Source organism: Epinephelus moara, chromosome 24 (genome assembly GCF_006386435.1).
Source record: "Epinephelus moara isolate mb chromosome 24, YSFRI_EMoa_1.0, whole genome shotgun sequence".
In the NCBI taxonomy this organism is placed as follows: Eukaryota; Metazoa; Chordata; class Actinopteri; order Perciformes; family Serranidae; genus Epinephelus; species Epinephelus moara.
Window position 1 is genome coordinate 34,460,923 of NC_065529.1, and position 72,089 is coordinate 34,533,011.

The following is a 72,089-nucleotide window of genomic DNA, read 5'->3' on the forward strand; positions in this document are numbered from 1 at the left end:
GTGAAACCATATAAAGTGATGGAGAAATAAAACCCATTCCTGTAACATTTCTCAGGTGACACTGCACATGAATTGTCTCCAGGTTGCTCTTGTAACAGTCAGGTTGTGCTGTATTATTGCCTCCATGAATGCCTTTCAGCGGGGGATGCAATCATCTGCAGGCATATTCTCTGTCTCCATGGAAACGCAGAGCAGCCGTAAGGGGAGTGGGCCAATGGGAGGAGGGGGAGCAAGCTGATGTCCAGGAGGCGTAGAGCCTAGCTGAGCCTCATGTGGGTCCCTGAGATGAAACAATGGCAGGAAGAGAGTGGGCTGCTTTACAGGCTCTCTGCGCTCTTTATCGCTGTGTCTCTCTGTCTTCTGTTTTTTTCTGTGTGTCTCTCTCTCTCTCTGTCTGTGTGTGTTTTCTCCTCACATTCTCTCTCTCTCTGTCTCCTGCCCACACACACAAACACTCACACGCACATTCACACAACCCTGGAATGAACCGGACTGTCTGCAAGAAAGCTGAGAGGACAATGAAAACAAAAACAGGATGCCAGAGAGAATTAATCTGTCCAGGAGGGATGATCTTTCCACCTAGAAGCTGCAACTAGACACACTGCAGGGGTGGAGCGAATGAGTCAGGCTGCGTTTACAGAATGTTAGGAATGGGATATCTACAAATAAATAACTTTCGCTGCAGCACTGTATCGACAGCAAGAGAGATTTATTTCCATGAGCAATATGAGAGCCGTGAGACAGGAGTGAACATAATGTGTGTCATACATAGGCTACACGTCGATTACAGGCACATCTCTTAAACGCAATGGAGATCCTATTTTGATTAGCTTGAAGTGTATTTATTTAATTAGCTTAGACCATTTAAAGCCAAACTCAGAGCCAATGTTAACACTGCACACGCCAACCATAGTAAAACATGACTGAGAGCCATGCTAGCAGCTCTGTGAGACTGTAGCACTGAGCTAAATGCTAACACCTTCAAAAGGAGTCGTGTTTAACGTGTTTACATGAAGAGTTCATATGAACACCCTCCTCTTGTGGTATTCATGACCTCGCAAGTGGAAATTCACAAATTGTGATGTGTTTGCTTACGTTTTCAGAAATGGCGGAGCCCATGGATGTTAATTTTTCAGTCATTTATTTTCCGTAACCGCTTATCCTGTTTGGGGTCGCAGGGGGGCTGGAGCCTATCCCAGCTGACACTGGGTGGGAGGCGGGGCACACCCTGAACAGGTCACCAGACTATCACAGGGCTGACACGTAGAGACAGACAACCATTCACATTCACACCTATGGCCAATTTAGACTCACCAGTTCACCTAACCCGCATGTCTTTGGACTGTGGGAGGAAGCCGGAGTACGCACGGAGGGGCTCCCCCACCCTGGGTTCGAACCAGGACCCTCTTGCTGTGAGGCGACAATGTAGCCTGAGTGTCAGACTGAAGCTCTCAGAACCTTCAGTCTGACATCGCCTCCATTGAAGGCGATTTACAAGGGGGAGGGAATTTGATTTTTCCCTAACCAATCAGTAGAGATCAACAACTCACCCAGAATCTGACGTCATTAGTATCCATGCCTCGGGGGTGGCGAAAACAAGCGAGCATTGCCCGTTTAAAATGTCTCCGTCGTTGTGCACGCCCAGCTGCATCGCCGTTAAATCCAGTTTAGCAGCTTCCTTAATTTGATCCTCCATTAACGCAAGTAGTGGCGAAATACCTCGATAGCATCGTTAATGTGGTCTGTAGGATCTGTAGCGGTCGCCATTGTTGCTATCCTCACCAGTTACCCACCGGCGTACAGCTTGACATCAGCATGGCGCTGATTGGCTAATCACTAGACCCGCCCCCACCCCCGGAGTTCATTGGTCCGTCCATCGTTTGGACGAGATAAATCACAAATTCATTGCAGTATGCCAGACCAGAGATGCAAGCCTACTCAGTTGAGTGGGCGGGGTCTATGGTCTGGAACCAGGCTAGCGACAATGCTCACCACTGCTCCACAGTGCCACCTGTCATATATAGTTTTCTCTTCCTAATTTATTACATGTCTGAGGAAAATGTTAACGTTTCCAACGGCCTAACCCTTTTCCTCTGTCAGAGGTAGAGCTCAGAAGGTCAGCGGTTCCATCCCTGGCTCCTCCAGTCCACATGTCGAAGTATCCTTGGGCAAGACACTGAACCCCAAATTGCTCCTGATGGCTGTTTCATCGGTGTGCGAGTGCGTGTGGAGGGTTACTGAGAAGCAGGTGGCACCTTGTATGGTAGCCTCTGCCACCAGTGTATGACCGTGTGTGAATGGGTTAATGTGTCATATTGTGTAAAAAGCATTTTGAGAGGTTGGAAGACTTGAAAAGAGCTATAGGCTGCAAGTGCAGTCCGTTCATCATTTACCATTCATTATGCCTTTTTATTCCTGCATTACAGTAGCTTGCCTCTGTGACTTCTGGACGTTAACAGTTATGTTCATGTTATTGTTGCCTAGCCATGGTGTTCTCACAACATAACCACTGGAACTGCTAGCGTATTTTGTATACGACTCTTCATGCTGTTACCACAAGCTCACGAGTTCCATTTGAAGGTAGTAACAGCAAATGTTAAGAGTGTTAGCATGCTAACATTAGCCAATTGGCACTAAACACAGAGTACAGCTGAGGCAGATGGAAATGTAACTAGTCTTGGAGGTATCTGCTCATAAACCAAAGTGTTAGACAAACTAAAAATGAGGGGAACATGAATGTCTGTAACAATTTCATGGAAATCCAATCAAACATAAAAACATTTGTGCCAATCCATCTTGTACATGTTGAGTGTTTCACAGAATAAGTAAAAGGTTTTACCTGCTGGTGGCGCTACAGGGAAAGTCAGGGGATCACCAAAGCCATTAGGATTTATTGTCTGGGGACCATTAATGTGCACATTTAATTTCAATCTGTCCAGCTGGTGTAAAGATATTTTCGTCTGGACCAAAGTGGTGGACCAACTGACCGACTGACATTACCATCCCTGCAGCTGTGCTGTTGCCATGGCTAAAAATATCCAGACATGTTTCATTTCTACAGCTGTGACTGTGTTCAGGGAAGCAGTAATCTGACGGTGAGTCAGCTGAGGCTTTGAATGGGCATGTGTCATTTTATATATAATGACTGATACATTGTTGATTGTGAAGGTTTTTAATGGACCTTGGAAAAACACACAATTCTCAGCGCAGGGTGCCGTTACTGGAAACCTTCCAGCCTCTGGCTGCATCTTTTTGCTCTTCCAGCAAGATGACCTTGTGCAAAGAATTTGGTCACATTGTTTTGTTATTGACTCACGCAGATTCCAGCGCTATTCATATTCCACATTTGTGACATTTGCTCCTGTGTCCCTGACTGATACCAAGAGGGTCAGTGGACACCTGAGAACAGGTCCCAATGGTCCAAACAGTAATCCATCCTGTCTTTCACATCACCACAGGTGTTCATATTTACTCTCACTGTCCATGACAACCACAAGTATACAGAGTCAGCGTCTGGTTGCATACATCTACACAGTCTTCCTGTTGTAATGTCAGATAATATGTCAGTGCAAACCTGTATTCCTTCTTTGTGGTTGGCTTGTGGCTGCAGAGACAAGTCAGGCTGCTCTCTAACATGCCTTTGTATACTCAATCATCACATACAGAACCAAGACATCCATTATTATAATGTATTTAAAAGTGCCTAAAGATAAATTACGTAAAATAGTGTAGAATTACTTGGAATGAGAATTAGGTATTGATTAGATTAAGACTGGAAAAAATTATGAATGAATAAAGGGAATACAATAATAATGAAGTAAATAATAAAAATAAAAATAAAAAGTAAAAAAACCCCCTACTTTTTCCAATCTATTTAAATTCATTTAATTATATGATCTAATTAATAAGCTTTAGGGACACAATATAATTTCTGTATGGATGTAAAATTTACCAAATAAAATTACTGAATTAACATAAAGTTGTATTTCCTAGTTCTTAACCAAATTATTGTTCTGATGAGTGTACATGTTTTAGACCATAAAAAAAACTTTTGTTCATCACTAAAAATCTGAGTGTTAAAATTATTTAATTTAGTTAAGAAAATTTTATCTATCCTCCAGTATTGTATACAATGTACATGTACATTTATTTATTTATTACTTGTATTATGATTATTATTATTATTATTAATAGTAATATTAGTAGTCACAGTAGTAGTATTTTATTCTATTTAATCGAATAATTTAATTTAATTTAATTTAATTCAATTCAATTCAAATTTATTCTATTTTATTTTATTTTATTTTATTTTATTTTATCTTTTACAATAAGTGTCCTGGAGGTTTTCCTGTCTGTCCATACTTGGATGATCGAGGCACCTTTTTAAAAACATCTCTTTTTATTTGAGGTCAAGTGCAAATATGGATCATGTGCGCAGAGCACTGGAAGGGACGTATTTTAAATTTTTTACATATACATAGGCTAACTCACCTACTCCCAACCCTTGCCAACAATGCACAGTATTTTGAGTTTAACAAACGCATGGAAATATCTTTTAAAAAGAAACAAATTAAGCAGAATTAATACAAAAAGTAAGCACTCACATAATCATCACTACAAAAGAAAAACAGATAAATACATTAGGATGATTAGGAGGCCTACATTTAAAAACTCCAGATCCCATTACACCTGACAGATGACAGGCTTTTAGAAGGGAGATTATGAGTTGCAAATGGGAGTTTAATTTAGGATGCTCTTAATCCAAATTTATTTTTTATTTATGAAGTTTCAGGAATGACAACAACAGATCACATAACTATATTTTAACTGGGACATTTTTTTTCTGCTACATGAAAGGTAAAGAGGAGTGTGAGTCTCCTGTTAATGTGTAAATAAAATCCAAAGTGGAGCATGTTTTAGAGACCACAGTTGGTCACATGGCACTGCTCAAAACAGCTATATTTCACTGTGCATATGACTGAAAGGATCTTATCTGCACTCTTCTCTTTTAAAGTTCATTTTATAATGATTATTTATGTTTTTATTTTGTATTGTGATTTTAATGCATTTTCTTGTTCTGTAAAGCACGTTGAATTACTTTGTGTACGAATTGTGCTCTACAAATAAACTTGCCTTGCCTTGCCTTGCCTGCTGTTGTTGTTGGCGTGGTGACGTCAGCCGCAAGGTGCGCTGGATAACGTGGACGGTTAGCAGAGGAGGAGGAGGAGGAGGAGAGCAGCAGCTTCACTCCTCACATCTCTCAGGGCTCCTCTCCCGTCCCGCCATCTGTCTGCTGTCACCACACACAGTAAGACTCATCACTGCTGTACTACTACACGGAAAAATCCTCTTCTTAAGTTGAGTGGAGCCTTCTTAGCACAAAGGGATGTCGACGGTGTTTCCCCAGGTAAGTTAGGGCATCTCTTTGTTGTCAGTTGGCTAGCTAACATTTTACAGTTTGTTAAAAACGTCAGTTTACTGATGAAAACACTTACAAGAAGACGTGTATGTTAGAAACAGAGGGACAATAGTTGCCCTAAAGTTAGTTGTATGTGGTTTTATGTGTTTTAGGTTTTACCGTTTGGCTTTGTGTCTCCGGTCGGGAAGCTTCAGTGGTTGCTAGGGTATCCGGACCTGTTGCTATGGGCGTTTATGCTCTTCCGCATGTGTTCAGCCGCACGTGAACATAATTTTAGTTGTTGATAGATAGATAGATAGATAGATAGATAGATAGAGGGACAGGCTCCATATACGATATTTAAAATTGAAATATACAAAATTAAATACATAAAAAAAATATTAGGCTTATTTCCATTGTGATCCTGTATTACAGTACAAAATGGCGGACTGAATATGAAACTGTCAAGCAAGAATGACATTAAACGTTCCTATATTTTTGCAGCAGTTTTTTGCAATGGTTAACAGTCCTTACAATATGGCACGTTTGTTTGTTTTTTGAGGCCCATACTGATATTTAAGAGGTAAAAAAAATCTGATATGACAACAAATATGAATTATTTTACATAATATTAACAAATATTTTAGATACAGATCCATTAAATTTGATTATTGTGGTCAAGAAATGTGCCGAGCAGCTTGTAATGTATAGTTGAAATGCACTCTGATGGACAAACTATGTAGTTGAGACACTGTTTTAAATGTGGATGATGTTCTTTTACTTGTTTGTCATATTGTAGGGTACTGTACAACACTTCGTAACTCCAGTGTAGAAAAGCACTACGGAAATAAAGATTATTATCATTATTATTATTATTATTATTGTTATTGTTATTAAATAACCTTAAATATATCTTTGGTATTTATAGCACTATCGGGCTGCACAATTAATTTAAATATTTTTGAAATTGCAATATGGCAAAGTGCAATATCCAAATTGCAGGAGCAGCAATTTTATTTTTTGATAAAGGTAAAACATGTCACAACATACAATTATAAATACAGCATTGTAGTATTGCAGAGATGCCCAGGCCTACAAATCATTTTCCAGATGTAAGGGAACACGTTTGTTTGATACAGACCCCAGCACAAATCACATCATCACCATTTTTCAAAATGTTTATTAGAGAAAACAAAATGCAAAAATTGCCAATCACATTAAAATCATGACTCATATCACAATTGCAATGTCTGCCAATATAATCAAATATGGGGCAGCCATTCTGCGTTAAAATATCTTGTTGCTTTTACTTGATTTATTGGTCCAGAAAACCTTTAAAAACATGTTAGTAAATGAATAAAAATAAAATGATTTGTTACAGCTGCCTTTCCAGTGTGTGTCATTGGCATTAGATATCACTGCCACAGTAAACTTAATTAAATTTTTTGAAGAGAGATCATTAAAAGAAGACACAAAAAGTACTAAATTACAGTACACAAGTTAAAGGAGATGATTGGATCATATTTCACTGGATTTTTTCCTTGTATAATTTCTATGCAACAAATAAATGATTGATTAGTACTTGTTTATAGCAGTATTGATCACATATGTTTGAATATAACTGTTTATTGATGTCAGTTTCAGCAAATTAATATGTTTTATTTTGCTGCAGGCCAGCATACATGCGGCTCAGGCTTAAAGAACTTAATGTAGTATTGTGGAGTTTACTGATTTTTTTAGCTCACTGTCAGTAGTGTACATCAATGAGAACACATGGCAGTATGATTGTTCCAGGTATACATTAGAAAACTATGTCACCCTGTTATAACCTGCTATTATAATACCTTAGGAGAAAAGGCGGAGGGTGTGTGCTTCCAAGTAAGTAAGAGTCTGTGCAAAGTACTACTCCTCTTGTAATCCACTTTTGCTCCATATGGCGAGAGAAGAGAAGGTATTCCAGCTGTCACTGCTCATATCTTAAGCCGTGCACGGCTCAGGCAGGTAGGCAGCTGCGGTGAGTCACATACCCATGTTTTGGTTGACGCAATACGAAATCTGTTTGCGAGGGAGGATTTGGACTCACACGAACATATAAAGATAAATATTTGCTGCCATTAGCAAGAGTGGTTCTGTGCAGGAGATACAGTTGAGGAAGTTAGTTTAACCTGATCATGAGGAAAGACATGCTGCGGATCATGTTTCAGTCATTTACTGTGGTTTTTATGATCATGTAAATTAAAGTCAGTGGTCCATTTATAGCTCCTCTGTGGAGGCTCACTGTCTGTTTTATTGTCAGTTAGTCATAAGATTATAAGGTACTGATAATGTTCAGTAAGGTGTGACGGTGATGTACTGCCTGAGTGTTGGGTGGAAGGGAAAGAGCAAAGAGTTCATAGTCATGACATCCTCTTTTTTAGAGAATATGAGCCGTCACCGCCAGACCAAAGGTGGTTATTATCTTTATAAACTCGCCAGGACTGCATATTTTCCATACCAACATAAACGAGCCTGAATCTGAATGTATGCAAACGCCAACTACAGTTGATATGTTGCTGTCCTATTTTTTCTTACACAATTAAATTCAGACTTTCCACAGTCCTTAATGAGCTCATTTGGTAATAATTTATAGATTCAGCCTACTGAAAACAGTTTGAACCTCTGCTATAAGAGCCTTTTTTAAACGGAAGGAAAATATCAGTGATGCACAGTAATGGGATGGCCACCGTGAAGTTATTTTCCCCTTTGCACTCATTTAAACCTTGCGCATTTTGAATGATGTTACAATTTGTTTTTATGAGCAGCTAATTGAAGCTTTCTCCAACTCAACTTCCCATCTGTGCTTTCAGAACAAGTTCAGCTGCACTGCCCCGATGAATTAACTTGGCAAACTTTGCAGCCATAAATAAAGATGAACGGAAACACCCACATTGCTGTGGGTGCGAGGCAGGAATTCGATCGCCACGGCACAGTCCTGCTTATGTGTACGTATAAGATAAAAATCACCGGTGCATGACCCGTTCTTCATCCCATGTATATTTTTTTTTCCTCATGACTAAACCGTTCTGCACAGATTTGCCCTTTGCTGTATTTTTGTTGGTTTGTGTGGGATAGTGTTGATGTCATTAGATTGAAAACTTACATCAGCTGTATCAAATCAACTCCGCCTCTGTTGTATTTGCGCGTCTGTGCACGTGTGAGTATTTACAGCATACAGGCATGCAGACACCTCTTTAATTATGTGTTGTGAGTTGCTGGTGTGAGTGACAGGCTGCATCATTCTGGCTCTGTGTCACCATTTGCTTGGTAGTCAAACCATCTGGAAGTGTCAATCAATCTGCTTCAGCCACATTCTCTTCGTTTCTCCTTGATTCATTTTCACATTTTAACCATTTTAACCATTTAGCACAGGCTTTCAGTACTAATATAATGAAACATGGTGTTAGGGTGTTTGTCCGTGTTCCTCCACTCGTCTCACACCCTGTTTCCTCTCCTGCGTTATCCTTCTCTGTCAGCATTTGCCCTCCTTTCTCTTTTTGTAATTTTTCTCTCTCCTGTATTCTGCTCCACTTTCCTGTCCTCCCCTCCCCTTCACTCTCTGTGTTCTACTTGCCAAGAGGTGGATGAGCAGGCCAAGAGGCTGAGCTGGCTGTCACATGCCATCTGCAGGGTCACACTGTGACATGCCGTCACGTTCTCCACTCTCCTTTTCCTCGAGGTGTATCTGCGAGCTAAGGTCGCGGTGTCAGCGAAGGCGAGAAAGGCCTTGATTTAGCAGGAACAGCAGTCAGAGATATGATTCAAGGGAAAGGGAAGAAACATTTTAAGGAAGGATGTGGCAAGAGGGAAGTAACAGGAGAGCAGATATGGTGGTTTTTACTGGACCTAAATCAAGGTGAGAGTGAAGAGAGTGAGACACATCACTGAGGTTACCACAGAGCATTTGTCCATTGTTTTAGAATACAAAGATGTCTCAGAGAGGAGGGGGAAATAAGATATTCTGAGTAGAGATAGAGCTGGTGAGGACGGTGAAATCCCAAGAGGGATCCCTGTGGTCTCCCTAATCTGTGTTGATCTGGTTAGAAACAAACGGAGTGTGAGAAGTGACTTGGCAGACTGCCAAAGAGCTGAGACACCAGCAGCTTAGAGCACAGACTATACTGATCCTGCCAGATATCTTTACACTGTACAGCAAAGAGGAGCCGCGTTTGATTTAAGCCACACTGAATCAAAGTGTCAATTGATTCTGTATTTAATTTACAATGTATACACTGTATGTCTGGATATGATATTTAATTTGTGTTTTGACATGGGAGCAATTTTATAGAGGAACAGTTTTGTGCACAAATCCTGTCACCACAACGTAATTATGAATGTAATTTTAGTAATATCCAAAAGTAATTTCTAGGAGACAGAGTTGGGTTATTTGTGGACGCAGTGTCTAAGGATAAATCCTCTCAGTAAATGGACTGCACCTATATATCACTTTTCTACTCTTTCAACCATCCAAAGCGCTTTAACACTACATGTCACATTCACCCATTCACACACAGGTGGCTGAGTCTACCATACACTGTGTCACTTGTACTCAGCAGCCACACACTCACACTCACACACCGATGGAACAGCCATTTCAGTTCAGTTTTAGCTTCAGGTTTAGTATCTTGCCCAAGCATACTTCGACATGTGGACTGGAGGAGCCAGGGACCAAACCACCGGCGGTGGTTTAAAAAAATTTCTCCTGTGAACAGTCTGAAATGTCACATTATCAAATACACACCACTGAGTAGCTCACATACGTTGCTAGAAACACTAGATTTCTGATAATCTAAAGATTACCCAACACTGCTGTGTTACAAGGTACAATCCTTTGTGTTGAGCCAAGGCTCTCTACTAATGAGACAAATATAGCAAATCTCATTGAAATTTCACTTTGTAATCAATTATGACATCATAATAAATCCAACATCTGTCACAGCTCTGTTCAGGAAGTTTGTGCACCAACCCACCTGTGTGGAAATCCAGCTGAAGACAGTCAAAGCCACCAAATTTTAAGAAGGATCCAGGACCCAGTGTTGCCAAAAAAGCGAAGACAGTGCAGGACTAATTTCTTTGTGAAGCCCATTTCATGCAATTTAATATGATTTGCTTGAAGTGTTGTTCTATTACCAATACCAATATTGGAAATGCCTTCAATACTGCCTAAAATGCTGGCTTGGGTATTGGCGAGTATGCAAGTCTATGCCCTGATCTGATACCATGTAATTTATTCAAAAACTTAAAAGTGGTTTCACACCCAGATAAAATGGTCAAACAAGCAATTTGTAGTAGGGTTATATTTTAATAAAACATTTTGGCCTGGAACTAAAACTAGTCACAGTTTATAGTCTCAGATCTTTTGGCAGTTAGTTTCAATCAACGCACAGTATAATAACTAACTTTTACTATGGTATCCGAAAGGGTTCGTATGATAAAAGTAAGTCTAGATTAAAATGTCTTAAACTGTGCCAAACCATGTTATGTCCAAAAACAGTAACAGAGGACGGAGGCTGCACTGTGGTTTTCTGCCTTGTGTTCCTCCCTCTCACAAGCCTGATCCAAAGTTCAAAAGCCATTGTTATTTCACTCCTGCCTCTAAAATTGTCTGTGGACACCTTTGGACCAAGTGCCTCTTTTCCAAGCTGAGACCTCCCTGCTATCCATTGATATTCAGCCCTGCTGTAAATAAGTGACAGTAAATTGGCCTCTGGTTACTGATGGCGACTACAAGGACAAAAGACCAGAGGTCGAGCAGATTTCTGCGTTTGAGTAAATCAGTAAATGAATAAGTGAGCATGTTGCCACCAACACAAAGGATGTTTTCCATTTTTCTTTGTCCCACTGGTGGAAATGAGCCGCAGCATAACTTTATCCAAACACTCAGCCGGCTGGCCTGCCACTCAGTCAGGCATGCAGCTGTTGTGTCCTCTGCCCAGTCTTTAGACAGTCTCTTCACACTGTCTGTGTCCCGGCCCCGGTCAGCTATTCAACCACTCAGCTCCTCTCCTTCGCCGGCTCCCCACCTCCCCCACGCAGACCTCCTTTCCTGCCCCAGGATGCGATGTAGTGACGTGTCTACCGGCGCAGTGAGACCGTCCTTGTTCTAATGTGTTTGTGCGCTGAAGAGATTACAAGGAAACAGCTTGCCAGGGGCAGGCAGCTGCTGTTTCCTACAGCTCGCAGCAGTTTTTGGGGGACAACAGCAGGATGCCTTGGGGGAGAAGTGGCTCGGCGGCCCTGCTGCTGCTCTCGGGCAGAGCCATCGCGTGGGCCAAGGCCAGGTAGGATCAGGCCTCTGCTGCCACTGTGGACTCAGGGGCTGCTGGGACTTGAAGCTCATGTATGGATTAAGATACTCCGCTGCTTTAGGCTAAACTGGGTTTGGGTGCTGAGCAGTGCTGTTGAAACAGTTTTCTTCTGTGACTCCACACTTTGGTTTGACTTGTCTTTGCTTTACAGTGCAACATTCTGATTATCATTATTAGCATCCATATTTTTTTGTTTGTTTTTGAAGGGCTTTGTGGACTGCAGATCTCTCTCTGTGTTTGGGATTTTCTGTATGACAGGACATGCTGTGACAGGGGTTTGACAAGAAACACTTTCTCAAGGCTGTGTGAGCAAACTGTTGCATTCTCTGCAAGATAAGAGGCTTGCAATGGAATTCAGCCACGAGGATTAAACACTGTGTTGCTTTCAACACGAGCTGCTTTTTCAAGTGGATTACCGTATTCCTTGACCAGTGTTTGTTGGATGGGGTTACTCTGTGTTGTTTCCCACAGTGCTGAGTATAAGCGTTAAGACAGCAGTTTGACATTTTGTCCATTCTTCTCTGGTTTCCTGTTGATTCTCTATGGCAGGTTGTGGCTCATTCAGCAAGAAACAATGTCAACACCTTGACATTTTCAGTAGTCCCTGTTATCAATTGTCCCATATTCAAAAGTTACACGGAGCATGTGTTCTGTTTTGTGGCTAATTTGCTGGCATGGTGAGGAGTATTATTAGCAGGGTTAAAAATAAAACAATGCTGCTTTTGCTCGTGGCTCTGAAGGCAAAACAAGGAAGCTTTTTTAATCCCTTTTTTTAAGCTGTCCTCTGAGGGTACTCCATAGCGCAGTTGCTGGCATACTTAGTTTGAGGTCATTTTAGTTATGAGTCTGGCTCCAGACTACTTATATGGCAAAGTTTGAACCCTTTATAAAAGACTTGGGCAGATTATGAGACAGTGGGCCCCTGGGCACGGACATGCAAGAGGCCCCGCTACTTCTCCGAAATAGGGGCAAGACACACAGATTTAATAGTTGATTAGCCCGTTTCTGTTGTTGTTTTGCTTCTCTTTGAAGTTATTATGAATCTCTATATGATTTTGTTTCCCTTTGTGTTTTTTTTCTTTTCATCTGTGGTTGTTTTTGCCTCTTTTCCTTATGGTTGAAAGTCTCTTTGTGTCTCTTCGCAGCTGTTTTGCATCTCTTTCTAGTCTTTCTATGTCTCTTTGTGGTCATTTTGAGTCTCTTCCTGGTTGGCAAATGTTAATTTGAGTGACATTTTGCAGGTGAAGGAACCCCTGACAATTTAGGCCCATCCATCCATGATTCCAGATACTTTTTTAAATAGAAATCTGAGTCTTATGACAGACAGTAATGGTTGACGTAAGTTGTTAGGCTCCTCTTTGTAAGCTGCACTGCAGATTTCTACCCTTTCTATTTTCTGGGAAATGCATTCCCAAAAGTTCCTCAAGCTTTAAGTAAATCAGACTAAAACTAAGTCATGCATGAGCAGACTTTTGAAAAACATCTTTGTCGAGGTGGAAATGTGAGGTTAACAACTAAAGTTAGTGTCAAGGCCACTGGAAAGTCTCTCTCAGTTTTCTTCTAATCTCACCTGACATCTTTTTCTCTCTGTTTACATCCTCAGCTGATATATAGGCTGTCATCAGCACGACAAGAGGGAATGAAAAAGTGATGATGAGTCAGTGATTGGGTGGGGAGGGGTGAGCGGGGTGAGGGGTTGCGGTGCTGCTCTCACACAGGCAATGCTGACAGACCTGTTGCGCTTGAGGAGCCTGAGACACTTTCTCTCGCTCTGCCTCGTGCTCTTAGAGTTATTTATATGAACTGTTTAGTCAAGAGCTCAGGTATGAGGTCGAGCTAAGATGTTAGCTGTGAATGTTGCAATAAGTAGCTGTCCTCTGCATATAAGGCAATGATTTGATTTAATGTTACCACGTCACGAGCTGTCACACCGTAAGAATGTGCTGTTTGATATGAGATCAACTGTTTGCAATGCAGGAGTCTGTAAAGAAGAGTCTTCATCCTTTGATCCATTTGATTAACTTATTTTTTAGAGTAACAGCATAGCAAAGAGGTGATAACATGTCTCATCTGTCATCAAAGAATCCTTGATTAATTAGCTCAAGCTGAATTGTGTAGCTTTTACTTAAAGGCCAATAAAGTGCCTGATGTGTGTGTAAAAGCTTTCACCTGTGTGGCCAGAGGCTTTATTGTCTACGTCCATTAGACTTTTACCTGGACTAGAACAAGTGCCATTGTTATGCTACAGCCCAAAGTGTTTTTAAAGTTTTAAAAAATGTCAGACATTCTCGTTTGAACCACATTTGGTGGCCGTCAGGCATGCAGGCAGGGCGTGTCACCCCACGGTGACGAGGGAGGGGACAGGTATGAATGATGTGTTGATGTTTGGGGAGTCGTCACTGCCTCTCGCATTCCTGCTCCACTCAGCTCACAAACACGCCGCACAGCCCCGAGTCTCAGTGAAGTCTTACAACAACGCTTCCTGTCACCGCTCAGAGTAACTGGAGCAGCGGACAGATTTACACACCACACTCACATGGTGTCCAACCGACAGGACTGGATAAAGCTAGGTTTTGTGCTGGACTGTAATTCCTGGATTCTTTTAGCACTGTGGATATGGGAGGCAGAGAGGAGGTATTGGTGGGCAGGCTCGGGTCCAACATGCAGTTTCCACGCACCAGGTTGAACCGTTTCAGGCTTCGTCCTGCCCAAAGCCCAGCGAGGAGCAAGCGCGTGAAGCCATCCTCCCAAAAGAAAAAAGCCAGGTATGTGTGATGAGATGGAGTCGGAACTGGAGCTGGATCAGAAGGATTGGATTCATAAATGTTTTGTTGAAAGTTTGAGTGTTGTCGGTGCTTGAAGTGAAGTCATGTATGGCACACTCGGATAATAACCTGACAGTGAAGAGCGACATCATAACATGTCAGTCAAAACCCCTGCAGTTGTGGTATGCACAGTTTATACTGTGGCGTTTAAAGATAGTGGCTATTTTAAAACATATGATCACTGTACTGTAGTTTGCAGACACATCATCTGTTGGATATGTGAAAAAAAGTTTCTTTTGAAAGTTTCTTTTCTCAGGTATTTTCACATCATGTGAGTGCTTCTTGTTGGGTTCCCTGGAGTTGAAGTGGATCCAGAGTGTCCTGCTGTGTGTCAGCTGTGTGCAGACATCTGATATCTCAGGCTTGATGTGTTTTATCCATAAGAGGAGCAGGTTGTGAGCACATGTTGTGGCTTTGGACAGCTGTGTGTGAGTGATGTAGTCAGCAAGATGTATGACATCAACCTTTATTATGTCTGTACCGCATATTAGGAGCTCATCAATTCTGGTTCCCATATTTAAACTCAAGTTATTGGCTAATGTTGAGCAGATAGTAAATACTAATACCCTCTTAAAAATCTGTGTGCATCTAGTAGAGGTCATATGTCTCTGTCTGTAGTTCCACATCACTTCTTATTTATATGCAGAGACATTCATATATTCATATGCTATATAGGTTTGTCCAAATTTAAATTAAATATGGTTTATACACATTATGTTATTACAGACTTAATATGACTCAGATCATTATTCAAAGTGGATCTGTCTAGAGCTAAAACAATTAGAAGCTTTACAGCAAATTAGTCAACAGCAACTGGGATTACTGCTTAATTGTTTGAGTCATTTTCAACCATGCATGCCAAACATTTGCTGGCTTCAGCTCCTCACTTGTGAGGAGTTGCTGCTCTTCTCTGTTTTACATCACTGTTAATAGAATATCTTCGAGTTTTATCTGCTGGTTGGACCAAGCCAACAACTTGAAAGAGTGTTTGGCTCATGGACACTATTTTCTGGCATTTTATAGGCTTGCACTTGATTGATTAATGTGAATTGTATTGTGCAGCCAAGACCTCATAGCTTCAGTGATACCATTATCATTCCTGATACTAATCCAGTATGTACTTTTTTATGATACATTTAATGTCCATTTTAATCAAATAGTTAAGTCTTGGAAAAGAGAGAACTGCTGAAATGTTGGAAGCGTTTCCAGTAAAATGAAAGATCAGACTAAACTGCTCATGTCACATCACATCACACTCTACTAAGATGTATGTTGCAATGTAATCATACAGGTTTAGCAACCCACTCACCAGAATAAATGCTGGCATTGTACCTTTATGCAAACCAGGGTTGCATTTTTACGTTATTATGTAGCCGATGTGCTAAAACTCTACATTTTAATAACACTGTGGTTAGGTTTAGGCACAAAAACCACTTGGTTATGTTTAGGAAAACATTGTGTTTTAGCTTAAGATACCCAGTTTTGGTGGAAGAAACCCGTCTGGAAATGCAACAATGTCTTGGTAAAAAACAACCTTTTCTGGTGTGTCCAGTAGCTCAGCAGGAAGGGTGGGTGCCCCATGTACAAAGGTAGTGTCCTGGTTTGATTTCAACTTGTGGCCCTTTGCTGCATGTTGGCCCCTTTCATGCTTCAAACTGTCCTGTCACTACAAAGGCAAAAAGCTCCAAAAAAAGTAACCTTAAAATAACACTTTCTTATGTCACTATCCCCAATAGAACGCAGCGATGAAGTGTAAGAAAATACCTATGTTTGCTGTCTAAAAAGCTCCTGGAAACGCAGCAATGACTGGCTTAAAAACAACCAGTTTTGTTCTTTGTTGGTCTCAAACAGTGGTCAGCAAAGTGGCAGGCGTATGACCTAGGCGACATGTCATCCACCATCCCCTCCACCTCCCGAAAACAAAGTCAGCTAATACACTACGTCACTTTAGAAACGCTGATATGATACGCATTAAAGGTACAAATTTAACTTATCCGTGGTTTGCAGAAATGTATTTACAGTGTTTACAGTTTTTATACAGACTTTGATGAAAAAGTAGTTATAGTGTAGATTTTATGGGACAGTGGCACACATGGTCTAAGGACAGTGATTTCTTGCTTTCACTGTTCCCCGTACCATTTTTTCTCCAGTCACATTTACTAGCATTGTTTCTGGCTTTATATTCTCTCTGTGCCTGTCTAGTATATGACCCTACAGAGAAATGACAATTGTATTTTCTATTTTTCTTTTTTCTATTTCTGTTTCTTTTAAAAAGAGTGACTGAATTAAGTATCTATTGAAACTCACACCCCCACCCCCCTTCACAAACACACACTCTGAGAAAAGCCATGAAACTGGTTTAACATATCAGAGCATTGATCTGGAACAAATCTACGCTGACTCCAGCTGACACACAGTTGGTGTGCGCATTTATCAGGAACTTCTCGATAAGCTCATCACATCACAGCTGAAAGTATGACGGGTATTTTTGGCTCTTGACACATGGAGAAACTATCATTTCATTGTCTCTCGTCACTCGTGCTGGCACGATAAGCCATCTGGCATTCCTCAGATATAGACTAGTGTGGTTTGGCATGTCACTTGAGATTTGCTGACTAAAGGAATGTGACTGAACTGCACACCGATGGGTTGACTCAGCTGACCACTTCCTGTGTCTGTGATCACCAAGTCACATTTTAGTGCCCGGGGGTTTGAGTGCGTCTGCAGCTGAGTTGGTCCGATTGTTGTTGGAGAACAGTATCCTCTGTTGTTGAGTCCTACACAGGAAACACCAGCTGCATTTTTGCTGCTTGTTTTTGGAACAGAATCTGAAATGATTTATGATTTCATTTTCTTAAATGGTTCATTGTATTTCATTTAATTGAATTCTATTGTTACTGGGTTGCAGTTATGAATCTGTTGCAGTATATGAAGGGGTGTGACCCTCAGGAAAGCAGATCTCACATAGTTACACTGACATCTAGTGGACGTACAGGGTACTATGCCTCTGGGCCACATTTTGCAAGAACAATAGAGACCCCCCTTTGTGTCCGCTCTCGCCATCGCTCTCCTCACTCCGGCCCTCCCTCCATCGCGCTCCTTTTGTCTCTCCATCTCTCTGGGCTCTCCCGGCTGATTCACCCTCCCTTCATCGCTCCAGTCTTCATTCCTACTGTGTTTGTATGCGTCTTTGTGTTTCTGCTCGTTTGTTTGCATGCATGCGTGCGATTTCTTTACGTGTGTGTATGTCTGTGCCAGAAATCCCAGCCCCACCGAGATGAGCGTGGAGCCCTGGGCCAGCCCGCAGGACCAGGCAGCCGCTGAGCACGCACACAGCACCCACACGCCATCCTCCCAGGATCAGGAGCAGCACCCCGACAAACTCTGCCTGGACTCATTCTGGAGTGAGGTGGAGACCATCCGACAGGGGAGTGGCTACACAGACCTCGACTGCACCAGGAGAGACTCCAGACAGTCAGAAGGTAAATACTATAAATCCTGTGCTGATAGATTGACGATGGATCGAAGGAGAGCAGATAGAAGTCACCATGAGTGTGTGTGGTAGAATTACAAACCATCGGTGCTTAACGCAGCTGCTCCTGAGGTCCGCCATGAAATGATTCATTCGCCATGGCAACATATCAGGTTTCTCTCATGCAGCAAAGTGGCGCTCATCACCATGACAACACTATCAAACACTTTGTGGCAGTGAGTGTTTTATGTGCACAAACCACAGAGCCATTCATGATGGGAATGCTCTTTGATTACGTTTATTCAAAGGATCTGATTGTGCTTATTATACCTTTTGTATGCTAAACAGAAACACTGCTTTAAATTAATTTTTCACTAATGAGTAAACCCTCTGATGTCTGGATCTTGGTGTGTAAGTGTGTGTGTGTGCCTCATTAGTATTTTGAGAGAGTAAACAATTTTATATTCCTTCTTATTAAATCCAAACAACTTACTAACAACAGCATTTAGTGTGTGAACTCTTTAGGAGTTCAGACTTAACCTGGTTACAGCACGTGTTGACAAAGTGGAGATTACACAAACAGAGATTAGCTTTGACTAAACTTTCACACTAATTTAATGCCAGGTGTGACTGTGACTGTAGTTACCTAAATTAACTAAGTTAACACTAATGTATGACCCATTAGCTAAAGAGATAAGATGGATGGTGTGTGACACATCTGACATGACACTGGTTCAAAATACTGCCAAACAATGACAAAGGTTTTCAATCACAGTTCACAAATATTACACAACCTGCTTCAAATGACAAAAATGAATGCCGCATTTTGCTTAAGTACGTAATAACATCAGTTAGGTTTATATTCCACTAATTCTTAACTGCATGAATACTGCTTATGCGCTCTGAAACACACATTTATCTATCCATACAGACATAAATAAAACAAAATCATACCTGCTTTTGCTAAAAGACTTGCCGTTAAAGATGCATTTCACTGCTGAGAAGTTGGTCTTTTTATAAAAGTGTGCTGACTAGGCTGCGCAAAGACATACAATCTTTTGAACTTGGTGCTACAGGAGAAGAGATAACAGAGAAACAATACTGTGGCATTCGCTTCTGCTCAAGAGGTAGAAAACCTACAACTACCAGAATGCACTGCACTGCACCAGACTAATAAACATATTAATGCAAGTTGCTTGTTTGAAAAGCAAAATGGCTGCTGGCCGGTAACAAACAATCTCTAGTTATAGTTAAACAGTGAGCTAAAATATGTTTCTGAAAACAGGAAACAGTTACAGGATTTTGGTTCATGTTTGATCAGCACTGCTTAGTTTGATTGTTTAATCTCAGTATTTTTAACAGGAAACAGTATGGCACCCATTTTCTGTTAACAAATTATCGTGTTACAGCTAAACAGGGCACTAAAATGTGTTTCTAAAAACATTTTACGGAAAAAGGCTGTACAGTGATGAAATCTCGGTATATATTTGATCAGCACTGCCTAGTTTTACAGTTTAATCTGAGTTTGATCTGAGAGAGGAGCGTGTCTGTCTCAGTCCGCTTCTGTTCTTTGTGTCAGTCATACGAAAATGTGGAAGTACAATCTGTAGCTCGGGCAACAGCTCTAGAGCCAGTGAAGATTTGGGCTGAGAGATGAGTAGGGAGATCTGGATACTGGTTAGATGGAGGGAAGTTTACCGTAGTTCATTCACACTAACAGGTGTACTACCCACACACTACCCAAGTATCCCTTTAAGTTTCTTATATTGTTAACCTTCCTAAAATTGTTATATCTGGGAGTTATGTTACAGCTTGTGATGCTCTACACATCACTTAAGTCTTTGAAAGCTGAGTAAATCACTGGTTTGAAACCAGCTGTTAGTTTCTACAGACTGAGCAGGGACCCAGTCCGCTCATCTAATCAACATGTTCTGCATTTTAAACAACATTATATCTCCATGTTGTTGCTGTCGTTCAGTGTATTAACATGTTGCCTGTCGTATGTTTGTGTCTCAGAAGGTGAACAGGAGGAGCAGTGGTTGGCCGATGCTGGTTTGTCGACCCTCATTAGTGATGATAGCGAGGATGTAGACAACGCGGTGCTGCTGTCCACTCTGACCCGGACCCAGGCTGAGGCTGTGCAGCGCCGACTGGACTCCTACACGCTGTCCCTTCGCAAGAGGAACAAACCGGCGCCGCGTGACGTTCGCGACATCTTCAACTCCCCCATTACTCAGGTCAGGACTTTGTAATACCCTTTTGAACTATTTAAATCCCTGAATCCTTAAAGGAATGTCCTGTAATTTACCAGGACCTCTGACATCCTGCTGGAGGAGGAAACGCAGGGACAAGCTTGATTTTCATGCCTTAAAATGATCTAGAGAGCAGAGGCTGTCTGAGTCAAAGCCGCATGCAGTGAAATATAAAATACAATGTCCCTGATGACTGTCAGGAGTCAGTGTGTTGTGCTGTCTTGTTCCACGCGGAGGGGCTGACCTGTGACAGCGAAGGCAAATCACATGAAAAGGCCATGCTTTGTCCTCGTTGTCTCTGTGAGCAGCCCTGAGAGGGAGAGAATAGAGACACTGTTCCTCTGATCCTTATCAGTCCTCTATCAAAGGAAACACTCTTTGTATCCGTCTCCATCTGCTCAGTGGACACTATAAAAACACTCCCTCTATTCCCAGTGGGGGAGAAAATATTAAAGGACTGATGTATTTAACTAAAGTTGTTACAGAAAGTGTTGTATATGTGTTTGTGACGTGTCCATAAATTATCTCTTTCATCAGACTCTCCTGCCTGAGTCCCACCACAGTGAAGACCCTGCCCAAAACAGCATGGCGTCAGTTCCAAAGACACCACTATCAGGTAAGAGCTACACACTGTAGTACTATTACACACAGCCAAAATGAACTGTAACTAAAGGGAATAACACAGAAGGGAAAGTAACCGCTCGTGCACTTTGACCATTCTAGCAAACTCCTCACGGGTTTAACCGCCTTACATGTCTTTAAAAAGAAACACCCGAAGAAGAAGTCAGGTGAGCTGCAGCTTTGTGAGGTCGTGATGGGGGATTGTGTGTCAGGCCACAGCTCTGTTATCTGTCTCTAATTGGTTCACATTAATCCCCGGGGTAACTCCACGTCGCTTCATGCAGCTTCTGGGGAAAGTCCCTGTCCTGACAGTTCTGAGTACACCTGCCAAATCTCAGTGTTTATGAATTAGAGTTTTTTACTGAGAACAGGGATGTTGTGTTTTGGAAGATAAAAGATAAAGAGAGCATGAGGTTACATTTCCTCGTGCTTGCTGACTTTTTTTCTTCCTCTTGTTCCCTCACATGCAATCAGATTTTATTTTTCACAACTTCCCTACAGTTGACTTCCTCTAGTGATCTAACAGATTGGCATTTGTGTGTGTGTTTGTGTTTGTTTCCTGCTCAGCCGTGACGCCGGAGCATCAGCGAGGCGCTCCCAAAGAGGAATTCTTCATCACCGACGTGGCTTACTGCGAACAGGCCGTCATCTTCCTCAAACAGGCCAAACTGCCGCAGAACAACAGCCAGCGCAGAAAAGAGGATGGCACCCTGCCTGTAAGCACCAAAACACTCGTGACTGTGGGTCCCCCTGCCTTCAGGAAAACGGGGGAAACTTTTAACGTGTTATTTTAAATGGGGAACTTTATAAACGTCCCAGTGAGTTCATGAAATGGGAAGACAATTTGCAAATGCGGTATTAAAGGGAAATACTGGCATGAGTTTCAGTGCATGTATTTCCTACATTCATTCCTCTTTGTGGGTGTGAAAGTAGATTTGAAATGTATTTACAAAACACAGGACATAAAGATAATCACATAACTTTTGGGAAGGTGAGGTACATGCATGATGAATAATTACTCCTCAGTAATTTAGGGCGTTTGGGCTCTTGACATTTTCACTAAACCTTTCACAGAAATCACAGCACAGTTCAGTCCCAAATATTTTGGGTCATTTTCATGTAAACCTGTTAACACACACACAAAATATTATTGTAAGCCAATTCTAATCGGCCTCGCTGTTGGTTAGATAACAGGGTTATGCACAATAAAGGAACGAGGGAATTAGCACCAAACAAAAGAAGAGTTGTTGTGTCACAGAGTCCAGCAGATTTATTTTGCTGTTTCAGGCTAAATAGGTTTCTTCAGCAGCAGTGGGGAAGAATTAGTGGTTTATAAATGAGTTAATTATACATGCATGGATACCATTGCCACATTTACTTAAAGAGTGTTAATCAAGGGAATGATATAAAGTGCTGCAATTTTCTTTTCCTCTTCTCTTCGCCTTGTTCTTTATCTTATTTTCTCTTCCTTTACTGTCTCTTCTTCTTTATTTGTAACCCTCCACTTGTCATCTCTCACCTTCTCAGCGGGTCATCTGCCCAAAGTGCCGTTTAGGAGTGACTCGTATTCAGGATCTCTCCCACTCTGACATGAAGAAGGTGCGTCAGTTGGCTCTCATCGACATGACGGCGCTGTGCGACCTTTTAGAGCTGGAGGTCAAAAGGCACAAAATGGGCAAAAGGAAAGTCCCAGGTATGGCAGCACTCGCCACACAAAGGGAAGTGAACTTTACAAAAACACATACAAGGAAATAGGCATAATGTAGGGGACTTGTATTTACTTTTTCAGACAATAACATTTTAACTATGTGCAGTGTTTATTTTTTGTCTGTTCTCAAACTTTGTCTCAGCCGATCAAATTAAAAAGAAAACAGTGACTCAAACTGGCACCTGACTGACTGTCCGCTTTCTGATGTCTGCAGAGACTTCCTCATGTCTCCATGCAGCCTGGAATTTAAATCTAAATATGCTCCTGCCTCTTTTCTAAATACTTTACATAGTACTTGTCACTCTAAACTAAACTATTGCGACATAGTCTTTAGTCATACATCAATCAGCCATTTTTTTGGTTTGCCAGTTTGACACACTGTAATTACTGCACTATGTCGGCATGCTCATATACACAGAAATACTCCAGCTATGACTTGGCAGTATGGGTGTAGGCTACACACACACCCACACACACACACAGGAAAATGTCTCCCTTATGCAACTTGTACGTTACACGATGTAAGGCAGAGAATAATAGCATGACATGTTATGTCTTTGACAGAGAGTCCCCTCTACGGTGTGCCGCTGGCTACGCTGCTGGAGAGCGATCAGAAAATCAAGCCCAACACCTCAACTCCTCTCTTCCTGCAGGCGGTAAGAACCTGAAATACATCTGTGAGAAGTGACCTAAAAAAAAACTAATAAAGACAAGCATGAAGAAGGTATTCTAAATGTTTTTATATGAATTCTGCTGTGTCAGATATCAAACAGATATCTTTAATGTATAGCCCCTTTCCCACTCAACAAAACCCCCCCACAAACATCTGGCTGTTGTCTTTAGTGGGAAATGTAACAATCAGCATTCAGTCCTGGGACAAATTACTCTGCAGTGGTCATGGGTACTTATTGGCAGCGATGGGAACATGACGCCGTGTGGACACACTCGCTTCTGCCACTTTTCCGGTGCGACCGTCAGTAACTTCTAAGATGTGAGAGATTTAAACTAGAAGTAACCACCATAACATTTTCACTGGCCTCCATGCTGCTTTCTGCTGTTTACTGACCCTGTTTTCCACCACATTCGTGACATCAAACATGACATATTAGGAAAAGAAAGGCTCACCCGTCAGCTGGCCATGGGAAAGGAGCCTGTAGCCCCATTTCCACCGAGCAGTACGGTACAGTTCAGTTCGGTACATTCTTATTCCGTTTCCACTGTGAAAAGTTGTGGATGGTACCAATGGAACCGTTCCGTACTGTCCCCATTTTTGGCCCCCCCTCTGTTGGGGTACCTAGCACACAGATCTGGTACTAAAAGGTGGAGCTGTGAACACTGCAGTCTGATTGGTCACTAGAGGACGGTCACTCTGCTCAGGGCCGAGATGTGGCTGGTTTTGAGTCTCATGTAACCACTGTTCATACTGAGAGTTTTACTAGTAAACTGTAACTATAAAATGAAAGGATGTTTTGCTGCCTCTTGAAGCAGCTGGAGTCTGAGAACAAATAACTTAATCACTCACTTTGTCAACGGTGATGAAGAAATACAGTGAGTGCTGGACGGAACAGTGAGTGAAAACAACCCTGCCCACATTCAAGAGTACTGTTTGCAGTGGAAACGCTAAGTGGACCTAGGGTCAAGGTACCATGTCTGAAGGGTTCGTTTTGGTTTCAAAGGTACCATACCGAAAGTGTTTGGTTTAAACAGAGCTTTCCTGCTTTAAAAAACCCACATGTACATGCTAATTTTGATGGGAAAAGGGGTTCATGTGGGTTTGATGTGATAATTAGGCCAATAATCTGAGCAGCGTCTGAAGTCACTAGAGTTTTTGAATGTGGCTTTAATACATCAGATCTGCTGCTCTCCCAACTGTTTGCATCTCTTTGACCATATTTTGCTCAACATGTTGGGCACATTTTTGCCTTTGTTGAACTACAAACTGCGTCTTCAGAGAGAAGCACATGAAACAACCTCAGTGTCCTCTGAATGTGAAATGCTTTGACCACACCCTGTATGTAGCAGCAGTTACTGAGAATAACCAGCAGAGGTGAGCAAGAGATTCTTATCTGCTGGTGCTCGAGTCGCTGCTAATATCTCTCTGTCCTTTCTCTTTCTCTCTCTCTCTCTGCAGTTGTTGTCGTTTTTGGAGAAGAAAGGAGTCGATTCGGAGGGGATCCTGCGGGTTCCAGGATCTCAGTCCAGAATCAAGGTAGAATATTTGGATCCACACATCATGTCTGTCACACAAAGCTGGCACCAAAATCCTTCATTATACAACATGCCCTTTTTGTAATTTAATGTTTAAAGCAACGAAATGAAAAATGTTTAATGACCTAAAGGGCAGTGAAAATATTGACACTGTGAAATGTCAGAAGTGTCTGAACAGCAGTGAAGAAAATCAAACACTGAGTTTAACTAAAGTTGACATTTAGAAAAGTCCAATGATACCAAATCAATAACGTTTGTTTCTGCCAGATTCACCTTCTGATACTGTTTTAATTCAGCACGTGCATAGTAGATGTTGAATCAATTAAACTGAAGCAGACAGAAGAGGGCGCCATTTAGCAAAATCAGTACAGATTGCAGGGAGAGATGATCATGCACCAGATCATGGATCTGACGACAAAGATCATTTAGAGAGAATTAACTACACATAAAAATTTGACATACATTTTTTATCTTTACTTTATGATGATTTTAGCCTACTAAAATATCACTCCACTGTGATTGTATTTCTTCTTTTTTCTAAAACATTTTTAATAAATAAAATTCAGATATAGAAATGTTTGTAAATGTTACATACTTGATAAAAGTTAAACAGTCACTTGTGACATATCTGTCTCTTCTCACCTGTCCCAAGCTCATGAAGGATCTTCCACCCTCAGCATATTCTGCCATTTAAGCAGAGCACAACATACTTTCTCCCTGATTTTAGATTAACAGGTAGAAGCAGGAATCAACAAAAATCTGTTAATCCAAAGCTCAAAATCCTCCCTGACTCATTTTAGTATGTTAACAAAACTTAAGATGGCCGCCTCTGTTAGCAACAAGCTGTAGACAATAGTGTGTATATATATATATATGTATATATATATAGATATGTATATATATATACGCCTGAGGCACAAATAGAGACTGATAACAGTGACAGGTAATTAGTTGTGACCTCATGTGTTTGTAACATCCACAGTCTGAAGAGTTAATTTGATACTAATGAGTTTTAAATAGCTGCTTTAGAGCCATGTCGCGTCTGTGAGTGACAAACAACTCTCGGTCTCGTTGTACATCACCATCACTGTCACTTAAAAATTCAACATTTACAAACACTGGAAACTTTATATATGTTATATAGAAAAACAATATTTAACAGTCTTGACTGATCAGACACATTTCACACAAAAACTGTTTAAAAAAGTATTGAAAATAAAATAACTGATAATTGTTGAATTAATTAACTGATATTTTTGAGTCTGGGACTTAGTGTTAAAACTAGGGGTTTAGTGCTACACTGGTATATACAATTACAATAAAATATTCATATAATGTTTATAATACACATGAAAATATAGTGTAAATGGCTGTCAAATTATTTTCGTTTCTTCAAACTCAAGCTTTGTCTCCCTCCCCCAGTGCCGTCTAGTTGCCTTCATAAAATCCATTAACTGTAATTGCTCTTTTTGTATGCATTTTTTATTTATTTACTTTATTTAACACATATTTAACCAGGTAAGTCCCATTGAGATCAACAATCTCCTTTACAAGTGAGACCTGGCCGACACAGCAGCACACAGAAAGTTACAGCCACAATAAAAAACATTAAAGATACACAGTAACATGTAGAAATATCAGAGCATCTACACACAATAACAAGACGACTCATTCATCCTTGTGCTTATGAGAGCTTTAATGTCAGACAGAGAAACCCGTTCACGTAGTTTTAGCTCTTTCTGAAGGTTATCCTCAGTGAGAGGAGCTGAGCACATAAAAGCTTTCCTTCCCAGCTCGGTCAGTGCACGAGGAACAGACAACAAAACTAAGTCTTTAGATCTCAGACTGTAGCTACAGTCAGATCTCTGTTCAATCAAAGTACAAATGTACAAAGGGAGTTTACCCAGTATGGCTTTATAAATGATCAAATACCAGTGACTGAGCCTACGAACGGGAGACACTGACAGTTCATCTGTGTTCATGCTGTTCTGAAACCGTCTCATTGTTTTCCACCTGCAGCAGCTGCAGCAGAACTTGGAGACCAACTTCTACTCAGGGCAAGTCTGCTGGGTTGGAGACCAACTTCTACTCAGGGCAAGTCTGCTGGGACGACGTGAGTCCCAATGATGCCGCCGCGCTGCTCAAGAAGTTCATCAGGGAACTTCCCGCTCCTCTTCTCACCGCAGAGTACCTCAACACCTTCAGCGCCGTCAGAGGTCAGTGTGTAGCATTTTAAGTCTCGTTAAACAGAAAGTATAAACATTCTGACATCACGTTCACACACTGTATCTGAGTCATTTGGGTGAGGCTGCTCTCCAAAGATACAAGACAAATGTCTGTTGTTTGATTTAAGATCTTTGAGTTTCAGGACTCATCACGAAGTACACTGCTCCTCTGTTACAGTTACACCATAACCAGAGCTGTAGATCATGCAGTATATCAGCAGCGGGGTGTGTTTGTGAAGTGACTCACTGTGAATGTGTTCTCTTATCTGACAAGTTGCATTTTTACAGTATAAATCAGGCACACACAATAATCCCTCTCCACAACTTCAACAATCTGCTGCCCACTTTTGCAGACAGCTCAGCAGGGTTCACATCATAATTACCTGAGTCTCTTCACCATGATGCTTCCTTCTTTCTGCTCCGGCTGAGAAAACCAACATTAAGATGAACAAGTTGATAGCCTCTCAAGAGGCGTCTGTGCACTGTGACAAAGCAGCTGTAAAAGATCTGCTATTTTCACATTAGTCTCACCTTAATAAAAGAACGCACTGATATTAATACGATCTGATTGATGACTCACTGATGTGCAGTTTGTGAGGAGGATCAGTGCAAAGTGATAAATGACGTGTGACCACAGAGACATAAGCTAACAAACCTAATGACTGTCTGTCACAATGTCATTAATCTTTAGGTATCCCATTACTCTCAGCCAAATGCAGAGGAAATGAAGAGGGTGTGAGTGTGTCTGTGTCTGTGTGTCTGTGTGTGTGTGTTAAACCTGTCTTACCTTTGCTCCCTCCTCCTTCAGACATCACGGAGCTGAGGCAGAAACTTCACATGTTGAACCTACTCATCCTGCTGCTGCCTGAGCCCAACAGGAACACACTGAAGGTATACACACTCTCACACACTTCACAGCACCTCGACTATTCAACAATGCACTTCATGAAGTAGAGACAAAAATAGTTGTCACGCTCTGAGATCAAGAGATCTCAGCACCGACTGAACACACTGATATTCTTTTACTTGATTCTCTGTGTTTGTGTGAATTCAAATAATCAGATTTATGGCCTGATTTGTAAAACGTCACATAAACATGACACCACATTCTTCTGTCATATTAAAAGAAACATGCTCTGCAAAAATCTGCTTTCGCCACACTTTTTGTTTCAGCAATAATCCTTCCAGGTCCTTACATACATGTGTTCTTAGTACTGTGCTTACGGTGGGCACAGCTTTGACGTCAACAAAATGATATTGAAACATCTGGTTACAAAGTCTCATACAACTCGCGCAGTATAATCCAAGTATCATTGATCCAGTCGTGTGCTCAGTACTTCCCAAACACACGTATTTCCCTAAAAACTTGCTATTTAAAATCATTTTGTGGCTGAAGTATTCCTTTAACTAACCAGCAATATATAAAATATTCAAAATCAGCTTGAGCTTCACAAACTGCACCAGCAAAATGCTCCTTTGCACATTAATGCATGAGTAATAATAACTTGATTAAATAATACACTCAGTTGCCAGTTTATTAGGTACACCTAGTGAAAACTAATGCAGTCTAACACAACAGTCCAACGATAAATCCCCAGTTAAAGAGAGGTGGTGATTAAATTGTTTGATGAGGATGTATTTTGTGGTGCGCTTGAACCGTATTGGATTAAACACAAAGGTGTTTCTGTTCTTTAGCCTAGCCTCACTGATTAAAGTGAGGTGGTCAGAATAATAAACAATTCAGCAGCACAACAAACTGCAGCCTCAAAAATGAACACACAGTATATTAAGCTAAGATTAATGGCAAGGCTGGAGTTTTACACTGCATTAGTTTCAGCTGAGTGTTCCTAATTAACTGGCACTAACGCCTAATGTAAACTTTTACTTAATTAACAATTTAATTAGCATTTTTACCGTGTAGTATTGCTGCTTTTACTTAAGTAAGAGATCTGGATACTTCCTCCACCCTGCACACACTTGATCTCCAGGCACAATATAGTTTTAAAATTACCTTCCAAAATAAAAGAGTCAAGTTTTGAAAAATATTTGATCTCCAGGTGTTAAAAGCATCACTGGGATTTTACAGAATCCATAAATGTCCCCCAATATATATGTGGTCGTCGCTGTGTCTGCAGTTTTTGTAGCTTCCTCTTGAATGCATGCTGCTCACAATTTGGCAGCTGGTCGCTACCTTTCTATAAAGTCCTGACCTCACCTGCGTGCTGTGCCGAGGATCGTCCTGACCACAGCAGAATAAGAAGTAAACAGTCAGGGAGCAGAGTTTCATTCATTCATTCATTCATCTTCTAACCGCTTCATCCTCTTGAGGGTCGTGGGGGGGCTGGAGCCTATCCCAGCTGACAGCGGGCGAGAGGCAGGGTACACCCTGGACAGGTCGCCAGACTATCGCAGGGCTGACACATAGAGACAGACAACCATTCACACTCACATTCACACCTACGGACAATTTAGAGTTATCAATTAACCTAGTCCCCAATCTGCATGTCTTTGGACTGTGGGAGGAAGCCGGAGTGCCCGGAGAGAACCCACGCTGACACGGGGAGAACATGCAAACTCCGCACAGAAGGGCTCCCACGCCCGGGATCGAACCGGCAACCCTCTTGCTGTGAGGCGACAGTGCTAACCACCACACCACCGTGCCGCCTGGGGAGCAGAGTTTCTACATAAAAATATATCACCACACACTTCTAGTGGATCTTAAGAGATGATTGAGTGGGATTACTTCTGTATGAGTCCATACATTGTTTTGTAGGAACATCCATCATAGTATCTTTAAGGTTGTCAGAAACTCATCTCAATTTACACTTTTATGTAACTCGACACACCGAAGCACCGTTTCATAACGCATTACTATATTGTTCTGCTCCTAATCCACATTATAAACTCTCTGCTCTGTTATATAACGGCTTGCATTAACCATGACTCACTTTCAGCGACGCCAGTGTGCAGTCAGCTCCGCTTATAGCATCCAGGAGCATAAATCCCACCTGAACTAATTACTCTGACTCCAGTGGAGGCAGCTGAAACTTACTGTGCATTAACATACTTCTCAGTCGAGGTGTTGCAGATGATTCAGTCACTGTGATAATTCACTTTACTCCATTTTGTGCCTCAGTGTAAGTGGCCTCTCAACATTCAAACATTGTTCAGCTAAAAATGAGCGAGTGTCTGTCAACTCTGCAAAAACTGGAATGTTCTGCCGCCATGTTACATGTAAATTGACAGAAAAAAATCTTTTCCAGTACTACTGAATGCCTTTAAAATTCACATATCTGTATCCATCTGTGTGTTCGCCAGGCGCTCCTCGAGTTCCTCAGTAAGGTGGTTTCCAGGGAGAAGAAGAACAGGATGAACCTGTGGGCCGTAGCAACCATCATGGCTCCCAACCTCTTCCTGCATAAGGCCGTCCCCAGCAGACTGACTGAGGGGGCAGAGAAAGGACACGCGGAGAAGGCAGCTGATGTCATGAGGCTCCTCATCCGCTACCAGGACCTGCTCTGGACGGTAGGACCGCCTACACATTCACCCACATGTTCAACCTGCAGAAACATTTGATGTAACACTGGGGGAGTAGTAAAGATGCAAATGATCATTTTGTGGGTGATGTATGCCTTTAATAAAGAGTAATAAAACAACACTCATAACAGAAACTTCTATTTCTTATCCCTGTTGTCACATAGTAAATTGGAAACCTAATATCAGACAAAGCTGTCATTAAATGTAGCTGAACTCTTGACTTTCAAAGAAGCATTTTAGTACAAATTTTGTAATAAATGGTTAATTGTTGGTTGTTTTTCTACAAAACCAAGTAGTTTGATCTATGATAAGAACTGTGTGCATATTTCATGGCATGAAAATCACAGATCTTGAGTCATGTTCCTTTTCCTCCTCAGATCCCAAACTTCCTCATGAGCCAGGTGCGTAAGCTGAACGAGAATAGCAACCGGCGTTACCAGTTTTACGATCGCCGCATCAAGAACCTGCTGAGGAAGATCCACACAGACAGCCGTGACAAACCTGATAAAAACACCTCAGAGGTGAGGAGCTGGTTAACAACCCTTTATTTATGTTAATACTCACAAAGCCTTGTGTCGATTTATTTGTTCCTGTTGATCTCATCGTCCACAAAAAGCTCCTCACAAACTGATATAAAACTGTATTAATGTTTTAGCTGCACGCAACAAGGTGTTTTGTGGGGAAACGTCATTGTTTTAATCCAAAGTTAATTCGGTGATAAATGTTCTTTAACTCTCTTTTGTTTCTTGCCCTGCAGTTGTGTCGTACAGTGAAGATCCAGGTCGGGGATCTGGTGAGCAGCACCATGGAGTATCAGCTCAACATCAACTCCAGAGCCTCAGACCTGCTCGCACAGTTTCAGCGCCAGTCCCTCCGCAGCCCCGACAATGGAAAGGGCAAAATGCGAAGGTACGAGTTTAAATGATGACTGTAAAGGCAGATAACTCTTGACTTTAATTCTGTTACATAACGTTAACAGTTAACTTTAAGCTTTTTTTCTAGCAGTAGTGATGGTGTCACCTGATGAATAATAAAGTGCTTCATCCATCTTAATGAAACAAAGGATGCTACATAAGTGTCGTATGTCTCTTAACAGAAATGGCGCCGTGGTGTATCCGGACTGCGCCCTGTACGAAGTGGGAGGGAACATTGGTAAGTTGGAAGTGGCTGCGGCGTTCTCTGTGGTCGGAGCAGCTCTGACATTTGCATGTCTTTCTGCTCATTGAGCTGATGAGGGTAGCAAGGTCTTATATAATGAACTGTGCGAGCGCCAAAGAGACAAGAGCAGTGCATCTGCAGTTATCAGAGCAGACAAATGCTTATTACACACATGTCTGTGCGCTCACAGGAGAGCTGACACAGTGAAGAGTGAGGAGACAAACTTGTTCAGTCAGTTCGGCCTTGTGATGTGAAACTTGTGAATCTACACGTAACTGAGAGTAGTGATTTATGATCACTGTTTTGAAAGTAAGTCGAAGTAAGAAAAATGGACTGTTAATTGAAAAAAATAATAAAATGATCAGATACTATTTTGATAATTCATTAATCGTTTAAGTCATTTTTCAAGACAAAAAAATCCCCCAAAAATCTGAAATTATACCTTTTCAGTCAGGAATATTTGCTGCTTTTCTCTGTTTTATAGAACTTTAAACTAAATATCAATTTAGACTCTGAGAAACTGGGCATTTTTCACAATTTTCATACATTAAATAGGTCAAACAATCAACAATTAAAGATAATAATTCACATTATTACAGCATTTAGTTGCAGACGTATTGATATGTTAAATCAACCCTACATTTATTTATATATTTAAAATTACAACAATGAGAGCGTCTCATATTTTCATGTGTGTGATCTCTGCAGGTGAGCACTGTCTGGACCCCGACACACACCTTCTGGATTTGTACAACAGTAACTCAGGAGGGGAGTGGGTCATCAAGCTGAAACCCAACGCCAGCAGAGGGCTGTGAAAGATGGACGAACAGATCGGGGAACAGGTTGCCCAAGAAGGACAAAGGCAGAGCCTGAAAAAAAAAAAGATCAAATCCGTGCAGCCCTCTCTTCTTCTCGTCCTTTTCATCCTCGGATCAACAAGGGAGAAGGAGACAGATGGACAGATGGAGGACGCAGGAACAGATAGATGGAGAATCTGCCAGGAGCAGAGCTAAAAAACTGTCTATGATCAGATGAACACACTTTGCCCTCCTTCTCTTTTTCCCCTCTACCTTTCCTCTCTCCGTCTTTCTCCTCTTTTTCCTCCTCCCTTCACTCCATCACTCCTCTCCTGCATTACCGGCGGGGCTGCGACGCCGCGAGCAGAAAGCGGCTGACGTGACTCATTACTTCCGACAGAGAAAAGAGGGAGAGAGAGCGGCAGGGCAGTTTGGTTCGCCATCTTTTCTTTCAAGCAATCATCTCCAACCATGAGCGAGCAGATGGGGATGCAGAGCACCTCTGGCTACAGAGAGCCGAGGTCCCGCCCCCTCCTCAGGCCAGACAGACAGTGTGTTTTCATATCGCGGGTTTCATTCATCAGTGACTACATTTACATGCAAAGTAATATTCTGCTTTTATTCAGAATGTGATGATATTCTGAAGCTGATACAGGTCATGTAAACGGCATATTTTCAGAGTTAGGCCTTTCTCTGATTGTGGCATTTTCTAAATAAGCATCTCAGCTGGGCTTTTTACTGCAGTTTACACTCGGCCTCTTGCCTGTTTATGGTCAGCTCTGTGCGTTATACACAAACTGACACACCAACAGTTTGCAAGGCAGGGGTTAGAGACGCATGCCCAAAAGAAAATCCCTCATTTCTAGTTGGAAGGAGAAACACACCTGCTTTTAAACATTATAAAAGACTTTTTAGATTGACCTTTTCGAGAAGGTTGTTGAAGGAATGAAAGAGGAAGGCTGCGTTCACACGGCCACCAGTGGAAAACTTTGAAAACATTTTGTAGCAAAGGGAGAAAATGAGACAAGTGGTTCCACTTTTATTCATCGTGAAAAACGACACGTTAGGGCACATTAATCAAAGTATGCACAGCTGCATTCACTGTCATTTTCCACGTAAACAGCTCAGTAGGAGTATCGTCTCTTTCGGAATAAGGGCAAAAGTAGGATTATTGTGTGCATGTAAAAGTAGTCAGGGTTTTGTAAGAAGCTGACGCATGATACTGGAGCTCTGCGACCATATTCTAGGCTATAATCTGGTGTCTAAACCTGTACTGTACAGTACATTTTAAAAGTTGTTTTATACGAGGGGAAACGATGTTTATTTTGAGACTGAAAATTGTCACCATGAAGTCTGTTTAGTAGCTGTTGTGGAGATTTCTAGATCTCCACAACAGCTTTGTGGGGAATTTAGGTGTCTCTAAACCCCCTACCAGAAATCAGGTTTCCCGTTAACATGACATTAAATAAATCAAGTTGCCGGAGAAAGCCAAAACAGATCACTTAAATGCGTTAAACAAAATGGCTGCCACAGGTACCCATTTATCTAAGAACGTGGACAGAAAACTCCAGTATCATGTCATGTAATCACTGATGATTAAAATCAAGAAAAAACATTGAAAACTGAAAGCCAGTGGATCAGAGGCCGGCCTAGAAACGGAGCAGGACTTTGGCTCTCTGTAAACACAGTTACAGTCTGATCAATCAGTTAATCAACTGACTCTCTCTCATCCACTCATCTGCTTATGTCTCTCCGCTGACCGTTTCCCATCTCAGACATTTTGATCACAAACGAAACAAAGAAGGAGAGCTCGCTCTTTTCTGTATCGCCTCCATCCTTTGTCTGTGCCATTCAAAGAGGGAAAGAGACCCGGACGAACTGATATCTTCTTATCTGTGAAACCCTGCAATCTCCTGGGCCTTATAAAAAAATCCATGGACTTCCAAGGACCCCTGACCTGTACAGAAGCTCAAAGAGACTTTCCTTTTTTCTTTTGATACCAAGGGATTTGGTGTCACAACCTCAAGGACAGTTATTGCACCTCTAAAGGGAGTTGTTACGGACACACAGTGAAGCTGGTCTTCAGGTCTCATTTTTAAATGCATGAATCGAGCCGAAAGTGCTGCAGTGACTCTTGGGGGTTTACTGGGATAATTGTTATTTATATGAATGTAACGCCATTGTTGCTTCTGTATTTGATGAGTATTGTGTAGGCTAGAGAGACTGTAGGATCACGTGGAGTTGCCGCGCTCAGTGTAACAGTATGTTGTGTGAAGTCACCCATGCTCAGTGTGGGAATTTGCAGTGTTCTTGTACATAATTCTCGATGCCGAGTTTCTGACGGATCTGTTGACGTCCTGAACAGTGCAGTGAGATAGATGTCATGTGTAAATATTCACTCACACACTCTGCTGTGAAGAGGCACCAGTGTCGCTGCAGTCGGACTGTTTTGATTGTGTCGCCACTCGAGGTATTCTGAACACACGCACGCAGCAAATGAATGTGGTTAACATTTTGTGCCGATCATCAGATGTGAATCATTTACTCCTCGCTGCCGGAGCCATGTTGGTGCTCCGCGGCCATTTTGTGGGAAGTGTCTCGCCACTCTCCGCTCAATAGATGGAGTAATGACAGTCGGCCCCGGCACCGACATCTATCACCACCCTCTGCTCCATCTCTGTCACCTCCCAGTAATGGACCATAATGGCGGTGCGGTGCATGCATCAGAAACACGCAGAGGAATCACATTTCTTTGATAAAGCAGAAGGTAATAAATAGCTGTTATAAATTCTGCTGCCCCGGACCTGACGACAGCAGCAGTGTGTGTGTGTGTGTGTGTGTGTGTGTGTGCATGCATGTGTGTGATGAGCTTCATTACACAAGTCCAATTGGCCTGTCCCAGGGTCCCAGGCACAGTTCAGTGCCTCGGCACAAAGCGAGCTGATGAAACTGCCTTCTGCTGACAATCAGGAGAACTAGGTCACCTCTGAAGCAGCATCCCAGAGGGCAAGCAGTGTGGGGCCAAACACCCCGAGGAGCCCGGCACACGGACGTGTATTGTGTAAACACACAACATGATGTGGAGTCACCAAAACGGGGGGACACAAGTTCACACACATTACACCAGTTTTCTGTTTGTACATACGTGAATGTGTTTGTGTGTGAGAGGAAAAGACGCAGCTTCCTTTGGGGGTACAGTGTTATCTATGTAATCACCCAGGGAGACGAAACGATGGACAGTTACAGGAACGTGTGTTTGTCGTGATCAAAGCGTGGTTGTGGACCTTTTTGTTGTCTTCATCAGTGTTCGGTGAAGATTGTAGACGTCGGCGAGCAGACGTCAGAATGTATATTTATGCCCTTTACACATTGTTTTTAATACTTTCTGTGAAAATAGTCTTTGCTGTAGAAACAAAAACTTTTGAAAAACGTTTTTGTCAATAAATGTGAATCTAATGTGCTGAACATGATTTATTTTTTTCAATATGGGGTAATGGCTGTGGTGGAGAGATGCTATCAACGATCGTTCATCATCCTCGTGGATCTGCGACGGCGTCACAGAAAGCAGCAAACATACACACACGCATGTGAAAACAGAGAAAATGTGCAGTGAAGTATTGGTTTTATTCTGCTGCTGTAATCAATGGAGAGATTAACCTTGTAATGTGCGCGGGTGAAGAGGCCGGCGCTGATTAATCATCGCCACCGTTCCTGGAAAAACCATTCGCAACTAACTGCCTCATCAACTTTGATTATTCAAGGTCTCGGCGTGTCCAAAGGGCCGCCTGAAAGACAAAAGGGAGAAAACTGATGTGTGATGGAGCATTTATTGTTTCTACTCTCACTAAATTAGAGTTAGGGTGTGTTTAAATTCAAAATGAGATATTAATGATTTTAAAAACAGATGATTTCAAAGTGGATTCTGGCATGATAGATTTAATATATTTAGATGTAAAAACAGGCTATTTTAGGCTGTTATCACCTGCATTTTTGAAATATTGACCTTTAATTTTCTGCATAATGAAAATGTAGACTTTTGAAAGAAAATCTTTTAAAAAGCTCAGATATTTATCCCTCCAAGACTCTCTCACACCTTTTTCATCACGGCTGTTTCCCTGAGTAAATACTGTATGTTTGCTTCTTTTCCTTCACTCACTCATCTCTGACAACAACATAAAAATCACTAAGCAAACCAAACCGCAGCCCCCCAGCCAGAGCCGCAGCAGCAGCAGCCAGCCTGCCAGACGCAGGCCCCTTTGGCCTGCTGCAGATCTAAATTACTGTAATCAGTGGATGAAAAGCAATCAGCAGCCTTGTATGAGCTGCTGGCAGAACGCCTGACCCCCGGCTCTCTCCACCAATCAGACCGCTGCGTCCCATTCACAACTAATCATGACGTGCACTCAGAGCTCGCCGCCTCCCTCACATTTGATGGAGGAAGCGCTCTTCTCCTGCTTTTGTCTTTTTTGTGCCGGGCTGACCGGAGTCGACTGGATTGATGAGGGATGACGGTGCGAGCTGAGGGTTTTTTTCCGGTGCTTACATGGTGGCAGCCATGGTTTCCCTCCTGGCACCAGCTATAGAGGCTCCGCCACTGATGAGACAAAAGTAAAGTTTCACTTTCAAATTTAGACTCTAATCTCTGCTGCTAATGATGTGTTCAAGTGAGGCAGGAAACGGATGAAAGGAAAAACATGTTCTGGTGTAAATTTAACAGAGTGAGGTAATCAGTGATGGGAAAATAATTTGAGTGTCTGAGTGATGGGAGAGTTTGTGCCTCAAGAAAAAGCTCACTCAAACCAGTTGTGTCACATACTCATGTCAAAGTGTGATTTACTGTGAGGGTTGTCTCTGCTCCTCATGAGCTGAAGACGCAACATTCAACAGTTACACCTTCACACAAGACCGGTTTGAAGACTGATTCTGCTATTTTTGGGATCAAATAATTTTAGGAGGACATATATTTGTAGTTTCAAACATAGTTCAGTCAAAGAAAACTTTACTTCCATTGGAGTATTATATTTGGTGGTATGACTCTGTTCTGGGGCCTCTTGCCTTTCCTCTGGCCTACGTGGAAAGCCTCTTCCATGCGCCTACATTGAAAGCACACCCGTCTGCCTTCCCATGTGCAGACAAAGAAAGCCTAAGGCAGAGAGAGCATACCTGTCTGCCCTTCCAGATGTATACAAAGAAAGCCTGAGGCAGGGAGAGCAGCAGCAAAGACCCTCCCAGGAACAGAACAGAGCAGCATCAATGAGCTGAGCTGCAAGCAGTGATGTAAGACAGTTACAATGGGCCCCAGTTCACGCAGATACCTACTGTATATCATCTCGTCTCATCACATGACCAAAAAGAGACTTGACATTGGACAACTTCAGCACACATTTTACCCAGCAATCATCATATCTGACAAAAAGACACAAGAAAATAAGAAATGAGTCATTTAATTCAACAACATAGTTTATTTATAGTTCTTATAGTTTATGTAGAACCAGCATATAATTTTGTTTTAGATTGCTACTATTTTACCCCAAAAAAACTAAAAACTGTGATAGAGATTGGTTTGCCTTTTTGAGGGCATATTTGGCAAATGGCATTATATTAAACCCGAGTTCTTTGAACACTTGCAAAGGCCCATTCTCAGCCCAACACATAGGCCCAACCTCCAGTGCAACCACACCGCCTGCACCTCCAAGCCCCCAGTGCCCAGGAACGTCCTGAACAAGGCAAAATAAGAGGCAAAGGGCAGAGTCCCTGCAGAAACACACACTGCCACACACTTCTAGTGGATCATAAGTGATGATTGGGAGGGATTTATTTGGTGTGAGTGTATTCAACCCAGTCTCACTCTGAAGTTGTCGAAATCTGGCGCTTGGGCAGTGACTTGCGGCATCAGACACCAGTGACAAAAGCTGTCCTTTAACGTCAGCATGATACATGGCTGGTTGCCGTTATATTTTAACGGTGCCCAGCAGCATCACGGGGAAATGTGGCGGGACAAGAACAGAGGTTAAGGCGTTGCAAGTTTGAGTAGAGAGTAGAGTAGAGCTGTATTCGCATCCTCTAAGATTCTAAAGTCAGTGATGTCGACACTTTGATAGGAGACATCTTGTGTTTACAAATCAAACTTTTACAATACTTAACAATATGTACATATTTAGCCTATATATTCTGGATTGTTTTAGAGAAGAAGGAGTAGATGTATTTTTGTTTTTGGTGTTTTTGTGGTAAACCGAGCACATGAAGGATGGATTTCCCTGAAGAAAACAACTGACCAACTTTTCTGAATAACAGACGAGAAGAAGAGAAACGAGGGATGGAGGGAGAACAGAAAGCTTATCTTCCATGAACAAGGATGCCTCTGTCTTTGTCACACGAGTCACCCCCCCCCCTCCCCTCCCCTCTTATCTCCACTCTCCCTTTCTTACCCTCTGCCTCCCCCTCCCCTCANTCACACGAGTACCCCCCCCCCCCCCCCCCCCTCTTATCTCCACTCTCCCTTTCTTACCCTCTGCCTCCCCCTCCCCTCACTCGTTCCCACCCTCTGCTCGCCGCCAGGGGTGGATCCCACCGTTTATCTCTACCATCCAGCCCCGGTGTCTCCTAGCAACGCTGCACGGATCATTTAACTGCCCCTGCATCCTCTGTTTTATCCACCCAGTTACATACAGTATGCCAACTGCCTTTATTCACATCTTCTGTGCTTTTATGGCCCCGAAACTACCCTCTGAGCCCGGCTCCCTTTTTTTGTGTGTGCAGTACTTGTCTCTCTGGCTTGAAGCACTCAAACCATATCAGTGGCACACTTGAGGCAGACAGACAGGCAGGAGAGGCTGTTCTGTCAGGACGTGTCACTCCAGGATCCAGCAGGTGCACAAAACACACACGCGCACACACACACACACACACACACACAATCAATGGGGGAGACAGGACTTGGCCCTCGGTCTGAAAGGCCCTCGCAGAATCAATTAGCATTTAAATTAATGAAGCGCGTAATGAAGAGAGCACTATCTCTCCTGCAGAAAGCCGACAGACAGGCGGAGAGCTGATTGTGAATCTGCATCAGGAAGACACTCTGAAAGGAGCATCAAAGATATTCAAATAGCCACTTCGCCCCCCCAAACCCTCCTTTTCTTTTCTTTTTTTGAAGGAAAAGTGCCAAATTAAAAACAGAGCTGCTTTAAATAAACCTTCAATATGTACGTTGTGTTAATATAATCACATTTCCATATAAAAAGTGGCACTAATAAAGCACATAATTAAAGATAAAATGATTGCGTGGAAAAAGGGCTGTCTTTATCTTTCAATATCCATCAGTGCAAATATGCTTAAAGGAGGCTGCTTCCGGTGCAGATAACCCGAAACTGATTCACTCAGGCAGATGGGAATTTGAGCTCATTTCAGACATTTACACTGGATTTCTCAATTTAGACTATATTTTTTTAAAAAACAGAAAATTAATATTGTGCTGAGGAGGTGAGGTGGGAACTCTAAAGGCCTAAAAGATGAGCATACAAAGAAATATCTTGCTATATAACAAGATAAGCACACATAGCACTATTTTAATGTACTTATTTTATTATTATCATTATCCTCATTCCTTTATAAATTAATCTGTTTACTCTGCTTGTGTTTTTATCACTTAGGTTTGTAGTGTCTTTTCTGTCTGTTGCTATGGTTTAGTCTATGATTACATTATCCCTAATTTCTTTCATTTAAGCATCAGATTGACTGTCTTTAGATCTTAATTTGTCTGTACTCCCATTTTGTCTTTGTACTGTATTCCAATGTACAGGATCCCAGGAGGACCAGAGGCACATTCATGTGTTCCTAACGGGGATGTTTGAATAAACAATAATCAGAAAAGGATACAATTGGGGTATGAAAATAAATATAAAACCTAATACCTTTTATTTAATCTCTGATTAGTAAGATAAATGTTTTCTTTTTTCCTTTACTGCAAAACAATTAATAAAATAAATGAATACTTAATTTGATTTAATATTGATAAATTACTATTTAATTAATTTTAGGCTAGCTGGCATGAAAAAACAAAAGGCAGATGCTGTCTGTGGCCAACAATCCCTTTCACACGCGGGTGGTGTATATAGTTGGGTCCTAGCAACACTGAGTTAACACAGAGAACGCTGATGAATTGAGACAGGCCACTTTAGATTCATTTCCTGTATCTGTGTCATGTGGGTTTCCCCACTGCCCTGCCCCTTTAGGAGACTAGGCCAGGGGTCAGTAACCTTTGCTATCAAAAGAGCCATTTTTGGCATTTTTTATGGTCAGGAGCTGCAACACATATTAGGTCTACGTCTATTAGGTCTAAATCAGCATTACTAATAGTGCTAGATGAGCATTCGTTAGTATGATTTAGCACAAGGTGCCCCCTCTGCAGTGGGCTACTTATCATCATTTTGCAGGCAGTACCACCAAAGGCGGGCACATTGACTGGCACACACAGCTGTCGATCATGTCGTCAAATCCCATTTTTTATAGCATCAAATAACTGATTGAAATCAAACTTAAAAGAGAAATGAACACTTAAACGTACATCAGTGTCGTAAGAACTATATAAAATGACAGAAGTATTTGACATGTTGAATTTTTAGTTTGGCCCATGTTCATTTCGCTAACATGCAGGAGGAAGCCACCAGGGGGCGACTGAGATGTTTTGGCTTTACTTTTGGGGTGCTATTTTGTCACCCATCATTATGTACAGTCTGTGGGAGAGACATGTATAGCTGCAGCCACATTCTGACTGAAGCCTACACGACACGCCCCCCTAACCCGTGCCAACTACCAGTACAAAACCATAGCTTATAATGGACGTTGCTACTGTGACGTCACCCATTGGTTTGTGGACTCCTGTTTTGAAGCCTCAAGGTTAGCACTTTAGCCATCACCATCCTAGGTTTTTGGAGCCAGAAGTGACCATATTTGGATGAGTGGGTGGAGCCGTGGAGGAGCTGAGGACACTGTCAGCAGACAGCCTGTCACCCTAAGCAGCCCAACGTTAAATGTGCATAACTTTAAGCCTTAATAAAATGTAAACGAGTGAGTTATATAAAAATTCACCTCCTGTACAGTTGTCACAGAGGGGAAAATTAGTGACAGAGACCAAAACTGTTTTTGTACCAGGCTGTAAACATGTTAATTTCTGCTGTAAAGTCGGGCATTTTAACATGGCGGTCTGTGGAGAGTGACTCGTTTTTGAGCCAGCCTCCAGTGGCCATTTGATGAACTGCAGGTTTTTGCACTTCGGATTGACTTGGAGGTCGTTTGTACATGATTAACTCACCAATATGATTTAAACCCTGCTACAACACAACATTCTAGTGAATAAATTCAAGGCCAAGCATAGAAATACTCCACTTTAAAACCAAATATATAATAAACTGAAGAGCAAAATAAATTTTAATTTACTTAATCAATTCATAACTTTGATCGATTGGAGTTTAAAGGAAAAGTTTACATTTTAATAATCCTTTTTACATTTTAATTATTTAACTACCTGAATTATTGATGTATTCAGTTTTACTTCTGACTCATCCGATAACCTTTTACTGTCTTTTGTCAGTTTCATACTGTGACAGAAAAATGATGTTGGTGTGTTTGTGTCAACGGCAGCTTTTGTATTTGTGGCAGCTGATGATGTTTGTGACACACACACACACACACTGTTGGCAGCGCTGCCTCACTGACAACGACAGACGCTCCATCCCCTGGGTCACCCACACACACACCCACACTCCCACGCGCACACACACACACACACACACACACACACACATACAGAGACAAACAGTAACACTTGAGACTGACAGCATGTGTCACTCTGAGCGAATCTGACTGTATGCACAAACTGATGCTTTCATACTCCAGAGAAAAAAAAGGGAGTTTCTGTGTGTGTGTGTGTGTGTGTGTGTGTGTGTGCGTGCGTGTGTGTGTGTGCGTGTGCCTGCGTACACATGCTGACAGCAGCGACTGANCATACTCCAGAGAAAAAAAAGGGAGTTTCTGTGTGTGTGTGTGTGTGTGTGCGTGCGTGCGTGTGTGTGCGTGTGCCTGCGTACACATGCTGACAGCAGCGACTGAGTGGCACACAAACCTTATCACTACAACACAGTGACAATAGAGAGCTTTTTGCCTTGAGCATCAAAAACCCCACTGAGGGAGGAGGAGGGCTGTGCTTCCCTTCCTCTACATGACTCATGGATCAAGACTTCCCCCCATGCGTCACTGCCTTCAAGACCCCCACCACCCCCCATACACCCTTACACACACACACACACACACACACACACACACACACACCCACACATCAAACACATTCATGTCTGCCCCAAATACCGTAATCATTATATAAGATGACATTTGTTTTCTTTGAATTGTTTGTTACCGTGACGTCTTTATCTGTCACCTCTGTCCCTACTGTTGGTGTCCTCAACATATGAGGAGAGCAGAGGAGAGGAGAGCAGAGGAGAGGAGAGGAGAGGAGGGAGGCAAGAAGAAATTAGTGAAAGCGAAGAGAGCAGAGAAAAGGATGAAAGGAGATGAAACAAGACAAGAGGAAGAGAAGAAAGGGAGAAAAGAAAGGACATGGGAGACGGAGAGGAGACAAGAGGAGAGGAGGAAAGGTGAGGAGAGGAACTGAAACAAAATGAGGAAATGAGAGGAGAGGATGAAGATGAAAGGAAAGTGAAGGAAGAAAGAAGAGGAGGGAAGGAGGGGAGAGCAGAGAAGAGGAAACAAGAAAAGAGGTGATAAAGAAAGGACAAGAGAGGAGAGGAAACAAGAAGAAAGGAAGGGGAAAAGGGCAAGAAAGGAATAGAGGGGAAGAAATGGGAAGAGAGGAGGAAAGGAGAGGAGAGCAAAGGAAAGGAAACAAAGAAAGATGAGGAGACGGGAGGAAAGGAAAGAAAGGAGAGGGAAGGACATGAGGACAAGAGAAGAGAGTAGAGGAGAGGAAGCAAGAAGAAATGAGAGGAGAGGAGGAAAGGAAAGAAATGAGAGCAGAGGTCAGGAGAGGAATGCAGAGGAGAAGAAAATAAAGGAGAGGAAACAAGAAGAAAGGAAAGATGGAAAGAAAGGTGAGGAAATGAGGAGCCGCTCTGTCCTTCAGATGTGCCCTCAGATGTCTCTCAGCTCCTTTGCACCAGAGTCCTGTTTGTTCCATCGTCCAATACAGAGCCACAAAGTGAGCACACGCCCACACGACACGCCACGTCATCACCGCATTGTCCCGGCTCCCTCTCTGTTCAGCGTGCGTAGAGTAGAGAAACACCCACGATGCACCACTCCCTCCAGGGGGCTTTTCCTGACCTCAGCACGAGGAGGGAGGAGAGAGGCAGAGAGATGTGGGTGGACAGTAGTAATGATGACAGTGGGACGCCGGAGGTTAGCAAGACAGTCACTAATGTGTGTGTGTGTGTGTGTGTGTGTGTGTGTGTGTGTGTGTCTCAGTCAGGGCGCGGGACACCCCTGTGATCTCAGTGTGTCAGAGGATGATGATGATGCTGTGTTGTGACAGAGAGACGAGACAGGGCGCTTCATTCAGCCTCAGACAGACTGCGACAGGGCCGACAGCAGATGTACACACAGGGTTACACACAGTGCTGAAAGAAAACACAACTCAGCTACTGTAGCTTAGTTTTTAAAGGGCACGACTTTCTTTTCTTTCTTTTTGTGTTTAGGTTTTTTAATTATTCTGTAGCTTCCCAGTGGTGTATTTTATGTAGTCAATTCTGAAAATTAAACATTTATGTTCAAATATATTTGTTTTACCATCAAAATAACAGAGCCGAGCCTTCCTTCAGAATTATGTGTTAAGATCTTCCAAATTAGCCATATTCCTCTAATCCCTAAACACGCATCGTTGAAGCTAAGCAATGCACTGCTGTGAACTACATGAGTTCAGATCTGAAAGTCACACAATATCACAAACTAACCAGTCAAGGCAGTGGTAGACCAGAACTCCCATGTTCTGTGAGGTAAAATTACTGGTTTTGTCAAAGGAGTCTGGTGACTATATAACAGCTTCAGTTCCCCATGAGACAGGGTTGTCTGACAGCAAGGTAAAACAGTGAAAATATTACTGACTATAGATATGTCTCACTCCGAAGTTGCCCAAATCTGATGCTTGGGCAGTGACTTCCGGCATCAGACACCAATGAATAAAGGAGCATAGTAGAGCGGTGTTTGCGTCCCGTAAGATTATAAAGCCAAACCCTGCTCTTTTTCCCTTAACCTAACCATGAGTGTTAGTTGTTGAAGGCAAAAAAACGTCAATTTGCAGTGTTGTACTGATGTAGTGCTTTTATTTTGAAAGAGACTGTATGTAAGCGTTAAATTTCCCGTGAAAACGGAAGTGTATTTTGACAGAAGACAAAGCATGTAACAGGCAGAACTTGACACGGTGTCCCAGAACGTCAACAACCAACGCACCTAGGGTGCCTTGTACGTCGTATGTGGACGTGGAAAGTCCATGACCAAACGTCGATATGTGATGAGGTTGGAGTGAGAATGTGTTGGAAGGAGCTGGGGATCGATTGCTGATGTTATGACCTGCCCTACCTCCTGAGCGACAGTCACGCTGTCTCTAACAAGCTGCACTGCATTTACCTTGGAAGACGGAGGTCGGAGTTGGAATGACGTCACAACCAAGTTGACTGCGTTCCAGTACGACAAGTCAGAAAGCCAAGATGTTGTTAGCAATACCAGTTCAAGCCAGGTGAGCCATTGTTAGCAATGCCAGTTGATAACAACACATTACATTGTATTTTGAACGTAAAACTACCATAACAACTGGTCCACAGATAGAAGTTGGACAGGACTGTGTATCAGATAAATTTGATGAGAAATAAATAAGGGAAGCGCTAATCAACAGGGTCATACTGTGGCTTTCACTACTGTTGATGCAGGGAGCAGCCATCTTGGATTTCAGGGTTGGGGTTGGTGAAGTTCTTCCAGCTTTACGAGCTGAAAATCTGACATCAGGGGGCGTCCCAGATGAAATTTCTGACAGGGAACTCATAAATTCCTTCAAGTACAAATGGAACGCACCATTAATCAGCTGTATGGGCCTTAAAGTGCCAAATCCCACAGAGACTTTTTTGTTAAATGCATCCAGTGAGCAACTTTTACATGAATGAATGGGGGCCATCTTGGAGTGCAATACCAAGTTATTCTAAACACATCCATGGTGCAGACAAGATGAGTTACTGCAAGAACACACATTACCACTGTGGTGATTTTTACACAACACAGCAAAGGTGTCCCTATTATTTTGTCCATCCTTTGCACAATGTGTATTGTGAGCACTCGTCAGCAGCAGGTAATGTAGTACCACTTCCTGCTGCTAGTGTGCAGTGTTGCCTCAAGCCTCCTTTTCTCAAAGTCAATCATTGTCTCTCTTTTTCTTTGTCTCTTTCTCTCTGTCTGTCTGTAGACTTGAGACCTCATCACACACACACACACACACACACACACACACACACACACACACACACACACACACACACACACACGTCTCTCTCTTTCACTGCTCTGCCTCCTAATTATTGTGACCATAACAACTACCTTTAAATATGGCCTGTGGATAAATTCACTATTACCAGGTCACTGCCTTGCAGCATATCTGTCTCCCTCTTGACACACACACACACACACACACACACACACACACACACACACACACAGACTCTTTCTAGCTGCTGTCTACTCTAATCACCGGCCGCTGAGGAGGCACAAAGCTTAAAAAAGAGAGGAGAAAAATAACCATGGCAACAAATTTGAGGCAATTTCAGTAATGATATGAATTAGACGCCGGGGCTGAATTACTGTATGTTGGAGGCAGAGAAGAAAAAGCTCTCAGCTCTGCTTTTGAAGTGACAGGAATAAGACGACGCTGCAGTTTGTGTTTACATTTACAGCAGGAAAGTGAGTTTTATTTTGTTTCCAAGGGCCTCTGATGATCACGCTTTGCTACGATGACACTGTTTCTATTTTAAGCCGGATGCCACATTATGCTGGCCAAAATAGGACACACAGTCACTCACACAGAATGAATGTCTGAGCATAAATGGCAGCTGGCAAAACAGGCTTAGCCAAGCATGAAAATCAACATGAATTCCCACTCGGCTGGAGCTCGATGCCCTGATGCGGCGCTGCCTGCGACCCGTGTCCACGTCCCCAGACACCCCTTCACACAGTGGAGTGGAGAGCCATGCCACGCCATGAGGTGGAAATAATGTCAGAGGGTTTGAGAACAGAGCGGATCTCAGATGATCTACAGAGGAACACGGCAGAGGAGATAATGAGCAGAGAGATAATCTCACATATCATGTCAACTGTTGGGTGTGGGTTTATTTGTTACCTTAAAACCCTTTTTCTTTTCTTCTTTTTTTTTTTTACTTTACCAGGGTTTTTTTTTTTAAATGTTTACATATTTTTGGGCATATTTTTTTAACAATATGAGAGATGTAGAATACTCTCATGATTTCGCTGTGTTTTACTTAGTTTGCAAGGATCCTGAAATAAGGAAATGTTTAAAGTTTCTAAAAAATTAGGGGAATTTGTGCGTTTATTTAAAGTTGTCAAGGAGAAGCCTATCATCGAATTGTTTAACACTGAACATGAGCTTTGTGTCTCATAAATTGATGCAGTAATTTTTGAGTTGCTGCTTTTTGTCACACAGATTTGGTGCTAGGATTAGGATTTTTGACATTTTGGGAACTGATAAAATGGTCAAATATCCCTCTAAAATACCACATTAAGACACCAAGACTTTGAGGAACAACATAGAAAAATTATTAAATTATTTTATAAACAGAAAATCCCACACACTGCTCTTGCTCAGCTTCACAATTTATCAGTAACACTAACGTTTCGTCCTCTTGGACCTTCAACAACACTGAGCTTAAATAGAAATTGACCCACCCATTTCACAGGTGTGCACAGGTGTGAGGGAATTAATCAGCTGTGGGTGTGTCTCTCAATAATTGACAACAGCCTGTGCACCATGTGTCACATATCCCACAAACGAAGGAACAAGGAAACAAGAAAAACACAGGGAAAACCCCTAGAAAACTGAAGCTCCTTACACAATAAAGACTATTTACGAGATTATTTACTAAAAATGTTGATTTTATGAATAAACACATCGGCCCTGCAGCTTTCGTGAATCATTTAAAATGTTCAACATTGTGTACTTGTGCACTTCTCTTCTGCTAAGTCTCAGTGTTACCACCTCTCTCTCGCAGAGTAACTTTTCAGTGCCCTGGAACATACGTAGATGATGAGATATCATGTCTGAAGTCATTGAAGTGTACTGCTACTGGGTAATCTCCATCATTTCTCCTTATGGAGCTCTTGTGTATCAAAAAAATTTGACATCCTGAGATTTCTTTCAGAATTTAATTTTGCAGTGAATGGATGAAGAGCACATCTGTTCTGGAAAGTGCTAAGAAACCCCCTTATTGTCCATATACTTATGAAAACCACACATCCTCTCAATTCTCCAGGTCTCTAGTTTGTGGCTGTAAAGTTTTATGAGGCTGTAATTATCCTAGAGGTCAATTCGCACTGTTTATTTTGAAAGAGACTGTATGTAAAGGTTAAATTTCCTGTGAAAACAGAAGTGTATTTTGAGAGAAGACAATGCATGTAACAGGCAGAACTTGATATGGTGTCCCAGAATGTCAACAACCAACGCAGAGTACCTTGCACATCATATCTGGACGTGGAAAGTCCATGACCAAATGTTGATATGTGACAAGGTCGTGAGTGAGAATGTGTTGGACAAATCGTGTGTGCAATCATGTGTCTTTTCAACTTTGAAGCCAAAGCAAATCTCAAAACCTGAATGAATTTTAAAGTACTTTAAATCAGTGTCTTTCCTTCAATCTGAAAATATCAAACGGATAGCGACGTCTCTCCTTCGTGATGTTTGCAGGAAAGGACAGGGAGTCAGTACAGGTTATAGCCTGGATCGGTTTTGTCCCCGTTTCTCGTCTGGGCCAAAGCAAAGTGTTTTTGTTCATCCTGCCAGAGTGTCATTTCACACAGAGCCCTGCAAACCGCTGCTCCCCTGTGCCATTTAAATCACGCTGTGAGCTGCGCTGCCTTGGGGTCAGAATTGTTCTTTTCGTAATTGCAAGAGCAAACGGTTGTTTTTAAATAGCACCTCGCTCCTCTCACCAGCCCTTCAACTGGCTCTAAATACACAGACAATTAATTTTGCCTGTAAGGAAATTGTCTGAAAGTAGTTAACATGTTAATGTTAAAATTTTAGAAGTAGAGGAACTCTAAAGCTGATTTTAATACCAGATTAATGTGTTAGAGATGAACAATCAGAGGGGGACACTTTCTGAGCCAGTGTGCAACTTCATCTGTAACATGATCATCTTCTTCTCCAAGAAGAGCCTATAATTTAGAGCTGCTGTTCAGCAAATTCAAAATGGGGCATTCAAAAGCTGGTCTTTTCACCGTTCAGAAAGCACCAGCTGTAGGAGACAGCATTGACAGAAAGTGGAGGAAAGGGGGAAAAGGAGAGAAGGAGAGAGTGAGGGGGGTGCTATTAATCTCTCCCCTTCATTCACCACTCTACAATGAATTGCAGCTGTGGCTGCAGATAAAAACTGAGCTTTTTTTTTTTCTTTCTTCTCGGGTGATTAACTGCAGTCAGGTGCCTGGGTGGAGGTATGATCACAACAGAGCAGAGGGAGACAGGACACAGCCAGAGAGGGGAGGAGGAACAAGAGGAGGACAGGAGAGGATGAAGGTAAAGTAAGAGAAGGATGGAGGAAGGAAAGAAGAAAGGATAGAGGAGAGGAAAGATGTGAAAAAGACAATGAGAATTAGAAGAAGAGGCAGAGATGGTAATGACTGCAGATGACAGTGAGGATACCTTACAGAGAAATACAAAAAGGACGGGGAGGTCACTGAACTAATTAGGGCCACACTAACCTTTATTTTCATTGTCACTAAAGTTACTGATTGTTTCCTCAGTTAACAATTAATCGTTTGGTGATAAATACCCATCTTAATTTCCTGGACTCAACAGTACATAAGCCAAAGATAGTCAATTTACTTTATGTAAAACAAGAAAATGAAAATAAAGGTCGAATGTGTAGGATTTAGCAGAAATGGTAGACATTTTTGTTGCCTGAAAGTAAGAATCGTTGTGTTTTCACTACCTTAGAAGGAGACATTTTTATCCACATATGGAGCAGGTCCTCTTCCACAGAGTCCGCCATGTTGTTTCTACAGTGGTCCAGAATGGACAAATCAAACAAAGGTTCCAGATAGGGCCATTTGTGGATTCACGTTTTCGAATCAGCCACCATAGGTCTTTTACACACTTGGAACACAAGAGAATTTTCAGATGGTTGCAAACCCCAACCTCACTGCTAGATGCCGTTAAATGCTACACACTAGACCTTTTACAATAGCCGAAAAATTTTCTGTTGATTGAGCTCTAAATCGAATAGAGTAAAGGAGCAGATGAATAAAAGGTATTTCATTATCCATCCATCCATTTTCATCCACTTATCTGGAGCTGAGTCGCGGAGGCAGCAGGCCAAGCAAAGCACCCCAGACGTCCCTCTCCCCAGCAATGCTTTCCGGCTCTTCTTGGGAGATCCTGAGGCGTTTCCAGGCCAGACGAGATATATAATCCCTCCAGCGTGTTCTGGGTCTGCCCTGGGGCCTCCTACCAGTAGGTCATGCATGGAACACCTCCAACGGGAGGCGCCCAGGAGGCATCCTCATCAGATGCCCAAACCATCTCAACTGACCCCTTTAAAAGCAAAGGAGTGGCAGATCTACTGCCTGAGCTCCTCATTTTGGCCGCCTGTATCTGTGATCACATTCTTTCAGTCACTACCCAGAGCTCATGACCATAGGTGGGTTCGGGAACCTCAGAATTGAATTCCTGCTTTTTGCAGATGATGTGGTTATGTTGGCTTTATCACACTGTAACTTCCAGCGTACCACATGATGGTGTCCAGCCCAGTCGCCAGAAGAAAATGCCTGCATTGAACTACTGGGCGCCTCACCTGGAATGTTTTTCAGTGACAGATCGCACATTTCCCATCGGCATTTGAGCCACTGAGCCTGGGTGTTTTTTTTATAACAACCCATTCCTGCTTTTTTGTGCCACCAAATCTGGATGTTTTAAGCGGAAACATGGTTTTTGTCCCTAATCCTAACCACACCTTCACCACAGCATGTTTTAGAAACATGAAGTTTCAATAAATTCACCACAAAATGTACCACAAATGTAACCAGTGGTTTGCAAAAACTTACTTTGCTAACATTTTTTCTGGTGACTGGGTTTGGGCGCGATATGAAAAGTGAAAAAGTGAAGAGATTACAATTTCAATTCATCCTGAGAGGAACATGAATAAACAGAATTCCATGTAATTCATTAGCTGTCAAAACATTTCTCTAAAAACGCAAATATCAAACTTATGGTGGTGCTAAATGAAAAGTCAGGGGAACACCAGAGTTATTAGGATTCATCCTCTGGGGACTGTGAACGTCTGGACAGAATTTCATGAAAATCCATCCAGCAGTTGTTGAGATATTTCAGTCTGGACCAAAGTGGTGGACCAATCAACCACCTCTAGACGATGCCCCCAGCATGGTTAAAAACAAATAGCTAGAAACTGGAGAAACCGGAAACACTGAGTGCACAGCAACACAGCTGGGAGATACCACAACACACAGGACGCAGGGGGGCACATTACAGGAGAATACAGAAAGGTGTGAGATTGAAATGCAATAAGGCAGCTGAGAGAGTGAGAAGTGGATCGTGTGAGGAGAGAGGAGGCGCAGATATGGAGGTGTTTAATATTGTTTGCTGTTTATCTCAACTAAACACAACCACACAATAGAGATGGTATCTCGCCCACCTAACGCAGGAGAATCATTTCAGATCAGGGTGGAAACATGATAAGCTACATTCAAGATTGAATTAGGGAGAGGTGTGATCTAATAGCTTGACTTCTGTTGCTGCAGATATGACCAGAGGAATATTTACTCCTTTTTATAGGAAGGCCAAAGACAGGGTAAACTGACTGGATGGAAGAGGAATATTCTGAGCAGCGAAATAAAGTCAACGATACAAATAACGAGGATTATAAAGAGGACCACTGTTTAGCACATCTTCACCAAGAGTTATGAATGTACCTAGCTTGTGTATATTTTCCAAAGTGAGACTGTCCTTCTGAGAAAAAAGAACATCAGTCGCTTCAGCAAATCCCTCAAAATGACATGTTTATGTTCAAGTGATAAAGCCCATTAACAAGGAAGTAGTGGTATGTTGGAACTAGGCTTGGGTGATATCTATTTTGTTTATCCTTCATACCTTCCTGATGTCTTAGGGTGTACAGTATGTGACGATATTTGTGTTTAAAAAAAAGTGCAAAAACTGACTTACTGATGATAGACATCACTGTAGCATGTATGTCATTGTCTAGCCTACAATTTTGTGTTTCTAATATGCAATTAGCTGACTAAAGCGGGGTGTCAACTCTAAGCAGACCCTACGCCGTAGCCTACGCACGTCGCCTACACCATCGTGAGCATTTATATTTGTCTATAGCCCTATTCGCACGGGATTAGTATTGCCTGGGGACCTCTGGTAATTTGTAATAATTGCGGAGGATGTCTGTGATCTTAATCCCGTGCAAATGCGCCATGTCTGTAATTTGTAAAGTAAAAATTCCATCGCAAACTACCTACTATATTTCGCCAAACACAGACGTCCCGTGATAATACTAGTCCTGTGCGAATCTGCATCTCAGTGATTGGGGGGTATTTTAGTTGTTGTTGTTTTTATTGCATGCCTTTTTCCTACCTCTTTCCCGGTTGAATTATGGAGGCTGCGGTGGAAATTATGAATGACAGTTTTGACAGCATTTTAAGTGCAAATGCAGGAGCCTCATCATCTTGGTACACAATATGGAGACCCATTCGCAGAAACAGCAAGCTCAGATCCATCAGAAGAGCCATATTGTATGTCTATATGTCATATTCAAGTAAAATACAGACTTCGCTTATCCCGTGCGAATGCACCACAAGAAACACAGACGTGGGGGGGTAATTTACAAATTACCAGACGTCCCCAGGTAATACTAATCCCATGCAAATAGGGCATAAGTCTGTGTCACTCTGCAGTTACACCTCCAAACCACTAGTCGGTATCGGGGTTTCTGTGAAGTGCTGTAAAGTTTAGTTGATTCAAAACACTTTGTTCTTTGTGTACTTTAGTACACAAAGTACACAAATTGGCTTCACTATAACTCGCAGCATTCACAGACAAATGCTTGTCTTTATCTGGACACATTTCCCCCACCAATACAACATGCTAACGTTATTAGCACAAGCCTTAGGCATTTTACATTGTATAAATTAGCCTAGTGGCCGACGATCTTTTCCTCTTCTCATATAAATCCAGGGACAACAGCAACATTTAACAAAGGTAACCGCACATAATTTGGCTCCATTACAACTCGCAAGGTTCACCGACAAAACAACTGTCTCATACTAAACACGTTTTCCAAACAAATACAACATGCTAACGTTATAAGCACAAGCCTTTGGCAATTTACATTGTATAAATTAGCCTAGCGACTAGCGGAGGTTTCCTCTGCTCATATGAAGCCAGGATAAATCACACACAAGACTTAAAATGTTATTTTGTGGAGGCTTCATTGTCTTCACAATTTATATTTTCTTATCTGTGAAATTAAAGGAAATAAAAGCTTTGTTTCCACTGAGGGAAATGGTTTCAGCTTAATGTGTCGCCACGACGTGTAGTCACATTTCTGGGGCGGTGCACATAAGGCAGTGGTGTAGGTTACGTCGTAGGCTCCATGTTGATGCAGAGCCTATGCCACAGCTACGCCATCGATTTAATGCAGAAGTAAAAATTCCGCATTAGGAATCATCGTCCAAACTGCATATTTTTAATGTAATAAATAATTTTTACAGTGTTAAGACTTGTTTATGATTTGTTTTTTTGTGATTGCAGGATTGCTCATGAATATAATGCAAAAACATAAAATACAAAAAGTGATTTGATTAATTCAACTTACAGAGATGATTGACTTTCCTATCATACTGGGTTGAACTGAGAGTAGTGGCTACCAGGACGTTAGGAAATGAATTTAAAAAGAGGCAGTGTGCTTGATGAAAATGGGTGGCAGTAATTTAGTTTAAGTACGTAAATTCTAGTTAATGGGCTAAAATGTGCAAACCCACTGGTGTGGTCCTTCAGGTTTTGTTGAATTCGGCCCTCGACACTCCCGTGGTAATTAAACCTCGACTGTTTCTACCAAAAGCACATTCAAGGGGAAATGTGGGTGCAGCTCGGTACCTGCTCAGCTTTGTTAAACGTGAACACAGTGAGACCAAAACGGGAGGTTGTGGTCAGACGACAGGGAGGCTGCTGATTTGTATTTCTGTCAAAGATAGAGGGGACGAAGAAAAATGACCGTGGAAATGGAGACGTCCTGCTTTGCATATCACAGGTTGCAGTTATTTTGAGCCAACCCTCTTTCTCTACATATCTATCATTTCGCCATGGTCACTGCATTGTTCAGCAGGGAGTGTCTGCAGTATAACATGTTTACAACCAAAGGTGACTGTGGAAAATGTTGCTGTAATAATGCGGCATACATAAGGCCTTTGTGTTGCATTGTACAGCCAGTAAATCAAGAAATACGCAGTAGAAATAACGTCAAGTATACGAAAAGGCATCCATCACTTCTGTCTAATTAACTAACATCTTATAATAATGAAAACATGACCTTCAAAATGACTCTTCTGCGGTGTAGAAAATCCCTGAGTATCTTTGTGTTTCCTGTCGGGCCAGCTTGCCCTCTGCAGCCGTGCATGTGTTCCTCAATGTCCTGCTTAAACAGTACAAGAGGGAGATCAGAAAGCAATCAGTGGTGAGTTGTAGACACACAGGCAGAGAGCCCGAGGGCTGGTGTTGAGAGGACTGAGAGAAGTTGAGTATATTGACAGGTTTGTATGAGATGTGTTACTGCAGTTGCCCTCGGGGACGCAGCTCGCTATATAGCACAACTCAGGCAGAAAACAACAGGCGAGATTAAGACGAGTCTGTCGATGGAAGTGTATGAAAGATGTGTTTGAGAGAAACAAAGACACAAGTGGAACTCTGAACTGTTTTTTGAAAAGTTATTTTCTCAATTATTGTCTTATTATGAGTTTTCTTTTGTAAGGGTTTGAACAACTCTGTTTTTTTTTCATACTCTTGAGCCGCTCTGAGTGGCGTGACGTGGACGGAGCAATGATGGAAAAAGAGGTGAGGTATAGTCAGTATTTAGCAAATCAGAATGTGACGACTGTTGGTTGTTTCTTGAGCAAATGTAATGAAAATCTGATCACAATGTCCTGATGAAGGAGATTAGCTGAGTTTTAACTGTGATTGTTGCTTATTTAGTCATGTATATTTAATCCCATAAAGAAATACTTCAGATTTGAAGCCAAGTTCTCAGAGGCTTTAAAAAACTGTGAACAAAAATAAAAGTTTGGCTCTATCAGAGTGGATCTAAAAAAATGAAACATCCATTGCACATATGAAATGTTTAATGTATGATAACATTGAGGGAGCAGGAAAGTGTTTAAGACACAAGTTAATAGTGAAAACATTAGGGTTGTAAAGTACATTATGTTGAATGACTGAAAATGAAAGAAAAAAGACAGTAACACTGAAGTATGAAGGTGAAGGTGCAGTGGTTAGCATTGTCTCCTCCCACAGTCAAAAGACATGCAGGTTAAATGGTGACTGGTGTATGAGAAGGATTCAAAATAAGCTACAGCGCCCATGTTCTTCATTATGAAGGCAAAATGTCACCTAGTGCAACAGTGTGGCTCACTGATATGTTTTTAATAGTTTTTGGACAATAATGACAGACTATCGTACTGAAGAACAAAATATATGTGGATACACAGTCACTGATTGTACTTGTTAGATGAAGTTAAGAACATGAGCATTTCAGCACATTAATTTTGCAGCTCAGTCGCCAGAAGAAAATGTTGGCATTGCACATTTCTGCAAACCACGAATACATTACATCCATATGTTTTGTACTTGTAATATCAGTGTTTCTAAAATGAGGCCTGCCAAGATGCAGACCATCAAACAGCAAAACCCGCTGTGATTTAGCCAATCATTGCTGTGTTTGCAGCAGCTTCTCAGGCACGAAAAGCGGTTGTTGATTACCAAGACCTTGCTGCTTTTCTTGCTGAGCTAGTGGCACAAAAAGTGGATGGTTTTGCAGTCATCACTGCTTTTGTTTTTTGATTGTGCCCCTCGAACAAGGTATATGAAGCCCAAACATGATCTTTTCCTAACCATGACCAAGCGTTTTTTGTGCCTAAACCTAACCACACCAATCACAGCATTGTTGATGTTAAGTTTCAACGTATCCGCTACATAACAACCTGCAAATGTAACATATCCATGGTTTGCAGAAACGTACAATGCCAGCATTTTCTGGTGATTTGGTTTGCTTTTGTCATAATATTCCATCACATTAATTCACTGGGCTCTGACATCTGTTTCTAAAGCTATGTAAGAGAGTTGGCTCTTAAAGAAGTCTTGCAGGTACGAGTGTCTCAGATGAAACTAAAGATTGGAGCGACGCAGCTTCTCTGTCTGTTCCACAGCTGTATTGACCTGCTGTCTAACTATAGAGCCAGCCATTGGCCTGGTGTTGCAGAACGATTATCGCTCTTGAAAGACAAAAACACCTTTTGTAGCCAGGCCTCTGTATTTGTGCGACGTCTCACACATCAGCCCAGAAATCAATAGTAACATCTATTCTCCTGGTGTGTGTTGGTGATTTTTGTGTGTCCCTGTGTGTGTGTGTGTGTGTGTGTGTGTGTGTGTGTGTGTCCTGTGGCTGAGCTCATGATAAGTGCTGGAGTATTTTTTTTTCCTGCTCTTGATTGTGCCGCTGACAATAGCAGTTAATGACAGCCCAGAGTGGCTGCACAGTTCGACTGTGGGGGGATGGGAGGACGCGGAGGGAGAAACCCATTTTCAAAAGCATACATGGTTTTTATTCACAAACCTGTATGCAACATTGCCAGCAGTTGCCTTTATTAAGCTCCGAGCACTCTCCATGAGCGCTGCGAGTTTCAATTAAATCAAAGCTGTTTGAAGGCCTGCCGACATCACAGGGACAGAACAAAAAGCTTTCAGCAGGTTGTGAATGTAGTCAATTGCAAACAAGATGTGCATTTCAATGAATCATTCAGCCTGGATGGGGAGAGGAAATGGATGGGTTATACTAATAAAAACACAGGGATGCGTTAGAATAAACAAAGCATCAGTGCTAATTTGAAAAAGGGATTCCCTGTTCGCAGCTTTTGATCCAGCATCCAGTTCAAAGAAAAAAAACAATTTATGCTCCCAGACAGAAACACTTGTTAGGTGAAATGTTTTTTTAGACACGTGAAGGGAAGCGAATGGAGGCACCTCAAGGAGATTACATATGGGCTTCTGACAGATATGAAGAGATATGCTTAAATATATTTTGGCTGATATGTTGCTGTGATAATTATACTGCTTTATTTTGTCAGTCGGTACCTAAAGATCTAAAAAAATTACAGTTTGAACTGATTTAAAAACCTTTTTAATAATGAACTGACCCCATACTGTTAATTTGTACCCTGATCTCCCATATCCATATACCCCTCTCACCCTTACTCAAAGTGATAATAATAAAATAAATATTTAAATCAAAGATCAGACACACAGAAAATGATAACAGTAATAAGATAAGGGAAATAAATAAATAAAACAGAATAAATAATACAATAAAATAACATTACAAATAAATAAGTAAATAAATAAGATAAAATAAAATAAAATAAAATAAATAAATAGTGAATAAAAATAAATAAATAGTGACTAAAAAATAAAAGGATTTAATTTTGCTGAAATAAAAGTCCTGAGCTTCTTTCATCTTTTTAATGTTGGGGACAAATGCACATGTTCCAAATATTAGGGGGACGTGTCCCCCGCGTGCCCCCAAATCTACGGCTATGATTTTAACGTAACCAGTGAAATTTAGAGTTGTCTAAAAGATTTTACTTTTCATTTTTAAAGCTTTAAACAGGCGAGCTCCAGCAAATCTCAGTGACCTTTAATATCCCCACAGTCACTGAACACTGAGGTCATCTGATAAGTTGCTGCTTTCCATCTCAGAATAGTCATATACAGGTGACTGTGCTTTTTCTGCAGTTGGGCCCAAGTTGTGGAACTGTCTCCCTCTACATGTTCGCTCAGCCCCAACCATTGAATTATTAAAATCCAGGTTAAAACCCACTTGTTTTCTCTAGCTGTCTTTGTGTTTTAGATATGTTGATATGCATTTTTGACAACACCTTCATATGTCAATTTTCTGTACTTTTTCGTTTCTATTCTGCAAAGCACTTTGTTTTTAAATTGACTATAAATACACTGATTTGACTTTTATGAGGATCTTTGAGTTAAATTGTTGCTGTTTAACATTACAGATGAGTATAAATGTCAGTAGCTACAAGGTGTTTGACTTAGTTCATATTTTGTGAAAGAAATAGTTCAACATTAAGGAAGTATGCGTATTCTCTTTCTTGATAAGCGTTGGATGTGAGGAGTGATACCACTCTTTCATAGTTGTCTGCTGAATATGTAGCTATAGCCTTTAGCCGGTTTTAAGACTGGAAACAGGGGGAAACAGCTGGCCTGGCTCTGTCCAAAAGGTCACAATATCCATCTATCAGCAAGGTAAAGCTTATAAAAGAAACTATTTTTTTTCTGACAAATAAGATGTAACAGGTTAATTAATGAGCTTTAAGGTGCGTTCAGACACAGAAGCAATTTTTTGCCTTGCATTAATTGTATGAGTGGAGCCGCTGCAGTGCCAGCTTTGCTAACGGCTGTGCTAACTAACTGGTGAAGGCAGCTAACGTGAACATTAGTGCTAACGTGGTTTGAGTACAACTGGAGTCAAATAACAAATACATATTTTCAGAACTTACCATGTAGTCCTATAACTTTGCTCACTTTCTTTCAAGCCCTCTCTTTTTTTTGTTCTGTCTCTGAACTGTCGTTAAGTCCTACAGCTGCCGGTGCCCACAGAGGGTGACAATAGCTATGTTTCCATCCAAAAGTGATTTGAATCATTGGGAAATGCGCATTAAAATAAATACAAATCCTGTGTGTTTCCATTAAATGTACGGACGAACTCACGCGAGTTTTCCGCAGAACCGGAAACAAAACAAGTCTCGCATTCTTCTTCTTCTTCTTCTTCTACATTTTCTGGCGGTTGGCAGCCAGCTTGTAAATGCATTACCGCCTTCCCAACCAGGACTGTGGATATCACCATGGAGAGAGGTGCGCTACGTCAGATTTAATTTGAACATACTGTTTCCATCCCCCGTTTTGCGAATCAACATTTTTTCGAATCAACCAAAACCCGGCTAAAGCGAGCGTATTTTAGTTTGTGCGAATCAGGGGATTTTAATTCGAATTTTGGCGTTTCCATCATAATTTCCTGATGCGATACTTCTAGATGCGCATCTAAACAGGCTGATGGAAACATGGCTAATAACTTTGTCCTCCATTTTTGATTCTCTGTGACGTAAAGAGAACCTCAATGTTGATACACTTTCCCAACACAGCATCATGAAACATTTCAACTCTTGTGAACACATAGTGGCGTCTATTTGCATCTTTGGGCTCAAGTTTGCGTCTGTTCTCTATTTGCATATATGCATTGACTTTCTTTGTAATCATGCCATGTGAAAAACTGGCCCCGCTTTTGGTCTGAACACACCTTAGAGGTGTTGGTAGACAAACCATTGAACAAAAACAGACTAGCTGTTCCCACTGCTCGCTGCCTTCATGCTAAGCTAATCTAACTAGCTGCTGTCTTTCTCATGCAGACATAAGAGTGGTACCAAATTTCACATCTAACTTTCAGCAAGGAAGTGAATACTGGTGAATCTTGTCTCTGTATATAATGTAACCAGTGTCTCTTAAGCACATGTATGCTGAGAAAGTATTCATTTACTAAGAGATAAAGTTCATACTTGACCTTGAAACAGAGAAGGTTTATCAGATACGGATTAATTCACCGAAACATGAAGGCAAGTCTGAGTCTGTTAATAATGTATGGACTGAAAACACAATGATGCTGCTACACTCCTACAGACTAGTCTCAGCGGGCGAGTTGTCCTGTTGGCAAACTCTCCCTGTCACCATGTGTTATTGTGGCTGTGTTCAAGTGCTGCAGGATGAAACACTGCGAACCTTTGCAGCTCTCTCAGTCAAAGTGCAGCCTGATTCAAACGTGAGGGAATCCCTGCAGAGAGCTGACAACATGTCGCTGCTCTCATGACATAAAACTTTAATGAGAACAAAACTGCTACACGTCCGCTGAACAGCCACTGAGGCCTGCTCCTTCATTGACTCTGCTCTGGGTGACAAGACCACACACACACAATCACACTCAGTCACACAGTTACACGTTTGCACATATGCAGACACACACCACATACATCAATAGCACTGATGGAAGGAGTTCTTACTGTAGTAGATTACATGTGATAGATATTGATGATTTAAGTCCTGATCAATACAGCAGACATGTTCCCTGCTTTGTTACTCACTTGCACTTACAAATAATGTCTCACAAAATAAAACCAGCTGAGAATGAAAGCGTTTAAAGTCATTAGTGAGCCATTTAAAACAATAATTAGCTCTTTTATTGCACAATTTATTTTATTCTCCCTGAGGCTACAGTGTCAGATGTGCACACCACATAAATCATCTGCAGATTTTTGGCATGAATTAAAAATGAATTAAAAAAACACACACATGCATGTGCAGGTCCATGTGTGCTGATGGCTTGAGATTTATTTATTTATTTCTTGTAGCGGCAGTGTGTGTGAAAAATCGATGGCATAGCTTTGTGCCAGCCCCGGGCCGTGCAGGTCCCCGCGGACTGCCTCAGTTTATTGTGCTCAAAAAAAGGCAATTACAATGTTAATGTGTCGCAGCAGGAGAGTGAACCCGGGAAGCGTGCACGTCAAAAGGTTGATGGAGAGAGCGGAGTCACTGTGGGTTAACAGCAAAACGGCGTCAGGGGAGCGTTCAGGAGCGACAACACGGAGGAGACAGGAAAACACTCTCCTATACATACAGATCACACTGTTTATATGGATAATATGACTCATGTAAATATTGTTGGCTTTCTCATTGATCATCAGGTAGATAGATAGATAGATAGATAGATAGATAGATAGATAGATAGGTTACAGATTACGAGTTACCCTGTAAAAATGTATTAAGTAATGTGACTATTTTTATTACTTTATCAACGTAATGAAACTTATTACATGTGATAACAGTCTAATTACTTCTCTAACAAATGTTTTAGACCAAAAGAAGGAATTCCTGCACAGTTAAAAGGTGCAGAATAATAACAGAATAATATAAAATCTATCTATCTATCTATCTATCTATCTATCTATCTATCTATCTATCTATCTATCTATCTATCTATGGTGTGTGTGTTTGTGTGAGTGTTGGGGGGGGGGGGGGTTACTTTTGAACTAGGTTACAGATTATGAGTTAATCTAATTTTTAATTTATATTATTATTTTATATTTATTATCTATTTATTTTATTTTTATTTATCTATTTATTTTTTATTTATTAAATTTATTTAATTTATTTGTTTTATTTATTATTTTATATTTCGTTCTTTTTTTAATAAATTTTTCTGTCTGCATATTTAAGTTAAACTTCACATAAATTTATTGATCAGCTGATATTTGATTACAATGTTACACAGCTCTACACATTTCTGTAGGTACTGATATTTACCTGTTGTATGTACATTTTTATTTCACGCTTTATTTGGCAATGTGAAGATAGATAGATAGATATATCTATACATATATAGATTATAGATATAGATAGTGTGTGTGTGTGTGTGTGTGTGTGGGAAGGATACTCTTGAAATGTAATAGAATACAGATTACTAGTTACCCTGTTAGAAATGTAATAAGCAATGTAACTATTTTAATTCCTTCACCAGCTTAATGTAATTTATTACACTGGATTACTTTTTAATTACTTTTCTGATATATCTTTCAAAAAAGGCAATAAAACTGAGAAATGTCTGAAAATAGGCCAAATAAAGGAACTCCTGCAGAATGAAAAGATGACAACAGAAAAAAATGTTATAATATTCTACAACTAAATTAGTCACTGAAAATGTAACTACTTCCTCCCCAACACAGGTCTACACATTGTTAGGTAGGTACTGATATTTACTTATTGTATGTACATTTTTATTTTTATTTCACACTTTCATTGGCAATGGATCCTAATGAATAAAAAAATAAATACAAATTAGATAGATAGATAGATAGATAGATAGATAGAATATGATAAGATAAGATAAGATAAGACAAGATAAGATAAGATGAGATAAGATGAGATAAGATGAGATAGAGTAGAAGAATGTCTCCTGCCATTTGTCACTGCTGTTGTCAGACAGACGCCATCATGCAGGACTAACACAAGCCCCTCTCTGAGGAGGTCTCTGGGGAGCCCATAATAAGCCATTAAACAGGCACATTAGGAGTAATGAAAAGGCTCTTAGTGCTTTACCACTGTGGGCCACCTGGATGTTTCTCTGTGTGGCAGTGGGCGGTGGCTGTGATTGCCTGATGGCTCCGGGCTGCAGGGAGGGGAAACAGAGGAGATACATATGATGGTGTTTGTGTGTTTGTAACCGTCTGTTTCCAGTTAGGGTTGTCCAAGCACGGTGCTCTTTGTTCAAACACAGACTGGACCATAACAGCTGGTAAAAGGTGTGGCATGTCTACTGTGCTCTCAGTTGGTGTTTATACAACTTTAGTGAATAGAGATATGTCTTATTTTGTTACAATGTTATATTGGGTGAAAATACAGTAAAATGATACCATTTATTATGAGAACACCCATTTAGAGATGTGTCTGGGGGCACTACAGGCTCACTGTGGGTGCCACAGTAGTTTATTGTTGGTGTTATGGCATTGAAATTTAAAAAGTCTCACCCTAATGAATGAATTAAACCTTTTAATTTCATTTAATTGAAATGTTTGTATGTGTATTTTTAAAAGAGATCTTGATCTTAGTGAGACTACCTGATTAAATAAAGGTTATATACATGTTTTTTGTCTTCAAACGTGCCCTAGGTGTAGCCTGAGCATCCAACCTAAATTTGATTTTACTGTGTATCTGTAATTTTTATGACACTGCAGCTCATTTTTAATATGTGATTTTGAAGCAGTTTCTCCTCAAGATGAAGAGCAGAGACACAACCTGCGGTGTAATAAGGCATCATCTGGACCTTTAGCTACAGACACAATGAAAGCATGAAGAGGTCAGTGAAATATAATTAATCATAATTAATAATCAGCCCCATTCAGCCACCATCACTGTCTCAGAAATGTGTCATAGTGTCATTACAAACTCAAGTCTAAACGTCTCACAAACATCAGGTAAGTGGCTTTTTTGTTTCCAAGGTCAAAATTTAAACCTTTAAACACAATACAAATGTCATTTTGTGTGGATTGTCCCTTTAAAGCTGCTGACTAGAACCAAACGCTGTCCGTGGTGCTGAAATCTGGACTCCATCCTCACCAGCCTTCTGAAATGTGTTTCTTTTTCTCGGTTTTCCAAACGATTTGCACCAAACTGCTGGGCTGCAGCAAACACATAATCTAGTCGATAACACAGACCGTGTGCTACCTGTGATTGTGATGCAAATGTTAATGGACTCTGAGGTCCTCTGATTAGCCTGATGTGGGCTAATTTCCCTCCTCTGCAGTCCCCTGAGAGCCCGGAGTGCCTTTTCACTGTCCCCTTATTAATTGCAGAGTGTTGGGTGGTATTTTTCTGCCTGGCTGGGCTCACAGACAGACAGACAGACACACAGACAGACAGGCAATCATGGGTTAAATGTCAGGTGATGTTGCACAGAATTGACACTTATGCTTCCAGATATTGTAATCTTATATAAAAAATCTTTTTGCAGCATTCGCACCTCTTTCACTCCCTCGGCTCTTATCCAGGCGCAATCTGGGTCGTGCGTCAAATGAGTCATGTAACATCCCCTCACACTCACACACACTCACACACACACACGCCTCGTCATTACCCTGTCTCACTGAAAACATTTAATGGAAGAGGTAATGATAGCCTACAATGAAAGTGACTGTAGACCTACATAATTGCAGCCAGCGACGCCATGGAAACATAAAACCCAGTTTGCTCTTCATGGCGCAGTGGAATAAAAAATATAACAGATGTTGCAGCAGCTTAAAAAATATTGAAGCTCTACAGTGTGTATTTTTTATGTTTATTATTTTCCACATGATTTCTTTTACTTTATGGAAATCACTGGAAGCAGGTGGTGGTCCCAGTTTTTGCAGATCTTCGTGTGATATCAGACAATTTACCTCCATTGTTGCGAAAATTTGGCTTTTTATTTTTGTGATTTTCGAGGAAAAGATGGGGGTTGGGTGGGTGTGGGCGGAGGGAGGCAGGGAGGGGTTACATGAAGGCGGAGAACCTTGTGCCAGCTCACCCATGTGTGTAATGTGAAAAAGGAGAGCCGGGGGTGAAACACTGAGGAGGGAGTGGAGGAGGGGGTGCGTGGGGGGTGGGTACACTGGAGGAACTGAATTGGAGGACACAGTGAGATCACAATGCAATTTTGGATTTGACTTTCTATCACTAAAAAAAGAAAGAAAGGCATCACCGGTGGATGTTATCGCACATGAGGGTCAAACACAAAGCAGATAAAGAGCTTTGATTGGTCATATCTGTGTCGACAGAGACGAGGAGTCCTCTGGGACGTGGCACCCTGACCCTCTGATGACTCTCAGGATGGGTGATAAACTGAGCAAATCACTTCAGTCCTCCCAGAGCTCAGAGACAGAACCCAGATGCTTATGAAGTAACTGTGATCAAACACTTTTTAGAACTAGCAGGGGCGTAGGTTTCATTTTAACATTTGGGGGGGCACATGTGAACTGGGGGAATTAAGGGGTATTCTGCCAAAAAAAAAAATAGCATCACTTAATTTCCAACATAATTTTTACACATCAATTTGGGCTTTTTTGCTTTTCTTAATGTTGAAAATGGTTTGATGGTTTTGGTTGGAAAGGGGGACTTACGCCGATACACCCAACACATTCTCTTTTTTTCTTTTTTTAACTTTGTTTATTGGGTTTTTCAACAGACCATAGTTAAACAAAGGAGTACAGATGTACCACCCAACACATTCTCACTCCGACCTCGGCACATATCAATGTTTGGTCATGGACTTTCACGTCAACATACGACGAGCAAGGTACCCTGGGTGAGTTGACGTTCTGGGACACTGTCAAGTTCTGCCTGTTACATGCATTGTCTTCTTTCAAAATACACTTCTGTTGTCACAGGAAATTTAACGTTTACAAACAGTCTCTTTCAAAAATAAACACACTATGTTGGTTGATGGTTTTTTCCTTCCCTGGTTGGGATTAATGGCAAAGAAAACTTGTGGTTGGGTTTAGGAAAAAAGAACAGAATTTGGTTTACGAAAGTTAAGCCAGCAAATGTTCGACTTGGGCAGGCGGGAGGGGTCGTGGATAGGTCCAACAACTACAGACCTCCACCCAAGAGAACGGTCATCGTGTCCCATAAAATCCTGAAGCCAAATTCTGTTCTTTTTTTCCCTAAACCCAACCACATGTTTTCTTTGCCATTAATCCCAACGGGAAGACCGCTCTCTCGGGTGGAGGTCAGTAGTTGTTAAACCCATCCATGACCACTCCTGCCTGCCCAAGTCGAACATTTGCCAGCTGAACTTTCGTCCTTGTCCTGCTGCATTATCCCATGATGCAACCAGGCTGTGTACCATGCCGATGTTAAAGGACACCTTTTTTTGTTGGTTTCTGACGCCCTTCCCATCTTATGTGGACTTTGTTGCTCTTTATCCGTAATTTGTGCGTACACCACTGACAAAACATCCTCACTGACACACATTTTGTGCCCATTGCTACATAAAGCCTTGTTGAGTCCTCTGCTATTTTCATGTTTAACACTAAGGGGGACCTATCCCCTTCTTTGGCCCCCAAAATCTACACCTATGCCTATACACACCCCTCCCACCTCCCCACCTTGCATGGACTTTGTCGCTTATTATCCTTAATTTGTGCGTCCACCACTGACAAAACATCCTCATTGACACACATTTTTTTGCCCAACACTACATAATGCCTTACCTAATGCATTTAAAATTAAGGGGGACCTGCCCCCTTCGTCCCCCGAAATCTACGCCCATGTCAAGGCCTGGAAAGAACATGAAGGTGCAGCTTATTGTGTGTGAGGAAAGCCTCCAAACCTGTTATATCCATCAGTATGAGACATTTTCCCACAGTAGTATGGGGTGAAACCTGCATTTTACACTGTGTGACAGAGGCCTCAAATGCGCCAGTCCTCGTGCACGACCATTTGCGCGCGCCCGTGTGGGATTCATCCTCTGATTATAATAAGCCTAAATGTTATTGTAAACCGAATCTAAAACCCTCCCCGTTAATGAGAAACCAAATATTTGTTGTTATTATAGTAAAATAATAATGATTGTATTATCAGTGCGGCGGGTCGTGGGAAGGTGTGGGGCGGCTGTAACCTGCTGGCTGCTGGTGTCACTGCTGCTCTTTTCATCTTGCAGCACACTCCATCAGACAGCGCGGATCAGAGGAGGGCTGCAGCCCGCTGATAACAGCCTCTGTCATTAACTCTTTCATTCAGGGGGCTGAAGGCAAAGCAGCCATTTTCGTTCCCACAGCTGAAAAAAATGCAAAAAACATAAAAGCCAGCGCGCACACAAAGGCGAGACAGGGGTGAGCGATTTATTTGTGTTTTATGATTGAAGACCCTGTCGTTTAAATCAGGCTGGAGGTTTAACAGAGATGCACAGGCCTGATACAGCTCGGCCTCATCTGAAGCTGGCAGGGAAATCATCCTGATGCAGCTTTGGTTCGACCTGGATTTAATTTAGGGTTATTAGATAAATAAAAATCGAACAGTTTGCGCCAAATGGGTTAAAATATTCTAGTTTTTTTTTAATATAATAATTTACACTAACAGTGCCGGAAGGTATGTGGTGTTTTATCCTGCTTTAAATCTCTGACACACACTCATATTAGGCCACTGATTTATACTCTAAACAAAAATAAAAGCAGACTTTTGTCCCTGTTTGTCACGTGATGGTCACCAGTTGGAGATGTCTCTTTACTCTGCTGCATCCCAGCTCTCATCAGGTTACATCCCATTCAATGAAACAGGTTCAAAGCTTTTAATACGTCACATTACTATTATCATTTCCTGGAGCACAGAGCAAACAGTCTGGATGCCCACAGACCGGGTTACAGTATACTTACTGTATGTTAGTTCAGGCTATTTGTGCGCAGAGCGAGGCCGCTGCTTTGTATCATGGTGATGAGCTCTGATACTGCAGCCTGAGGAAACACTGAACATGGTGGACACAAAGTACTAGTGACAAGGCAATGTCAACAAACTGTTTACAGCACTTTGGGCCTCGGTGGCTAAATCACTTAGGCTACATTAACGGGAACAAAATCACTGCAATTAAATCGTTTTATATTTTGTATAAGACGAATATAATGTGACAGGGAAATTAGAAAGCGTTTAACCACCGTGTTACTTGAATATATGAGACTATTCTTCCATTTTTAAAAGGTTTATTTTTGCATGAAGCAGAAAATTCTACTTACTGTATATTTAGGGAACAATTGGAAAAAGGCGACTTTTAAAAAAATCTAAATAAATCCAAAATAAATAAAGAGTTAAAACATTTTCTATATCACAAATTCTTTAAAACAGCCTTTCTCATATTTTTCAATTAACAAATCTCCAAGCACAAACACAAATATACATTTTTTCTGAACGGAAACGCCGCCATGCCTCAGACTGTCACATCATCACCGACACTGAATGAGTGAATGAATGAAAGAGAGTCCTGAATGGAGACTAAAAATAAATAAATCAGATCAAAGTGTACGCAGAAATAAATATGAACAACTTTAAAACGTTATATCTAAACGTGCAGTCCCGAGTTCTTTATCTTACCATCATTTAGCAAAGACAAAATGCACAAAAATATATTTTTTCCCTTCATCATCAAACGCAACACGGTTTTTAAACCCGATCCATGTAATCCAAGAAACAACTTGGGTTACTATTCAGATGCTCCGCGTCCTCTTCTAGGTGAAAAGAATAATAGCTAATAAAAAAACAATTGGATTTATTTAGGAAAAAAATAAATAATGGTATTTTATATAAAGTGGTCCAAAGAGTTTGCGTTTGAGTCAAATTCCAGCCTCCTTTTATATGCGTAAAGTTATGCAGGATTTGAGGCCCCCGGAATGTCATTGGATGTCAGGATGAGGTATTATAGATTATGGGTTGGGGAAGGGGTGGTGGGGGTACTGCAAGCACCTCCCCTAGAAATGCAGCAAATCTCTCCCGTTTTCTCCTGGTGGGGCACTGGGAGGGCTGGAGACGTGCTTTGCATTGGCAGGCTGATGAGGACACGTGTCTCCTCCCTGCCTCCCCCTCCGGGCTCCACGGTACCGCATTGGCATCAGTAAAGGCACCTGAAAACCCGACGACCGACTCCTGGAAGCGCTGCCTGCCACCTTATAACCCGCACGAAAACGATATTATAGGCCCTACAGAAACCTGTGGCTCGCCTTTCTTCGTGCGTAAAGCTTTTGCGCACACCGCCGAACTGCCTCAGAGACTGAATAGGTGCGCTATACTCGTCGAGCATCAGAGCGCAGTGCCAAGATGCAGAAACGGAGCAGCGACGTCTGAAGGTGACATGAACCTGAGGATAATCAAGAGCAGCAGGCGTACACTGAACAAGAAGTGGAGATAGCAACTGAAAGGAAAAAAACAAACGTCGGTGTCTTGAAACAAAAACTTGCGCTTTTCCTCTGATGCAGAGAACCAAGAGCTGTCATCCAAAGTAGCCTCACGTTTTTACTGACTGGAGGAGAGAGCACACACTAATTAAGCTGCAGACAGTTGAGATTCAGGAGAGGAGCGAAAAATGGCGACGTTAATCAGAAGCAAGCTTTCTAATAAACTGTCAAATGCAGCCACCGCCGTCTCCAACAAATCCCAGGCGAAGGTGAGCGGCATGTTCGCCAGGATGGGGTTCCAGGCCGCCACCGACGAGGAGGCTCTGGGCTTCGCCGCCTGCGATGACCTGGACTACGACCACCGGCAAGGCATGCAGATGGACATTTTGACAACCGATGAGATGGGAGGAGAGGGGAGCGGAGATGGAGGCGGGCTGGAGGGGGACAGCCACTACCAGAGGGACGGCACCGGTCCGCCGCACTCAGCCTCAAAAGACGGAGAACCGGCGAACGAGCTGTCTGAAGTCAGACCAAAAATCACCGCATGGGAGGCGGGCTGGAACGTCACGAATGCAATCCAGGTAAAAAGACGCACTTCGCGGATTATAAACGGGCGGTTCCGATGCTTGGTTCTAATTGGCTGAGTCGCCTCCAGAGCTGCTGTGAAATTTGAGATAAAGGCACACCTGCGACCGCGTAAAATGATTTTAATATTCATGTTCAAAAACACCAGGTTCTCTCCCTCTGAAGCAACTTTTCTGCTTTTAATAATGCTGTAAATAAATCACCTGAATTACTTTTAGCTGCAGAATTAAACCAGTTTTTATTGTGATATATTTTTATCGGAGGAATGCAGAAATTTCAGAGCAGTTATGCGCTGGAAAAAACAGGGAGGCAGTTGATGCCCTGTGCCCCCCTTCCTCCTCTTCATCCTCCTCCTCCCCTCAACACACACATTCTTTGTCTGTATAGTGATGTCCACTGTCACCGATGCACGCCCCTGATAACACCTACGCCGCATGGCAATGAATACATCAGTCTATAAAGAAGAAAATAAAGACTTTGAGCGCAAAGCTTTTGGATTATTTTGGCGCTTTTACACAATTGATTAATTACAGCTTAAAAAGAGAATGCATGGAAATATGTTAAGATGCCTGCACACATTTTTTTCAGAACATATAAATTTAAATAGTCTTGGCAATTAAATTTGCAGACAAAAATAAGCAGAAAATACATATTTTTTTAATGTGCGTAAAAGAGGCGCATTTAAAGTGCGAGGATTTTACTCGAGAGTCTGCGTGTTGTAGGGCTATGCGACAAAAATCCCTAGACGCAATCCTTTTCATGCCTTATCACGGCCGTGGTCACGGCGGTCACCGTGACGTCAGAGTGTGTCTCCTCCAGCTCGTGGTGACGTCAGAGGCGGGCGGATATGCTCAAAGCGAAGTGGAAAACCCACAACATGAAAACCGGGAGTGACATCCATTGAAGAGGCAGAGCCAAGGCCTAATTTCAATATGATTTATTTAATTTAAATTGAATAATATATTCAGAAAAGCATTAATGATTAAATGTTTAACAGTTTAATTTATTGACAACATGATTTTTGCCCTCTTTTTTTATGTTTCTAGGGGATGTTTGTTCTCGGGTTGCCCTACGCCATCCTGCACGGAGGATACCTCGGACTCTTTCTCATTATTTTCGCCGCCGTTGTGTGCTGTTACACGGGGAAAATCCTCATTGCCTGCCTGTACGAGGAGGACGAAGACGGGCAGCTCGTCCGTGTGAGGGACTCCTATGTGGACATTGCCAACGCCTGCTGCGCGCCCAGATTCCCGTCTTTAGGTGGCCATGTTGTGAATGTAGCCCAAATCATAGAGCTAGTGATGACCTGCATCCTGTACGTGGTGGTCAGCGGCAATCTCATGTACAACAGCTTCCCCAACATGCCAATATCCCAGAAGTCGTGGGCCATCATCGCCACCGCCGCCCTGCTCCCGTGCGCCTTCCTCAAGAACCTGAAAGCCGTCTCCAAGTTCAGCTTGCTGTGCACACTGGCCCACTTTGTCATCAACGTCCTGGTGATAGCATACTGCCTCTCCAGAGCGAGGGACTGGGCCTGGGACAAGGTCAAGTTTTACATCGATGTCAAGAAGTTCCCCATCTCCATTGGGATTATCGTGTTCAGCTACACCTCGCAGATCTTCCTGCCGTCCCTGGAGGGGAACATGCAGAAACCCAGCGAGTTCCACTGCATGATGAACTGGACTCACATCGCTGCCTGCATCCTCAAGGGCCTGTTCGCCCTGGTGGCCTACTTGACCTGGGCTGACGCCACCAAGGAGGTCATCACAGACAACCTGCCCCCGACCATCAGAGCTGTCGTCAACCTCTTTCTAGTGGCCAAAGCTTTGCTGTCGTATCCGCTGCCGTTTTTCGCTGCTGTCGAGGTATTAGAGAAATCATTTTTCCAGGACGGAGGACGCGCGTTCTTCCCAGATTGCTACGGAGGCGATGGACGCCTAAAATCCTGGGGACTTTCTCTGCGATGTATCCTTGTTGTGTTCACCTTGCTCATGGCCATCTATGTGCCACACTTCGCCCTCCTCATGGGTCTCACTGGCAGCCTGACAGGTGCGGGCCTGTGCTTTCTGCTTCCCAGTCTCTTCCACCTCAGGCTTTTATGGAGAAAGCTGCTATGGCACCAGGTTTTCTTTGATGTTGCCATCTTTGTAATAGGAGGTATATGCAGCATATCTGGGTTTATCCACTCCATGGAAGGGCTCATAGAGGCTTTCAAATACAACATAGAAGATTAGATGCAAGCCATTGCTGGAACTAGATGTTAAATGCAAACCCCCCATTTAGTGAGAAAAAATTAAAAACACACAACCTCCCCGGCAAGCGCAGCCCCCCTCTGCTTGATTCATGCGTAAAAAGCGCGCACACAACACATTTCCGCGCTCATACAGTCGTGTATTGATTCAGAAAAAACGCGCGCACACACACAGACACACACTTACACACACAGAGAAATAGAGCCGATGGCAGTGAGGGAATCCAGTGCATCCACTACACACTATATGGACAATACATGTTGTATAAATATGCGAACATATACATATTTTCCAGTGGAGTGAACGTTTACAATATTGACCTTAAACTAAATTTGCAACAAAGGGCAGTTTGTCTTGTCGTCGCTCTTGTGGTGCTTCCCCACATGAGACTTCACTTCATGTAACGCTAGAGTTTGTGATGGACGGACTTTCGACAGCATAACGTGATTTAAGATAAGTTTATTTCAAAAAGAGAAAATTAACATTAAGAAATGCCACTTTCGTCTATAGGTAATTTGCAATATGATGCAGTGAATGTGGTGTTTAAAATCCAGAAACAAAACAAAAAAAAAAGCCTGGTGGACACACAATAACACAATGGCAATAACCAGCAGTAGAAACACACATATAGAAATATGTAAAAGAAAAAGCGGAGTTTCGTTAGACATGTGGAA

The 72,089-nt window shown here is 41.9% G+C and overlaps 2 protein-coding genes across 6 annotated transcripts in view; both read left to right on the forward strand.

Moving 5' to 3' along the window:
- Window positions 1-5,194: 5,194 nt before the first annotated feature.
- LOC126386555 (rho GTPase-activating protein 40) lies at window positions 5,195-36,010 on the forward strand. Of its 5 annotated transcripts, XM_050038964.1 has the most exons (17): window positions 5,195-5,407; window positions 8,245-8,379; window positions 17,826-18,049; window positions 20,056-20,276; window positions 20,829-20,907; window positions 21,480-21,628; window positions 22,440-22,605; window positions 23,185-23,276; window positions 24,752-24,829; window positions 26,848-26,862; window positions 26,900-27,044; window positions 27,862-27,944; window positions 30,372-30,578; window positions 30,968-31,111; window positions 31,348-31,499; window positions 31,687-31,742; window positions 32,457-36,010. In XM_050038964.1, the coding sequence occupies exons 3-17, from the start codon at window positions 17,845-17,847 to the stop codon at window positions 32,561-32,563; spliced, it is 1,899 nt and encodes a 632-aa protein (XP_049894921.1). In that variant the 5' UTR covers window positions 5,195-5,407; window positions 8,245-8,379; window positions 17,826-17,844; the 3' UTR covers window positions 32,564-36,010. The 5 variants fall into 5 exon arrangements, with proteins under 5 accessions (XP_049894921.1, XP_049894922.1, XP_049894920.1 ...); XM_050038965.1 differs by lacking the exon at window positions 8,245-8,379; XM_050038963.1 differs by lacking the exons at window positions 5,195-5,407; window positions 8,245-8,379 and adding an exon at window positions 11,352-11,715.
- A 32,189-nt stretch (window positions 36,011-68,199) lies between these two features.
- slc32a1 (solute carrier family 32 member 1) overlaps window positions 68,200-72,089 on the forward strand; it is a 7,486-nt gene continuing 3,596 nt past the window's right edge. The window contains exons 1-2 of the mRNA XM_050038524.1: window positions 68,200-69,159; window positions 70,210-72,089. The exon at window positions 70,210-72,089 is cut by the window's right edge and continues 3,596 nt beyond it. Of these exons, the coding sequence (XP_049894481.1) occupies window positions 68,767-69,159; window positions 70,210-71,397 (1,581 nt within the window). The 5' untranslated portion in view covers window positions 68,200-68,766 and the 3' untranslated portion in view covers window positions 71,398-72,089. The remainder of the gene's footprint in view (window positions 69,160-70,209) is intronic.

Coding starts and splice junctions, on each gene's coding strand:
- LOC126386555 (XM_050038962.1), top strand. CDS start 14,359: ATGGGAGGCAGAGAGGAGGTATTGGTGGGCAGGCTCGGGTCCAACATG. Junction 30,579..30,967: donor ACCAGGACCTGCTCTGGACG/GTAGGACCGCCT, acceptor TTTCCTCCTCAG/ATCCCAAACTTCCTCATGAG. Junction 31,112..31,347: donor CTGATAAAAACACCTCAGAG/GTGAGGAGCTGG, acceptor CTTGCCCTGCAG/TTGTGTCGTACAGTGAAGAT.